The sequence below is a fragment of the Sprattus sprattus genome (genome assembly GCF_963457725.1).
Source record: "Sprattus sprattus genome assembly, chromosome: 3".
Lineage (NCBI taxonomy): Eukaryota > Metazoa > Chordata > Actinopteri > Clupeiformes > Clupeidae > Sprattus > Sprattus sprattus.
The window spans coordinates 15,828,905-15,900,182 of record NC_137922.1 but is presented as its reverse complement, the minus strand read 5'-3'; the positions used below and the strand labels follow the sequence as shown (position 1 = coordinate 15,900,182).

At 43.0% G+C, this 71,278-nt stretch overlaps 5 protein-coding genes across 7 annotated transcripts; 2 read left to right on the top strand and 3 right to left on the bottom strand.

Annotated features, from left to right (window-relative positions):
- Positions 1-10,089: 10,089 nt before the first annotated feature.
- On the bottom strand, positions 10,090-27,795 carry ndfip2 (Nedd4 family interacting protein 2). Of its 2 annotated transcripts, none has more exons than XM_080835241.1 (8): positions 27,547-27,795; positions 19,473-19,647; positions 18,133-18,263; positions 16,785-16,875; positions 14,648-14,772; positions 14,427-14,493; positions 13,541-13,648; positions 10,090-11,362 (listed from the first exon to the last, which is right to left on the bottom strand). In XM_080835241.1, exons 1-7 carry the CDS (start codon positions 27,574-27,576, stop codon positions 13,545-13,547), a joined length of 723 nt encoding a protein of 240 aa, XP_080691367.1. In that variant the 5' UTR covers positions 27,577-27,795; the 3' UTR covers positions 10,090-11,362; positions 13,541-13,544. The 2 variants fall into 2 exon arrangements, with proteins under 2 accessions (XP_080691367.1, XP_080691368.1); XM_080835242.1 differs by lacking the exon at positions 27,547-27,795 and adding an exon at positions 21,447-21,588.
- A 3,929-nt stretch (positions 27,796-31,724) lies between these two features.
- Positions 31,725-33,666, bottom strand: LOC308362647 (hatching enzyme 1.2-like; the record flags this gene model as incomplete). The annotated part of the gene is made up of 8 exons (XM_080835376.1): positions 31,725-31,869; positions 31,995-32,076; positions 32,192-32,370; positions 32,759-32,863; positions 32,954-33,107; positions 33,213-33,294; positions 33,391-33,498; positions 33,595-33,666. 8 exons carry the CDS (start codon positions 33,664-33,666, stop codon positions 31,725-31,727), a joined length of 927 nt encoding a protein of 308 aa, XP_080691502.1.
- Positions 33,667-36,309: 2,643 nt separating this feature from the next.
- On the bottom strand, positions 36,310-38,400 carry LOC308362646 (hatching enzyme 1.2-like; the record flags this gene model as incomplete). Its single annotated transcript, XM_080835375.1, has 9 exons — positions 36,310-36,355; positions 36,448-36,591; positions 36,718-36,799; positions 36,924-37,102; positions 37,491-37,595; positions 37,686-37,839; positions 37,947-38,028; positions 38,125-38,232; positions 38,329-38,400. 9 exons carry the CDS (start codon positions 38,398-38,400, stop codon positions 36,310-36,312), a joined length of 972 nt encoding a protein of 323 aa, XP_080691501.1.
- Positions 38,401-49,387: 10,987 nt separating this feature from the next.
- tuba8l2 (tubulin, alpha 8 like 2) lies at positions 49,388-56,245 on the top strand. Its single transcript, XM_080833945.1, has 4 exons — positions 49,388-49,492; positions 53,714-53,936; positions 54,237-54,385; positions 54,706-56,245. Exons 1-4 carry the CDS (start codon positions 49,490-49,492, stop codon positions 55,678-55,680), a joined length of 1,350 nt encoding a protein of 449 aa, XP_080690071.1. The 5' UTR covers positions 49,388-49,489; the 3' UTR covers positions 55,681-56,245.
- Positions 56,246-56,709: 464 nt separating this feature from the next.
- On the top strand, positions 56,710-65,354 carry stk16 (serine/threonine kinase 16). Of its 2 annotated transcripts, XM_080835281.1 has the most exons (8): positions 56,710-56,766; positions 57,514-57,648; positions 57,977-58,196; positions 59,451-59,584; positions 62,919-63,039; positions 63,220-63,315; positions 64,207-64,328; positions 65,185-65,354. In XM_080835281.1, exons 2-8 carry the CDS (start codon positions 57,563-57,565, stop codon positions 65,324-65,326), a joined length of 921 nt encoding a protein of 306 aa, XP_080691407.1. In that variant the 5' UTR covers positions 56,710-56,766; positions 57,514-57,562; the 3' UTR covers positions 65,327-65,354. The 2 variants fall into 2 exon arrangements, with proteins under 2 accessions (XP_080691407.1, XP_080691406.1); XM_080835280.1 differs by lacking the exon at positions 56,710-56,766 and having other exon boundaries at positions 57,498-57,648.
- Positions 65,355-71,278: the final 5,924 nt, after the last annotated feature.

The following is a 71,278-nucleotide window of genomic DNA, read 5'->3' as shown; positions in this document are numbered from 1 at the left end:
AAACACACAGCCATACAGTATACCTAACATTTCACATGCATATGTTGTTACATTCATCCTACAGCAACCCCCAGTCCTAATGCAATGCCAATGGCTGCAGTCATTCATTTCTTTCAGCGGTCAATATAAAGAATATTTAGATCTCCTAACATTGGGGTGGCCCATACAAATCAATGGAACTTTTGGCAACATTCTGAGGAGTGGTATAGTAAGCATACCACAATGTCTACCACTGCTGTGTCTACTGTTATAACTGCAACACATACACAGAGGGAGAAAGTGACAGAGAAATACAGACACGGAGAAAAATGCATTCGGTGTCTCACTTGCTTTCGAGTTTGTTTGTTTTACAACAAAACACTCTCCCAAGCCTGCCAAACCGTCTGCTCACTGGACTTGAGATTTGCAGCTCAGCAGTGGGTTGTTGCAAGTGCAAATGAGGGAACAGACCAGGGGGGCTTGTGTGAGTGTGTGTGTGTGTGTGTGTTCTTTGGCTCCGGCTTCCTTGCGACCATTACCCAGGGAGATTTCCTGCCCAGGTGTCTGCTGGGAATGCCAGACCTCCGGCTGGGCCCTGATAGTGTCATCTGTGTGCCGACATCCGCCACAGAGTCTGGGCTGGGATGGCCTCCTGGTGAGAAGTAACCATCAGGGATGATGAGTGTGTGTGTGTGTGTGTGTGTGTGTGTGTGTGTGTGTGTGTGTGTGTGTAATGGAACGGCAGATCTCCTGTCCAGGAAACCAAGAGTTTTGATTTGTTCCCTTCTGGCCTTTTATATCGCAGATGATGCAATTCAATTTGAAGAGACCATGAAAGAGAGAGAGGCAGGCTACTGGGGGGGGGGGGGGGGGGGGGGGACTGCGGTGACTATCAGTGCTTTTGAGCGTGGGTTATTTCTGGTGTTCATAAGCCCAGCACGGCATCAACAGTCTTTGTCGTTCCAGAGCCTGACTTTATTCTCTCGCTCTCTCTCTTTTCTTACACATTATTGTATTAAACACGGTGAAATCAAATCTTTGGGTTGAAACGCAGAGCCTCTGCTTACTTTGTCAGCAATCATTTGTATTCATAGGAATGGCGCATATCAGTCAATCAGGGGGGAAACAAACACAAAGCTGGCTTTCTCACCCCTTGAAGCCTCCAGCCTCCCGCAGTGCATCTGACGGAGCCTCTCTAGGCTCCTGGGTCCTGAAGTGTGTGTGTGTGTGTGTGTGTGTGCCTGTGTGTGTGTGCCTGTGTGTGTGTGAGAGAGAGATATCTAGTGCAGGAGACCCGCCACGCAACAAGGCTGCACTCTATCTCACCCCCACCGGCAGACACATAAGTCTACAGGCATCCAGAGTGGCGCTGAGCCTGGGGAGAACAAGTCGGCAGCGACGTTTCTCCTGTGGATAATGCACTCGCACACACACACAAACACACAGACAATCTCTCTTTCACACACACACACACACAAATGAACATAGTCACATATGCATGTACACACACACAGACACACACACATTTCAGAATACACACATGCATGCACAGTTGCACACATACAATCTCTCTATCACACACGTGCAAATGCACATAGTCACATATGCATGTACACACACACACAGACACACATTTAAGAATACAAACACAAACACACAATGATCTCTCTCTTTCATTCACACACAAACACAAACACAAACTGAGAGACACCCTGTGAGCTCTGGCAGTCTCCAGAGCAGGTGGCTCTTATCACAGTCACCTCCAGGACACCATGCATTACTCGCGGCTGAGTTATTAGCCAGGGCTGTGGGGTTCCTGCTAGGTCCTGAAGGCATGCAAACAGGCACTGGAAGAGGAGCCAGAGCCTGAGACGGCACCAAATGACTTTAATGAGGGAAAGTGAGCACTTCCTAACCTGCATGAGTGAACAGTTTACAAACGCTCAACAGTTTAAGTACGCCACGGTATGAAATCTGGAACACAACATCGACGTCTGAGAAACAGAATGTATGGTGGGTTGCACGTCCTTTGTCAGGTAAGTGCCAAGGCATTAGTGAGGATGCTTTTCCAACGGACCTTGGGGTCCTCAAAGCTAAGCTTACAGAAGTCCTTCCAATCTTATTTGCACAGTGTTCATTGTCCTCCTGCTGTTTGCCTAAGGAAGAGAGAGATAACCTGCCTTACATGCATCTGGAAAATCAACTGGGATTCATGTGTGTGCAGAATAGTGTGAGATATGAGAATCAAACTAGATCACTCCAGACACGTGTAGAGTAATGCTTCTCAAATATTCACAATTGCCTACTCCCATAACTTGCTGTACATATCAACCCACAGACTTCCTACCTCGCAGCTTCTAAGGTGGCCCAGAGGGCAATAAGAAAAGGTTGCCTGTCTGTCCCGTTCCACTAGCCTTGGGCTTCCTCTGGCCCCCGGTGATAAGTGGTAAATGACGGGGGGGTAATGAAGCTCAAGTAGGTTTATGGAGTCTGCTTGGGCCCATTTAGAGTCAGGGGTTTTGTTCATTACCATAATTAACGTCGGGAGAAGTTTAAGAGAAAAAAAAAACTTATTATGGGCTCTTAAAGTGAGGCCTGTGAGAGGTGGGTAGTGTTCGGACAGGTTCAAGCTGTTTACTCTGAAAATAAATGCGTGCGTGCAGGGGAAGGGAAGGTCGCTGACGAGCTCGTTGGAGAGAGTCACTCATGGCATGAAAGGGTTAAAAAAAAAAGAAAGAAAAAAAATGAGTGGCTGCCGAACCTCCACCTCATGGCCAGCAATGAAAGGGTGCAATTGAAATCCAGACTGCTCCTCTGTGGACACTGCCAACCCCTGTGTGTCCAGGACAGGGCGTGCAGTGGCTGCCTTGTGTTCGAAGCACTGGCCCACCTGGGTCACTGATACGTGGGGAATGTGTTGCAAAGTTGGTTACGCACTAATGTGGGACTGGAATGATGCATCCCACATTAGAGTCTCACATCAAGTGCATACTTGCATACTTTCTTGTCCCAGGGGAACAAGAGTTGCACTGCCTCCTTATTCAGGTAACATGGTGGGTTAACACTGCAAGTATCCATTTCAATGTTGATGATATGTTCTGTCTGTTATGTATGCTCTATCATGACTGCCCGCTAGTTTACTGCTTCTTGGAAGTCACTTGTCCCATGTGCCTTGTTTTGCCCCTAAACCACACTCGTCTAGGCCTGTGCAGCGCCAAACAAGACCTGGGACTGTAATCAATTGAGCAACAAAGAACAAATCATAAAAAGATTCTGGACACATTCGCTATCCATTCAGGTACTTCTTCACAGAGACATGCGGAGTAGAGAATGCGGCTACCTGATTGTGTGTGTTAGTGTGCGTGCGTGCGTGTGATGGTTTGTAGTCTCTCTCCATCGGTCTTTCTTCCACTCGTTTGCACCAGGCTGGTACTCAGGTGTGAGTCAACATAGCACTGAAGTTTTTCTTTTCAAATGTGCCTGTGAAATATGGCAGTCTATAAAAAGAGAATTCTTCCACTGTCTGAAAAAGTGCACGTCCCGTGCTTCCCATATGAACTTTGGCCGTAAGTCAAATAATTTCACCCAGGGACAGAAGTTACTGTGGATAACACATTACAGGGCGAATATATTACAAACGTACAGTAAATGTCTTCATAGCCTCATCTGTCTACATATATGGATAAGATATACATACCAACGTTCTGCTTCAGACTTTTGCCATAACGACAAAAATGACAAGGAAAATGCTTATGTTTATTGCCTGATGCATTTTACTATATGCTATATACTGCCTTATTCTTATCCTCCTCTCATAAACAACTATGTGCCGGCCCTAATGCTAAATGTCCATTTGATACCAAATTCAACAATTCCCACCAAGTATGAATTTGAATCTGAGAGAAGTAGAAAAGCCATGTCCTTCAAACTTCCAAGTCCAATCAGACATACAGAAGGTGGGCTTTAGCCAGGTGTTTCCATCTATAAAATGATGTAAATATTTACAGACGTTGGTGCGGATATCTCACCACCTCCCCCACCACAACACACATTTTCACTGATGACCTGACTGACGGTTGACTGAAGGTAAACTGAAGGTAAACATCATAGGATGAAGCCGACTGGGGTGCTGGTTCAGTTTGGACGTTAGCAAAATGAACAAAACTCCCGCGGTCCAGGTGGGAAGCTTGTCCTCATGGTGACCCAGTTCGGCTGAGGGCCAGCCCATGTGCCGTTCGACTGAGGGCCAGCCCATGTGCCGTTCGACTGAGGGCCAGCCCATGTGCCGTTCAACTGGGGGCCAGCCCATGTGCCGTTCCGGATGTGTACTTGCTCGCACAAATAAGCACACAAACTACGCACAAAAAGAAATGGGGGCAGTGTTTTTTCTTCTTCTTTGTTTTAATTCTTTTTTCCTGGAGAGCAGCTGTGCTTAAGCAAGTATGTGTGTGTGTATGTGTGTGTGTGTGTGAGTGCGGGAGGCCCGCGATCGAGCGAGAGGGAGCATGCGAGAACTGTCTGTATCAGATGTCTCACCCACACATCCTAATACAAATATTGTGAGGTGGTTGCCGTGGCAACGGCCCTGGCAACAGCTGGCCTGATTCACTTCACCTAGAACCTGTTCCTGATGGCATGGAGCCAACACGCTAGTGCTAAACTAAAACCCCCAACCACCCCACGAACCCCACCGCCGCCGCCGCCACCCCCCACTCAGAGGTGCCGACTGCATCTTCTTCTTCTTTGTTCAGTTCCTTAGTCATCTCCTTCCCATCGGGCATTAATTCAGTGCGCATTCACTTTCCATTGGTGCCAGGCATTGAATAACCGACGCAGCCACCAGCACGAATTAAAAAAAGTACATTTACATTTACATTTGGGAGTCTTTTTAAAAGGACCAACTGGATTTCTTGAAAATAAAGAAGAGAAAAACAGCGCATCTAAATGACAACAGAAAGCGTAACCTTTAATGCTCCTGTTTGGAGAAAAAAAGAATGCAGAAGTCTTGTGTCTTTAAGTGCAGTTACTACAGATTTTGTTAGGATTCTACTTTACCACACACAGACAAATTCCTCAAAACTTGAGAGCAAAGTGTGCACGTAGTTACGGACGTCAAACAGGAGTCTTTCCTACAGGACTGCCTGAGAGTGCTTGTGGCCTGTGTGTGTGTGTGTGTGTGCGTGCGTGCGTGCGTGCGTGCTATGGGGGCACTCCTAACGTAAAACAGTAGGCTCCATCCCCCCACCCCACACCCTCCACCCAACTTCCAAACCCCTCAACTCCTATCGCACATGTGGGGTTCATGTTACGGTTATCGGAAGGAATCTATGGAGGAAAAAAAAAAAGTGGAGCCAAGCACAACTGCTCATCATCAGGACAGATTAACCTTGTCAAGCAAGGGCACTCCAGGAAGAGAGTGAGAGTGGGAGAGATTTAGGGTGAGTGAGCGAGGGAGGTTCTCTGAGTGACTTTGAGTGCGACCAAAGCAAAAGACACAAAAGCAGAGGCAGAGCAATGAGAGCAAAATGGAGAGAACCAGAGAAGGAGAGAGAGAGCGCAAAATAGGAAGCATATGAAAGTATGCCAGTGAGAGAGATCCTGAGAGACAGAGAGAAAAAGAGAGAGAGACAGAGAAGAGCAATTTAAAAAAAAAAAAGAATGATAGGGTGAGAGAACAAGAAGAGAAGAAGAAAAAGAGAGAGAGCAAACCAAGCCGACACAGGCGAGAGCTTTCTCGAGTCCTCGGGGACAGAAAGCACTCACCTCCTTTTACACTCAGGTCTGCCGAGTGCGTCTCCTCCAAAGACACGGCGTCTAGACACCCTTCTCCAACGCCTTGCCTTTCTCTACTAACAATCCGGTTTTGGCGCGACATGTTTTTTCCCCCCTCGCGTACGCCGGAGTGACATTCACCAGCACAGTGAGAGAAAACACACACCCGTGTTAAACAGTAGCTTCCGGGAACAGAGAAAAAAAGAAAAACCCAAAGTACATCTGTGAGGCCTAAGGATGACACTGGCGTGGCCTTTTTTGCACACCAATATGTAGGTCAGCGAGGTCACACCTTTAAAAGCCTGTGTAATATGTGAAGATGACCCCGAGTGCTCCATGGGGAAGGCAACCTGGAGTCTTCAAAGGCAGCGTTGGGCCTCTGATGGACGTGCAAAAACATTCTTTTGTGCAGCTGTGAATTGTGTAGAGGATCTGAGAAACCTTTCAACTCTGGTAACCATGGAAGTGGCACTCTACGTGGCACAGCCCTAAGAATGGTTTGTGAGTGGTTGCCACGAGATACATGGGAGGCAGGGGACAGGTATTACATGCTGCTGTTACATGGAGTTATTCAAGGTGGTTTCAGATCCAATGGTCAAAGAGATGCACTGTTTTGTTGCAGCTTTTTGTTGCTTTTTTTAGAAATATGCTAAAAACACACACTCCCTCAGTGATATGTATAACCATGTCTAGATAGTTGTTAGACTTATGTAAGTATTACTCTACTATAATCTCCAATGGTGGATAAGGACATGACATGTACTGTGTAGGAGGGCCTTAACGGATCCCTGATACAGTATGTGGCGCTTGTTGCAGCTGTCGCCAAACAGTTGTGCACTGTTGTGTATCCTGCAATCCTTGTATAACTCAAATTCTCATGCACCGAGTCCACCAATCATAACTAAAACATAACTCAACAAAATGAAACACAAACTAAATTCCCATACAGCCTCTTGGTCTCCCTCTCCTTCTATTTTTATATGCTAAGGCATTAAGACTGATGAAGTGGCCGTATTACCCTCTGTTAATTGCCTTATAGTGTGACCTTTGCCAGCAAATGCCAATGGCTGTGAAAACATTGTTCCTCATCTCCATAATCAGTAAGTACATATACGCATACTAGGCAACTGAACTCTGCCCACTCACTGCCTGTTAGGCTTTAATTCTTCCCCGCTCATGATACATCTACATACTCTGTGCTGGCCTATTTACCCGTAATGTAAATAATAATCACCACCATTGACATAGCTTTTTGTTTCATTGCTCTATTCAACCTTGAAATAGTCACCTTACGAGCACACTGCTTACCCATTAAGCTGTTCTACTATACTTGACTGTTCTCTCCCCATTTAATCCACTATTCATTATGTATGTATCATGTATATATCATCTTTATGTTTGCTTGTGTGGTGTACATTTGCCACATGTATGCTAGCATGCTAATCCTGATTCATGTGCCATGTTCCATGTTTCTGATTCTCACTCCTCCCTTCCCTTCTGCCACTTCTGCTCAAGATCTCTCCCTGTTAACAGGTTGTTTCTCCTTGCCACCTTTGTGCTTGCTCAAGGGGGTGGCGGGGGGTGGTCTGGGGGTTCAGGCCCTGGGCTCTGTAAAGCGCCTTGAGACAATTATCGCTATATGAATCCAATTGAATTGAGTGACATCTTCTATCCACTGTCCCTTTTATAAGGTGACATTTCAGCTGATTTGTATTCAACTTTCCAATGAGGCAAAGTCAATAAGCAAATGCAGCCTTACACCTACTAATAAATCCACACTTCTTTTCTTTAGCCAAGTCATGTGGCGTGAAGTCTAGCTGTTTAACCAGGCCTATGTGGCACAGCCATGCAGATGATGAAACTGCCGGGGCTTGGAGTGCTTCACTCTGACCCTCACTGCAGGTGTGTTCTGTTGGGACTGTCTGTCATAAATCCATAAAGCTTGGGCCACAACAAACAACACCAGAGCTAAGGGGGTCAGCATACGGCCGGCGTGCGCTGCATGCCCTGTGACATCTGTCAAACGGAGCGCACTGTAAACATCAGGGCACATGGTCCCAACTGGCACAAAGGTCATGGCACACACATCACGCTCACACACCCACAGTGCGTTTGTGCGAGCTTGCAGTGAATGATGAATGGTCTCTATTGCAACACTATGATGTCCCAACTCTGTGCAAATCCGATGATTTGAGAGAAACAGTTGCAGGTGCTTACAGGTGTGCTTTGCTCAGGCTAAACACTATCTTTACCAGTGTCTCTCTCTCTCTCTGTGAGGGAAGGACATGGCAGCGGACTTCGCTACCATTCCTCTCCAGCACTAGAGGAAGAAGGGGGGGGGGGGGTGAAAAAAAAAGAAAACTCTCTCTCTCTTTGGCCTTCCAACTCTGGTGTTTGTGGTTTCATTTCAACAGCGCTTAAAAAAGGCCCCAGTCTCCCCCTGCCAAACAAACAAGAGGACGCCAAGCCTCCATGGCACACAACCCCCATCCTCCTCCCGACCACTTAAAGGCCAACAGACACAGTCCTGCGTCCGGGGTCACAGAGGCCCTTTCATGGGCCGGGAGGGCACCAAGGTGTCAGTGTGTTTCTGAACACCAAACTCGTCACGGCTGCCACCGCCAACAATTTCCTGTGTTTTCGGATATTCGTTTTCACTTCCGTGTACACAGTTTTGTGTCGAGGTTGCAGGCGGGTAGCCTTGTAGGTTTTTCTCTGCGTTAACATGTTTCTGAGAGTGTTTTAATATCAGGCCACTGGCTGCGTGTGACGAATCATTTCAACATGTTTCAAATGAACACTTCCCCTGCATGCCCTAGTTTAACTCAGCAAAAAAATTGTAAGAGTAACGTTGGGGAAATCACTTTGAAACCAGGCCCTGAACACACGCCTCAGTTGATGAAGGGAAGAGCCTTAAAGCCTAGGACAGGGCTGACAGCCGGAGGTCTCCTTCCTCATGGTGTGTGTATATGCGCACATGTACGTGTGCGTGTACTTTTGTGTTTGGAAGCGGGGGGTTAGTTTCCACTGTCAGTTATGCTAAGTGCATAGCATGCTGCCATTCCAACTTCTCAGGCACCAACCCCCCCCCTCCTGCCACCACCTCTGCCCAATTACCCCATGAGGGGTAAAAACTTCTGGTATCATCACCAAGCCCTAGAGGGTGAAAAGGGAGATACGCAAAGACAAAGAGAGAGAGAGAGAGAGAGAGAGAGACAGACAGACAGACAGAGAGAAGGGAGAAAAAAAGAAAAAAAAGTCAAGAGCACTGCCGGTGAGAGCAGGTTGGAACTCAGCCCCCCTGCATTCCTGGCGCTACCTGCGGCACCTCCAGCTCGAGCTGACGGACTGAGTGACGAGCCACCTGTCAAGAGCACTGGAGCCCAGAGGAGAGGAGGGGAGGAGAGCTGTATTTACCCAACTGGCCGGAAAGCCTCGAAGCACGAGAGGAGGAGAAGAGAGAAGAGGCGAGGAGAGGAGGCCTGCTTGGTTGCAGTCACACACAGGGCCACAAAAAAAAACGCTGCCGACAGCGATTGTCAGCACCCCTCCCTCCCACTCTCTCGCTCACTGGGTGCGTGTCACAGAGTTTGCTTTGTGTCATTCCAGCTAGGGCTAGTTTAGGGCGGGGGGTGGGAGACAGAGAAAGAGAGGGAGAGAGGGAGAAAAAAGAAAGAAAGATTGAGGTTGTGAAACACGAGCTGTCCATCTAGACAGAAAGAGAGGGAGGGAAGGAGAGACAGAGTGCGAGAGAGAGAGAGAAGGAGAAAGAGAGGGAAGGACAGAAAAGAGAGAGTGCGAGAGAGCATGTGCCAACCGGAAGAGTGTTATGTAAATGGGTCACTCATTAAAAGTTGATGAAGTGGAGGGGGTGTGGGGGATTGAGGACAGAGGGGGAATGAAGACAGGCAGCTCTCAGCAGTGCAAACTCTTCAGGAAGGAGAGGAGTTTCACACATTCTCGGCTTTAAACAGAACTGGGTCAAAAACCATGATAAAACACACACACACACACACACACACACACACACAGCTAGCCAACAAAAATGATCTCAAGTGTACTACAAGAGAAAATGTACTTTTCTTCTCTCAAATGAAACTGACAAATGAGGCAAACGCAGAAAGCTGCCCTGGCAAAGCCCTGTTAACAATGTCACAGTCATGGAGTTCAATTTCTAGGGAACACTATTATTGATGAGCATGTACGAGCGCATGACGTATCTAACATAAACAGGAGTGGAGATGCATGTATATACGTGTAACCTCTTTTGTCAGCCTGCATGGCTTAGCTATACTGTATGTATGCTTAAGGAGTAGACCACAGAAATCGACACAGCAGGGGATCACAAGGTTCCAGTGGAACTTTAATAGCAATTTTGCAAGACAAGAGAAATAACACACAGCACACAGCCAACTCTCTGACTCCAGATGCTCCAGATTTTTCATTTCCAACAGAAAAAAAAAAAAAAAAAAGAGTTTGGTTTAACAAATGTATATCAAATTACTGTGTTGCACTGTTTTTAAGACTGTCATTTTTTTCATTTTTCCAACCAGTGCAAACAAGTTAACCATGCACTTAAATGTTTCATTAAAGATCTGATATTGCTGAAGAGGCTGTTTCAAATGGATGAAATGTATAGCATTTCAAGCACTAACAAAATCTAGCCAAGACAGGGGGAAAAGTATCACAGTTTTAGCAGATTGCAATAATATATATACTGTATGTAGCTACAATGACAATATCCAAAATAGCAAATTAAATTATAATGGTGCAAAAATGGCAAAATCTCTTTATTCGGTTAAGATAAATACAAATTCCAGAATTCCAAACCTGATTGACAAAGCGATCTATTGATGCACTACTAAGAGTATAAGGAAGGAAAGGGAAAAGTCCTCATGTAGTGCAAACATATCTTTAGTTGGCATTAGCCTCAATGATCAAACCATGAGGGGAAGAGAGAGCTCTTATTAAAGAGGTTACTTCAATACTGCAATGCAACAAAGCTTACAGAGTTCTAAATGGAACAAGCAGGAGTGGTGTTGGGGCTGGGGTTTGGGAGGGAGCACTAACGTTCTACATTTGTCTGGTTCTTCATAATTAAAAAGGCAGGAACCGTTTGCATAGCACACATCCTGGGTGCATACTCTTAATGTGTACCTGGTTCTCTACAGTTGACATTAGATTTCTACTATAAAAGTATTACTCCACATTGTAAAGTGTTGCACTGTGTGTGTGTGTGTGTGTGTGTGTGTATTTAAGTCTGTTTGTGTGTGTGTGTGAGTATCACTCCATTTTGTATAGCAAGTAATTAAATAAGAGCATACAAAGGCAAGGAAGGATATTACACAAGCCTAATATTAACTTGGTTAATCTGTAGTCATTTGGGGAAGGAGTGCATCAGTTCTTTGACTTTTAATGAGGGGAGCCTGGGCTTTTTTGGCAGCACTAATGCACTCCTTTTTTTCCTTTTCCTTTCTCTTTTTCTTCTTCCCCTCCTCCTCCTCCTCCTCCTCTTCTTCTTTCCCCCCCTTCGGGCTCCAGTCCAGTTCATTTGACGGGTTGCAAAGCATCACAGAATTTCACATTAGGGAGGAATGTTTGGTGTGGCAACCTTGAGAGAGAGAAAGAGAGCGAGAGAAAGAGGGAAAGATAGAGAGAGGGGAGGGGGGGGGGGGTTAGAGAGTGATTGATAAACAAAACGACTGAATGGGTGAAAGGGAGAACGTTAAAGAGAGAAACGGGGAATGGATAAATAGAGAGAGAGAGGGAGGGCGAGAGAGGTGGAGGGAGGGAGGACAGGAAGAGAAAGTGTGAATGCGGAGAGAGAGAGAGAGAGAGAGAGGTGCTCTGAAGTGAGAGGGATCGTTGCTGGCACACAAACACACTGGTGCATTAGTGGCAGCTGTCATTGGCCGCGCTGGCCATTAATGCAGGGGCCCATGGGACCCCGGGGCCACGATCGATACGCCAATGTGACAGCCCAGTCAAAAAGTGTCACTGACCGCCAACACAAAGAACGTGCCGCACACACACCGGACCGTTTGAGAAAGTGTGGCCCGCACTGAAAGCCGATGACAGCGGGAGGCGTGTGTGTTGAATTACAAGACAAGAGTTTAATTCCACGTTGGCTCTAAAGTGGTCGAAAAAGTTTAGTTTCTAAATTGTGAAACTATTAAACATTGAAATGAGGTGGGGGAGGGGGGGGGGGGTCTGTGCAAGACAACCAGTAGAGGGAGCTGTCAGTGTCAATCTCTTTTTTTTTTGTTAAAAGGGGGCATGTTTCAGGTCACAGAAGCATGCGCCAAATCCGGATGTCCGGACTTCCGCAGGCTTGCAGACTCGCAGACTACATGGGCGCGTCCTTGTGAAGTCTGGAAGGGCTCAGGGCTGTCCGAGTCTACAAATAATCAAGTTCCTAATCCCAACCTGCAGTGCACACTCACAGTCCCGGCATGGGGCTCAGACTCCACCTGACTTTGTCCTTGTGATTATCCACAATTCACAGCAGCAGGGACACAATGCAACATAAATGTGATGTTATTTACATAAATGTTGTATTAATTTATGTTTTTTTTTTTTTTAAAACATCCTTGACTGGTGCTGCTCTTGAGGCCAATTTGTTTTTGCTCAATTCTGTGTTTTCCATTTCATTTAATTATTATCATTTTCATTATTTTTCGGTATTATTATTTTATCAATAACATTAACATCAAATCATCTTGGGTCGGCAGTGGTTCAGGAAGTAGAAGTGTCGTTCTAGTTTGATCCTGACTCCTCCTCACCAAGTGTCTAAGTGTCCTTAAGCAAGGCACTGAACACCCACCTGCATAGTAGCTGTCTGAGGCATTAAAGTAACACTGCAACAATTTTATACTTTTTGAGGTATGGTTTGGTAGGCAGATAGTTTTGGTACCATCCTCAAATTCATTTTGATAATATATGGTCATGTTAAGAACCGATAAAACACCCGTGTCTTTCCCACTAGCCATCTAGGATATGCCCTTTGTAGTTCTGTATATCGGGCTGGAATACCCTGCAAAAAGCTTTCACAGCATAACATTGCCAGCTATACTGCCAAAAGACACCAGTTAGTGTGTTGGCAAGCTTCTATCATTGTCAAATGGGCTGTTGGTGGTATTTGCAAAGTTTTGGCATACCTTTTCGGTAATTAGCTTACTAGTTTTGGAACAGAACACCTTATTGCTGCTTAAATATGTACAGTGCTTTGAGTGTCATATGTTGCAATAGGGTAGGGAGTGTAGAGTACAAATGCTAGTAGAACCCCAAAGACTACCAATGCAGTTTCATTTACTTTTATTTTCAATAACATTTTATAAAATGGAAAAAAATCAGTTCACCAGTTTACGCAAACTCTGTATCCATTTTAAAAACCACCGAATGCCCTCCTGCCGTCAGTGTTAGTGTTAATTGATCATTGCCGTGATGCACAAAAGCCAAAATGAGCTCCAGTAATGAAGTGGTGCATGGAGCTCCTTTGCATTTGAGAGCAGCAGGGCCCTGACTGCGGAAGAGTCCGGAGGCTAGATATCTAGAGTCAGCAATACAGACGGAGACCACTGCACTGGCAGAGGATGGCTGGGGTGGGATAAGTGGGATTCCTGATGGGTTTAACCCTGGACGTGAAACAGAGACGCTGACATGCATGTTTGTCTCTGGGTGAGAGAATGTGTTTGTTTGTGCACGGACATGTGTGTGTGTGTGTGTGTGTGCCAGAGTATGTAAATACAGAGTGGGGCAGGGAGGAAGGGAGAGACAGACAGACTGGTACCTCTTTAATAGAGGAAGAAGAAGCGCATTCTGTGTGAGGCGGCCATGTTCTCTGACATGTTGCGAACTTTCAGGTAATTCACGAACCCCCGGAAGAACAGCAGCATACCTGAGAGAGATAGAGAGAGAGAGAATCAGCACAACACATGCTAGATTTAAAGAAGACTTTCCCAATACAACTGCATTTAACCAATTAATAATCTAGTGGATAGTATTTTCTTTAGTCATTCTTTATGTCCCCTCCTGGTGTGTGTGTGTGTGTGTGTGTGTGTGTGTGTGTGTGTGTGTGTCCCAAGGACACTCCATTTCAAGTCTGTTCATCCAGATTGCATATAATTTAAATAACGTGCCTCTTTCATTTGCATCGCCCTGCTTCTCTTTGCATGCCATTTGCATTTAACCACCACTAGCACTTCTGCTGTAACGCAAAACCAAAACAAACTTTTCCAAAATGGCAGCAGTGTCTTTTAAAGCGATTTACTGCTACTGTCGTCTGACTACATGCTGACCAGCACTCTGAGGAACACTCCTGAGAACATGTCTCCTTAACTCGTCACCTCGTACTGTGGGAAAACAATTGACCCTGTTCTGGCCAATGAGACACAGAATACTAAATGGAGTTTTAAACAGTAAAAAAATAAATAAGAAGAGTACAAAGCTTGTGTGGCATTATCTGTCCCTGTAATAAAATACACCGCCACCAGCAAACGATAGATCAGCTAAATGTTCATTTAATTTCAGTTGACCTCTTAAAGGCCACTGGAAATGGAGGAAAAAAAATGTAGCCTGTGTTTAAAGAACTACCAACACTAGGTGGCAGCATTTCAGTGCGTGTTACCAAGTCAGACCCAGGCCCAGACAGAAACAGGCAGACAGGAGGCACCTACCCAGAACTAAGAAGATCCACCAGAGCCAGTATTGCCCATTGAAGTATCCAGTAAAATAGTCAGAGAACTGTAAACATAAGAAAACGTTTAGAGTCAGAGTATGCAAGTGTGATCTTTATTGAGATCCATTCATCAAGAGTTGTACTTCATAACAGAAATGATACACTGATAAACCAGATGGCTATTTTGTTATTGTTCGATGTAATAATGTATCAGCTTACCCTGACTATGAGAATCCATTTGATGAGAGAGAGGCCAAACCCACAGATGGCGCCGTAGCGACCCGCAATGGTGTTGGTCAAGCAAAAGGATAGGCAGAATCCGATCCAATTAAAGAGGAAGGCCACTGTTAACAAGAGACACATGCACAGTCAGTGAAGGGAAACAACATGTAAAAGACACACACACACACAACCACAGACACACACAGACACACACAAACACATATTGGAATCCCTGGGGTTATCTGGTTTGCACTATATGTACATTGTTGCTGATCAGCGTTCTCATGCCTAAAGTGGAAGAATGATGCCATCTGGTGGTGAGTGAGTGATACTCCTCTAATGATGCACAGCACTATGTGAACATTTTCTTAATGGAAGAGGAATGTTTTAAATGTTATGAGTTAAACTGCCGGTCAAAATATCCTCTATATTAGGGTCCAGTAAAATATCGTCTTTTCTTCCAATTTAAATTCTGTACATCAGTACAAATATCGATACACTTGAGTATCGCAATATGATGTCTTGTGATACTAAATCGATTCTCAAAAACCCTGCCTCAATTTATAATTTATAGTTTATGACCTGGAACATGCAGACAGCACGCAGCCGGCATAGTGAAATCTTTTCAGCAAAAGAGGTTTGAACAGCTCAAACCGAAATACTCAATCCAAATACTTTGTCTTGTTATGTTTTGGCCCCTCTCCTGAAGTGACAATACAGAGGATATCAAAATTAAGGTGGACAGACAACGTCAAATATGTTCATTTTATCTTCACAAAGCGGTCCGGGTGAAAGACAAGTTATATATGTTTGTTTGTTTTGTAGAGTCTGTGTTACCCAGTGGGTAGGCTTACAGCTAATATATTTCCTATGGCCTCAGTACTGGGGTGATGGCACTGTTAACTTTTGAACATAGTCTAGCAACTTATGCAACTTTTGTGGTTTGTAAGTTTTTTCTTTTGCTTATTTTTGAAGAGTCTCCATTCTGCACATTAAATATTGGTCTTTTTTTTGAGAAAAAAACACTTCTCCTTATAAAATATCAGGCTTCAGGTTAAACCGGCCGCTATCCTGTCACAGTATACATGCAAAGATTTGTGGCACACAGTGGTTCGTTTTGTGTTGTGTTTAAACCCCAAACTACTGCTAGACTGCAGTGTTGTAATCTACCTTCAGCCATTTGACTCTTCCACTCCACCATTATGCATTGCGTTGTGTATTCTTTATACTATGACAGTTTTTTTTTTTAAATTAGATTTAAAAATCGCAATATATTGCCTTCATGACAGTATGGTAGTATATCACTATATATTTTATCATAACCCCTGTATCATGATGTGTATCTTGTCGCCAGATTCTTGCCAGTATCATAGCCCTACTAAAAGGCTCTGCTCAGATTCCTATGAAGACCAGCAGGTGGCATCCAAACAGCACCATGACAGTTTCACACCATTCAAGAGGACACAGGCAAACCCTCACAGCACACTAACCAGTTAAACACTTTATCATGAACACATTCATTACTGTTTTTTTCTGCTTTTTCGTCTTCTTGAGATAATTATTATAACTTATGCACAGGTCCTCCACTGACCTCCGTGAATGATATTCCTGTTAGTGTTACTGTTCATTTGGTTTTACACACTGCCCAGGTGCTGCTGTAGTCAAGGTTTTTTTGGAATATATAGACTTTTGTCTCAGTTATGTGTAACTTAATATGTAACATTGTATGGCTGCATGAACAAATCCAGGGACCACAGAAGAGAGCACTACTGCCTGATCATTTTGACTACTAGCATGGAACCTAAATCTAACTAAAGTTAGCAAAGAAGGTGATCATCTTTAAGGTGCATTTATGCATATCTGAGGAAACCTTGTGACTTACCTAGCTCTCTCCACAACCATTACTCCCTTGACTTTTCTCTATATTTATATACATTTAAAGATGTGCACGTGTGTGTGAGTATGTGTGTGAGCGTGAGTGTGAGTGAGTGTGCATGTGCGTGTGCGTGTGCGTGTGCGTGTGAGTGTGCGTGTAAGAGTGTGTGTGTGTGTGTGTGCGTGTGAGTGGTGTTTGAGCTACATGGTTCTGCTCGTTACTGGGACTCGTTACTGTGGAGCTTGGGCAGACACTCACTGAAGAAGGCCAGCATGAAGATGCCATCGTTTCCCACCCTGAGCTGGTCAGCATCGCTGAAGTCGTCCCGCGGGGGAAAGTCCATTTCGTCCTGGGCCAGGAGACACAAAGACAAACAGAACGTCAAAGATCACATCTGTAAGGACCACAGCTGTCTGAAGCAAGATAAGCTTTATAAGCAAGATAAGAGGGAATGCAGAGAATTCTAGGTCAACCCATCTCACAAAAGCATTGACAGATAGATAGATGTATGAATGGATGGACAGATTGTTGGTATGTTTATATCGCTGTCAAAGAGCAGGTTTTTTTGTGCTTGGTAACAGCAACCCCCCTTTTTAACTGAAAACTCCAGCTATAAAAATGCCAACTTCAAACAAGACACTTAAAGCATGTACTGAAAAACACAGGCTTTGAATCAGATCTTTAGAGCTACAATTGATGATTTATTATTTTTAACAACTAAAACAGGAAATGACAAAGCTAAAGAGGGACAGCCCAAAATGTGCAGTCACACAGTGACTAGCATTACTTCAGACTTCTTTTAACTGACAAAGAATATCTTTCCATTTCCATTCAACCTAATACTCTTGAACGATCATCTAGGTGACGAGGGGGAACAGCGGAAGTGAAAGTTTGTTTCTAGGTTCGTGGTGTGAAGCTGTAGCTGTGACATGTCTGAGGTACTTTCTAAACCAACGTGTTAGACGCTTTCATGAGAACGTAGTGCACCATGCTGACCCTTCTGGTGAGAGACTAATATGTGTTTCAAGGGAAAGCGAAAGGTAGAGAGAGAGAGAAAGAGATAGAGATAGAGATAGAGAGAGAGCAAGTAGGGAGGGGGATCAACAAAGGAAGAGAAAAGAGGTACAACAAAAGTGGGGGGGAGGGGGACGTCACAAAAAGGATGCAGGCTTTTGTGATGCGCTGGTGATTCCACCGAGAGAGGGGATGAGAAACAGGAAGTTCAGAGGTGACTGATCTCTCTGAGACCCTGAGAAATAAAGGGCACACACAACCATGATTGTTCTTTAGAACTCCACTGTCGGGTGATAAGAGTGTGTGTGTGCGCGCATTCGTGCGTGTGGCAATGTTATGCGTGCGAAAGGGACTACAGAAAAAGAGGAGAAAGGAGAGATAGAACAGAAGTCATGAAAGCACATCATGTAAAGTGCCTAATTCATATTCCTGTCACTGCCTTTAGCCCAAAGCCCTTGCAGGTTGGACCATAGATGGTGAACAAGGACATCAGCAACATCTGAATACCAGTGAATGAGTGAGTGACTTACAAGTGTATGAGTGTGTGTGTGCGTGTGCGTGTGTGTGTCTCGGGGACGGGACGGGCGCATACCCGCGGCACCACCTCAACAGCAGAGACTGCCATGGATGCAGCTTTGGCCTTCTCTGCTTCATCGTAGGTCGGCAGAGATGTGGCAACACTGTATGGCGGAGGCACCGGAAAGTCCCCGTGATAACTGCCTTCTGTAAAGAGAGAAAGAGAGAGACAGAGAGACATACCATTCAGAGAGGGAGTGATGGCACAAATCATTCTGAATTGCAACAATGCATCTAGACAGCCAAGCTTATAAAGCAATCTGGAATAAAAAGAGAGAGAGAAAGAGAGAGATTTGAAATGAGAATCACAGACAGTCATTTTGTATTTTATTTCCATTTGAGGCTATCATCTCACTCATCACATGCAGGGAAAAAATATGTTATATAACAATGTGGAAAACTATGACAAGCTCAGAGTCAGAGAGATAAGGAGTAAGCAAAGTGGGAGTGAGACAGAGACAGAGACAGAGAGGGGAGGAAGGGAGGGATGGAAGAACTAACTGATTCTATTTCTCTACTGCATTTAGTCATCAACATACAGTGACTATTTTTAGCTGCCTTTTTTTTAACAGGAACCGGAAACAAAACAAGCATCTCACTTATTAGTTCTCAGTAAAACCCAGACAATCTTTACTGGTAAACACTACTTTCTATATAATCTGTTCTCAGGCATCAGAATACAGCACCTTTCACACCACATGCAAGAGCACGATGACATGGAGCAAGCCTCATTTCCTCCCACTCCACAGAAAGAACCTTTAGCTGTAAAGGCCGTAACCATGCCAACGACCACAGCAGTTACCATGGTAATGCTCGAAAAGTGTATTCTGTTCTAGATTCAGTAATAATGTAATGTTCAAATTTGGGAAGATGAATGCTTGAACATTAAATCTAATGAAGAATCTAAAAAAAGAAAGAAGGGAACAATTTGACCTGCCACCATCACCGCTAAAACTGCCACCAGGTTGGCTGCAGCACTTGTGGGCGTTGAAACCGAAAGGCCGCAGAAAATGGAATTAAAATGCATTAATTGTATACTCAAATGTATTCTTGTATACTGTCATACCTAATCAAAAGTTAAATGAAAACCAAACTTTTACTGGTGCGGCAGTTAACATTTCTGTGACTTCCAATTTCCATCACATCTCTGGCTCTGCTGAAACAAGGCTGCTTGCACCACAGAGGCAGTAGGGCTCACCTCTACCTCCAATAGTTCCAATAGTTCCAAAAGTTCTAAAAGTTCCAACTAAAGAGAGGAGCTTCATCTAAATGTCTGAGTACTTCTTACTTCTGTCCCTTCCTGTCTATTCTTCCCCGACCTAGAGTGGAATGTTCCGGACTGTTCCCTTTGTGTACCTGGTGCAGCGGTGGCCCCCAGGGCAACACTGTCGTAGGGGGGCGGCGGCAACTCAGGATCTACTGCCGCACAGGCAGCACCTGCCAGCTCGGGCGTGATGGCACAGGCGCCCTGGGCCGAGGTGGATGGCACTGCGCTGGTGGAGGCCTCCGACAGGTCGTCCTCGTTGTGCAACTGAGGGTTGGTAGAAGGGGTATGATAGAATTAGATACAAATCACGTTGAATATCTCTGCATCACAAAAATAAATATTAAACTCTAAGAATCAAGTAGGGTCCTAGGAATACTAAGAAGGGCCCTATGAAATCTGTTTGATTTTTTTGGGGAACTTCCTTTTTTTTGCCAGATTCCGTGTCCTTCCGTGTCCCATTTTTTCTAGATTGAATTTGATCATCATCATCAACTAACATGTCCACTCAAAAAAAGCACCAAGGACATAAGCTAAAGTGCTTTTACATGTTTAAACTGTCTAGGTGCAATACATAGGGATGTGTCAATCTCTGTATTTATTTGAAAACCACCAAACACCTAGTGGTTGATATAATATGCCCTTACCGAGTTGTTGTTAACTTTGGCTAGCTGTCTCTGACAAGATCTTTGATGTGTTGGTGCCTACAATGCTATTAAATGTATTTCTCTCCCGTATTTTTATTCTGTGCAATTCCGCATTTAACTGTGCATTTTCCTAACTGAATTCAGTGACTCCATCCATGTTTTCCACATTGCGGAAATCACAGGGCCCTAACTAAGGTGGGTCAAACTCTTTATTTTGGTAAAAAAAAATACACCACATGTGAAATATGAGCTGCCAGCATCTGAGTGAATGCATCAAGAAATCAACAATACTAAAAAAGTCCATCCACTTCCATCACAATGTGGGAATGAGGGGCCTACACACACACACACACACACACACACACACACACACACACACACACACACACACACACACACACACACACACACACACACACACACACACACACACACAACACACACAAACACACACACAAAAGATGTGTTAGTCAGAGAGACAGCCACACAAAGACCCTTACAAGGCCATGGATCTCATTCTCAACAGGTTGTTTTGTTGCCATAGAGTAGAAAGAGAGTGCAGAGAAATGCATGATCTAAACTGTCCTGATTGTCAACACTCTTTCAGCATCTCCGCCTTACACAGCAGACCTGGTAAGGATCTCAGGGTTCATGTCTCAAGAGTATGGAAATGGCTTTACTCCGCGAGAGGGGCCAGACAGGCTGCTCAGTTCAGTTTCCATAAGCGTTAAGGTCTAGCGTTAGTGTAATGGGCAAACCTGCACAGGAAAATGTAGGCTATATTCTAAGCTTAACCTAGCCAAGGTGGACTATGTTCTGTTACCATTGTTGGCATAGGATGACAATAACAAAAGGAAGTTGCATTATTGCTCTCCCTCTCTCACACATATTACAATGCATTACTCAGATACGCACAAACACGCATGCACACATGCACACACATGCTATTTTGGAAGTAGTCTGCTCACATTGATACAGGCTACAGACATGGACATGAACACACACACAGACACACACACACACACACACACACACAGGCAGTCAGCAGGATGTCCACGTGCATTAGGCTTCTGCAGTCTTGAGAGAAAGCCCAAGCTTTACGCTCCCTCAGCAGAACAGACGACAGAGAGAGAGAGAGAGAGAGAGAGAGAGAGAGAGAGAGAGAGAAGGAAGAGGCAGAGAGGGGAGAAAGAAAGAGAGAGGAGGCGGAGAGAGGCAGAGATAGAAGCAAGAAGCAAGAGGCAGACAGAGAGAAAGGGAAGAAAGAAAGAGAGACAGAGAGGGGCAGAGAGGAAAAGAGAAATAAGCAAGAGGTAGACAGAGCGAAAGAGATGGAGGGAGAGCACAGAGGAAAGAAGTGTGCACCAGGCCGCCTGAATCTCTCTGATGCTAATGTGCAAACAGGCCACAGGAGTCTACCTTTTCTCTCTTTTGCTCCATTTATCCCTCTCTCTCTTTCTCCTGTGATCTGTTCTTCTGACAGGCGCCCCAGATAAGAGCTCTCAGTGTGTGCTTGTTCTTCTCCTTTTCATTCTGCCCTCCGGTTCATCTGTCTTTTCATTTCCACGTCACTCCGACTCTAACGATTCCACCTTTCCCTGTCCCTTCAACTCTCTCTCTCATTCATCCCCCTCCTGACATCTCTCCTTCTCTTCCTCCCTCTCTTTCTCACATGATCCAAATATATCCTTAGGCTTGCTAACTACTGAAGACAACACAGAGACGACCCCTTGACTACTCACTGCCACGTCCTACATTGATCAGTGAACACAAGACATGGGCCAGCCTTTATTGTATTTCAATTTAGCTCAGTGCATAAGAATCCAATATAGTACAGGGACGCAATTTCAGACAAAGTGTTCAATTGATAAGACTATTGGCCTTGTAATGCAAAGACTATGGATTTCCTACCAAGTCATCAGAAAATACATTCATCACCCATTTACCACGCCTTACATGTGATGGATGGAGTAGACTGCTGTTGTTGCCATCGTGCAGTTTATATTCTCTGCAAACACACACAGCCATCTATCAGAGGCAGTAAATCAGTTACGCCATCAGTGGTTATCAGATCAACTCTGGGCCCATACACTTTGCAATCCGATGCCAGGCAGCAAGATAATTAGATAATGCCAAGCAAGACCCCTCCAAGTGAGTCCCTTGGATGTTTTTGGTGTGCTCTCCTAGGAGTATCCAGTGAATCCCAGTCCCTTAAGACCACTAGCGGTAGAGTATCTTTAGGACATATAACATTTACCCTAATCTTTTTCCCATGCATTCAGGACTTTGTTAAGCTGCCTTATAATGCAGGTATGTGTGCGTGTGTAAGTGTGAACGAGCAGGTGCGAGAGTGTACGAGTGAGTAAGAGTGTGTTGTGTGAGTATGAAGCAATCTGTGTGTGAGAGTGTATGTGTGTACGTGTGTGTGTGTGTACGTGTGTGTGTGTGTACGTGTGTGTGTGTGTGTGTGTGTGTGTACGTGTGTGTGTGTGTGTGTGTGTGTGTGTGTGTGTGTGTGTGTGTGTGTGTGTGTGTGTACGTGTGTGTGTGTGTGTGTGTGTGTGTGTGTGTACGTGTGTGTGTGTGTGTGTGTGTGTGCGTGTGTGTGTGTTATTGACTTCAATCCCATTCTGCGAAATGAAACTCTCACCACCTGATACCAGGGTGCGACGGGCTGCTTGGCCTTCACGCTGGGATAATACCGCGGAGGATCAGCGGGTGCCAATGAAGAAATCAGTTCCCCTAAGGCGCTTCACATGGGAAACATCAGAACACCCGTAACTCGAGCCGATGGATCACCCAGGAATGCTGCACCTGTCAGAGCTCACTCAGGCCCAGTCATAGACGTCCGGGCATCACCACACTTGCATCCATCCACTGATAACTACGTGCAAGCGACCCGGCATTGGTATTAGCCATTTAAAATGCATTCAAATCCAAATACTATGCAGATCAGGTTGGACGAGCACACAGGCTCTTTTTTAAGACACACCCCAAACCTGCACTGCAATCAGGAGCAGGCTGCAACAGGTCAATGTACTAGTGAGTATTCAGTTCCGCCATATGCAAAATGACAAAGTCCAGCATGAGGGACCGGTTGGCCAATGTCTGTGCTTATCGCCATGCAAAAGGAAGGCAAAGGAGGGGGGAACAAAGGGCGGGCGCCGGGCGGCACACTCTTATGTAATGTAGCAAATGGGAAGCCCGTATTTCAGAGGCGGACGTGCCTCCCACAGCCTCAGCCTCAGCCTCAGCCTCAGCCTCAGCCCCAACCTCCTGCCTCCGCTGGGATTAGGTTTAAAGAGGAACCTTTTAACTAAGCCAGTGGCAGCATAACAAAAATAACCACCAGGCATCTAACTAATACCCGCCAGCCAGGCCAACTATTTGTTTACTTTTGTATCCGTTGTGATCATCAACTACTCAACACCCAGCTATAAAGACAGTAAGGCATGTTCACCTCCTCAGAATATAGGAAAAGCCATAATCCACAACAGTTCCAGCAAAGTACTAACACCACCAAGGTCATGGGTCCAATACCCTTAGACCTCACATGCTCATACAATGTTTACCTGTTGTGTTTACCAATGTTTACAATGTTTACCTATTGTCTTGGAGTTTTTTTTATGTCATCTAACTTCTATCTTGTAGAAGACCAAAGTGCAGCATCAAAGGATTTATTGATATTTATTCTACTTGCAGGTAAGGTTTCAGCTCGTTTGGGAGAACCCAGCGCAGAGGACACAAACAGCTTTTATTCTATTCAGTGAGAACACATTTTTCAGCAGCAGATTGTCCGGTGACGCCTGCGTAGCAAGGTTGCTCATGACATACGACATTTATTAAAACCCAAAGAGAGTAAGTATTGACCCAGATAAGAGTAATTGGGAGTAAACGCACCTGGGAATCCTAAACATCTTATCTCTCATCTGCGGAATGTTTCAGTACAGAACAACACACTATCTAACTTCAACATGTATGCACACTGGGTTTTTGTGTGAACAACACAAAGCATTTAAACATGAATTGTCCATCACACCTGTACCACACTGCAAATCGCTTTAGAACGTGATCTGTCACATGGTGAGAATTGTGTGTGTTGCATAAATGCAAAAGGCATTCCTACTAGGAAGCTGTTTGGGCCACAGCATGCGCATCATGGAGGACTCATCACCTTATCCTCCACCATGGGAGAGTGGGTCTGCCTCCATTGAGGAGGGCATTAGAGTGGATCTGCTTTCAGTGAGGAGGGCATTAGAGTGGGTCTGCCTCCAGTGAGGAGGGCATTAGAGTGGATCTGCTTTCAGTGAGGAGGGCATTAGAGTGGGTCTGCCTCCAGTGAGGAGGGCATTAGAGTGGGTCTGCCTCCAGTGAGGAGGGCATTAGAGTGGATCTGCTTTCAGTGAGGAGGGCATTAGAGTAGGTCTGCCTCCAGTGAGGAGGGCATTAGAGTGGGTCTGCCTCCAGTGAGGAGGGCACTAATCACCTTCTCCTCCACCATGGGAGAGTGGGTCTGCCTCCAGTGAGGAGGGCATTAGAGTGGGTCTGCCTCCAGTGAGGAGGGCATTAGAGTGGGTCTGCCTCCAGTGAGGAGGGCACTAATCACCTTCTCCTCCACCATGGGAGAGTGGGTCTGCCTCCAGTGAGGAGGGCATTAGAGTGGGTCTGCCTCCAGTGAGGAGGGCATTAGAGTGGGTCTGCCTCCAGTGAGGAGGGCATTAGAGTGGGTCTGCCTCCAGTGAGGACGGCATTAGAGTGGGTCTGCCTCCAGTGAGGACGGCATTAGAGTGGGTCTGCCTCCAGTGAGGACGGCATTAGAGTGGGTCTGCCTCAAGTGAGGAGGACTCATCACCTTCTCCTCCACCATGGGAGAGTGGGTCTGCCTCCAGTGAGGAGGGCATTAGAGTGGGTCTGCCTCCAGTGAGGGCGGCATTAGAGTGGGTCTGCCTCCAGTGAGGAGGACTCATCACCTTCTCCTCCACCATGGGAGAGTGGGTCTGCCTCCAGTGAGGAGGGCACTCATCACCTTCTCCTCCACCATGGGAGAGTGGGTCTGCCTCCAGTGAGGAGGGCATTAGAGTGGGTCTGCCTCCAGTGCGGAGGACTCATCACCTTCTCCTCCACCATGGGAGAGTGGGTCTGCCTCCAGTGAGGAGGGCATTCCAGCCGACCACTGTGAGATTCCGGCACTTCTCTGCGGTCGACTGCAGCCTCTCTCAACTCTGTGCCACCAGGCTGGGAGAGAGGCAGGGGAGAAGAGGGGTGTGGGTTCAAAAGAAAATTGAGAGAAAGGGAAAGAGAAAAAGAGTGCAACAGAGGCAGAGAGGAAGGGATCAAAGGGGGAGATAAAAGAGAGGAAAAGAGACTGCTATATAGATAGCAATGGGGATAAGATAGAGCATAGATGAGAGCTTAAACCGAGGGGAGAAACAACAGAAGTGGAAGAGATGGAAAGGAGGGGGGAGGAAGTGGGGAGGGCTGGAGGGGGGGCGGGGGTGTGTGTGTGCCAAGAGAAACTAAGAATTCAGATTGGGTGTAGAAAGATGCTAAAAAGAGAAGCACGAGCCTCTGAGAAATGGTCAAGCTAGAGTGGATGAATTATTAAACAGAGTGGTCGAAGGAGGAGAGATGGATAGCACCAGAGTGCCCACCAGACTGCCTGCGGCAGGAGGATCCAGGCCAAACATTAGCCTACCCTTCAGACAGGAAGACCAGACATTGAGAGACCGGGTCGGTTGCATAGCAACTGTCAAGATTTTTTTTTTTAAAAGATACTTTACCACATTAGAACAGGTGTGGAAGACTGTTTTTTTGTTTGTTTGTTTGTTTGTTGTTGATTTTTTTATTAGTTATTCAGACAACTTTAATAGAATGCTGCCCGCACACTTTTCCCCTGGAGAGAAAATTAGGCTACTTTCAGCGTTCAACTAATGGGCAGTTCCACTCCCCAGAATGATGAAGAAATTGTGGCCAACTGACGCTGCTCTGAGGTGATCAAATAGAACAACAAGGCTATTATCAAAAGACCATGAATGTCAGTTTGTCCTCAAAGATGCTGGGTGCTAGAACAGCAGCAGGGTGACTCTCTGATGTGTGGCGCTCAGCATAAATCTGTCCTGAAGTTAAACAACATAGGCCTCAATGTTTGAAACACACTGTGTAAATGCTAAACTACCAAAACACTGAATCTGACCCTTGCACAGGCTGAGGCAATATTCACAGGCAGGATCTTTGGGTTGATTATTACCACCAGCACAGTAAAATCTGAAAACAAGTCTAAGCCTGAGAAGCTGTTCGAAGCTGTACAAAGAACTTCAATCTACTACACTAGCAAGTCATAAGCCTACAGTCTTGACCTTTCAAACATTCTCAATGGTCTCTTTAACATGCTGAAGATTCTACCTCAAGCATTTATCACACAAAGAATGTTATGACAAAAAAAACAGTAGTTAATCTCCCAAAGAACATTTTATCATATGTATCTGCATAGAATCGGTCAGGGTTCCTGTGTTGGCAAAGGAAAATAACCTTTTACGAGTAAAAGTATGCATTCTCTCCTTATGAAAGTACACATAACATACAAAGCCATGTGGGCTACGTATGCCCACTGCATTTGTCAAAGCATGGTACACTTCCCTTATTCATCTTAACCCAGATAGCAAAAGGATAGTGGACCACTGTCAGCCCACTAGGAGCAGAGCTGATGGGCCACCAGCCTTTTGCTCTTTGGTCCACTGGTAAGTTTCAGACAAGCGGCCCACCGTTTGGCAACTTTTTTCTTTTTTTTCTTTATACTTTTTCATATATGCTTTCTATCTGGGATCTTATTCAACCCATAATATCCAACAACACCACTATACATTACATTGTACAGACACACAATTAGGCTACAGCCTATTTCATGTCGTTGGGTTATACACATAAATTACCAATGTTAGCACTGATCATGGCAGTGGCCTCCTCCACATAAGAAGTTACCATTCAGACAACATACAATATTTCTAAAACTACAGACTAGAGTGATCCTGGAAACAGTACACGGTCAGAAGTCTAAATAGAAACACTCACTGGTACCTCGCGTGGCCACTGTACCACAGCTGGCTTATCGGGAGGTTAACGTGACTGGATTTGGGCTACACATAAGACAATGTATAGACTAGTTTCCACAGAATAAGAACGCTTGTCATGTCAAAGTAACAGATTCGAGGTTATGGGTAAGCGTCAGTGTTGACTTATGACGAATGAAATGTAAAAAAATATTATTGGAAAATATAATTCGACAGATGCGGAAGTAACATTTGATGGCCAGCTAGTTAGTTAGCTAGCCAGCGAGCTTTCATGTTAGCTTTATTTATGGCTTATCCAAGCTCGCAGGTTGTCAGTATTTAGTGTTCGCTAAGGTAGCAGTTGTTGTTTTTTTCCATTAGAAATACTGCTCACATGCGCCTATAGACGGAGCTGAAATGTTTCAGTGTGGTATCGTCAGATGACGATGTGGCTGTGATTCCTTCTAACTTACCACTTGGTATCGGCTCGCAGCTTGCTCCATTTTGCGTTCAAAACAGCTGGCAGACACGCCAGCCAGAAACCAACAAAAATATTGTTTACGTCCAATAAATCGTTACAGTCAAACTGAGATAGCACCCCAGGTAGTTGTCACTCCAAAACAGATTTCCTAGATGTTGACGTGTGTACGTGGGGTGTACAAGACTCCCCCATTTACGCGAATGCAAGTACAGACAAGAGATTTCATACTCAGCCAGGCCGTTGGTCGGGATGAAAAAAAGCAAAAAAAAATTGTGGGATTGTTCTGTTACGTCACAAAATACGTACAGCATCAAGCTCGCCTGCTGAAAATGGGGCGTCTACTTCCTTTTGCACGTTTCTAAACACATCCTTTTCTTTTCCATTTGGTCAATGAACTCCAATGATTAAAACTAGGCTAAAGTGCCTATGAGAGAATACACAAATGTGTTCGGTTTTTTTCCAATATGGAAAGCATTTACACAGTGCTTCATATAGGGTGATTTCTGTACTAAACTAACTATATAAACGTATATAGGACATTTGCAGTCTGTTTGTTTGAAATTGTAATAAGTCAGCCCAACCATAGACCAATTTGCAAGCAGAGTAAAGGTTTTGTGCTTGATCATTTAAGTGCTGTGCCTTGATGCGCTTATGGAAAACATATTCTGACTTTATATAGCAGGGAAGTTCTGCGGCATCTATAGTTTTAGTAGTAGGGGTTTTCGTATACTGTTACCATAAATTCTCCGCGTAAACTGCGCATTACACATGTACAGCCCAGTGGACGTATCTAGGGTGCCTCCTACTGTTGAACCATTCGAATTTTTTTTTGAAATTCCTATAAGTCTGGAAAACAGATTAATTTAGTTCAATTATGAACAGTGTAATGCAACTTGTCCTTCACAAATATCTCTCATGACATAATGTTCCTTGTTTGGATAAGGAAGTATCAATATGTGTTAAAAACGTGTCATAGTAACAACGACAAAAATGAAATGATTTGATGGTGAAACAATCACCAACAAACGTAGACATTGTAACTCTTCTGTTCAGGACAGAACTCTCTGCCAGAGTTTTCCCAGGAAAACAAGTTTCTTTTTCCTGATGTGATTAACTAATATCCACACCTAGAATCTTTGTTACTGTAGCCATACAAGAGCGGTATCAAATCTTTGTTTTATTCTGTGTTTGGGGCCTTCAGTCTCTGCTCCACCAGAGAGTGAATGTTGGTCCCACTCAACTTTCACTTGGGACACCACACCCAGGCCACCACACCTCAACAGCATCCAGATGGACAGAGACTGACCATTGGTGACCCATGGCCACAACAGAACCTGTCCTGCAGAGGACAAGGGGTGATCCAAGCACCACTTTGCAACTGTTGCAACAACAATGGGCATCGAGCCAAAAACTTCCCAGAACACCAGCCATAGCCTCCGACTGCATCAGCAGTTACTGCCTTTGCACAAGCCCAGGCCCAGGTCGTAAAAGGTCAGAAGCAACGGACACCCCTCCATCACCATCGACAACGACCCAGGTGCCAACCGGACCCAGAGGACATGTGATTTTCCTGTTGATAGTAGGACATTTTGCCAAAACATTCAGGAAGAAATCCACCTGCCCCAACTGTGCTTTTAAGGACAATGAAGACAAAGGCCCAATTTACACACGGTTTTTCCCGACACCGCCGACATCTGCGCGGATTTAAACAGGCCGCAGGAAGTTCCTCAGGACGCCCGTGAAAAAAATTAACTTTAAAACAACAACTTTAGATTACCAAGCGCTCGGCCTTGGTTCTTGTAAAGTGCCTGAAGGGCAAAGAGACTGTGAACCAGAACGGTGGGAGGTAACGCAGCAGCATATCAGTTCATAGGCCTACCCAGAATGACAATGCTTAAGCAATACTGCATGAGTGATATGTGTATGAATCAACATTAAAATGTATGAACTGAAACCATAAGTAGCAAACTAAATTGCTCATGTAGCACATAAATAATAGTGGTAATTAATAAATGACCTTAGTAATTAAAGGGAAATTAGTCTAAATTGCGCGCTAGAGACAATGAATGATTCTAAGTGCACCCCTAGTGGATACTGGACCGTCTTTGATCGTTAATTGTCCTAAGTAAAAGTTTGGATCTAAAAACAATATGGCCCAGCTTACTTTAATGAAACAATTAATCAGGTTAATTACTCCTTGACTCCTTAATTACTACTTGATTTAGCAGCTAGGCCTATATGTGTTCCTCTGCTGTTTGTCCCTTTTCTTCTCCTGTCCTCTCTATTGTCTGCCCAGGTGTGTGATATCTGATTGCTTAACCAGATGCAGAGCAATCTGGCTAGTGATGGCAAAGTAAAGCTTTACAAACCAGCAAAGCTTGCAATACAATTCTTTTGAAAAAAAGGTTAATTACTCGAAGCTTTTCAAATCAGAGCTCGATGGGGACCTCTGCTGGAGAATGTTAGGGAAAGCACTCTGTGGCAAACTGTTTCACAACAGAACCAACACATGAATCTCCCTGAAGCAAAATCGAATGAATGGATAAATGTTTGTTTTTCGTTTATCATCCTCATGCATATCGCTGTAGATTAGGCTAATTCATTGAAAATTGTAGACAGATTCTTTCCAAGCCATTTAGGCATAGCTAAGTAAATTGCTAAGTGAAATGTTTTAGCTTAGCTATAGAATCTTCCATTTTTCGCGTCAAGGTCAACTATAAGTGTAGAAGTAGAGCAGCAGCATATTTTCCAGTATTGTGAATATTTTAGACACGATGCCCACAAGACAAATAAATATAAATCACCATTTAGCAACTTGTCATGTGGTGGTACCATACAAGGACAGCATCAGTTTGGGGTTCTTCTTGACAGAGTCGATCTGTCCTATTGATTATAACACATTAATTAATGTAAAAATAAATAAAGTTTGCAACGAAATACAACTCATGAATACAGAAAGAAAATGAATGCATTAACACAGACACACACATGATTATAGTGAATCTGTACAGACCAACAATGCACTGTAGCCCAGACTGGAAAGGCTTATTGACGCTTCTAAGTGTTTGGTAGAATTACTGGTGCTTGGGGAGAGGGACTGGTGCTTAAAGAGTTACCAGTGCAGTGCTTAGAAACAGGAGGAGTATTTCTATCATTTATAGTGGCAAACGGTGAGTATATACTTAACAAATACAGAGACAGTGGGATGGGAATATTTTATAATGGACAATGGCAGTGCTTGTGGTTAGGGGGGGGAATTATTGTGGTAACTGAAGGTGTTTATGGAGACTTGAGTTGTTTGTTTTTTGTTTAAGAACAGGATTTTCTCCACAGCGCTGGGGCTGGGCACTTCACCAGCCCCAGAAGTTGACGTTTTTAATTGCAGCATGGTTTCTTTTTATATCACACATTTCAGCTGTAACACCCAGGGCCTGTTTCCAGAGGTCCTATGGTCCTTTCTTTTGTCTCCCCCTCCACCCCCTACATTGTTGAGAGGCCTACACATACTTTTCTTTACTGTTTTTCTTGAAATGTAATCAACTACAAACTAATTTATTCACTGTCATTGATTTAATATGACTTTAACTGAAAACATAATGTCATACAGCCAGGACAGCCTACAGAGTGGCAGCGCTTTGTGTTGCGTTGACTCGCGTCAAAGTCTGTCTGATCACAAAATTCATTGTTTACCCACCTCTAATTTTACCACTACAGCCCTGTTCAACATACACATGGCATATTTACATAGGTCTACTTTAGAATCATTTGACCTTGAAACCGTTGGATACACTGAATTGCATTGTATTTGCCTAAGGTTTGATGTATTTGAATAGATGCTCTATGGGGAACCCAGACTCTTATTTTGTAGAAATAAACAACAGCAAAAAGGGCTATTGAGTTCATCTCAGTCATTTATTTTCCAGTATTGTGAATATTTTAGACACGATGCTCACAAGACAAATAAATATAAATCACCATTTAGCAACTTGTAATGTGGTCGTACCATACAAGGACAGCATCAGTTTGGGGTTCTTCTTGACAGAGTCAATCTGTCCTATTGATGAGAAGAAAGACAAATCAGGGTATCAGATGGCATTCGTCAATCGTGATTCCTGTAATTTCACTGTCCCCAGACAAAATAATGCACTCTCTCCATGTAACTGATGGAGTTTAAACACCATACTCACAGCATCCATAGAGTTTGTTGATCCTTAGGATGTCAGTGCGAGACATTCCCCGTCTCTGTCCAATTTGCACATTTCGGTTTGGAATTGGAGTGATTGTCTCCCTTCCATTCTGAACTGTGAAAGCAGTTCTACAGAAGGACATTTTAACAGGGATTTGTAAAAGTTTTATAAAAACATATTTTTATTTAGTAATATGAAGAGAAAAAACAGCTCTTGATGATTAAGTTTTATTCAGTGGGTCCCATTTTCTTACCTCCCATAATGCATCACAGAAGTGTAGTCATATGGAGTGTTCTGGTTGTTGGTGCGTTGTTTCCGGAAGTTGGAAGCCATTCCTGCCAAAAGACAGACAAACAAGAACTTTAAAAACATGACTATCTCTCATGAAGAATTATTTTAGTTCATTTAAATTATTCTGAGAGAGAATTAAGCATAAGTAATATGGCTTACGTGGGTTGATGAAATTCCAGTTGATTCTCACATACTGGTCTCTGTCACTCCTGGTTTGTTCATGGTAGAAGCCCAGAGCATGTAGGAGTTCATGCTGGATGATGCCGTGGTAAACACAACCACGCCTGTTCAGGGAGACCACCTGTCTGCCTCCTGTCCTCCCAAGGCTGGAAAAGCACCTGAGAAAGATGGGCGGAACAATGACAGCAACAGTTACAGCAGGGTTTCATGAACTTAAATGAGTGTATGTACTAATTCCTCAGGTTTGCTTTTATTTGTTCACAGAATTATGCTTAACAACCAGGATGTGTTTAATGACATTATGTTACTAATTACCAGTCAGTCACACTAATCAGCATTAATGAATATTGAGTAGTAATTCTGCAGGTAATGCCAAACTGGTATTCATTGAGTAGTGGTCTTCACTGGTGTCATTACATTGGATCTTTACATAAGGTGTTATCAGCAGGATAATGAGTGTGGGATTTACATTTTAGAGAGAAAAGCGTTGTTCCAGGAAGCAGGTGTATGTTGACATTTTCAACACTTTACAGTCAACAAACTCACCCAGCTCTGTTCTCAATGCTGATGAAGTCCCTCTGATTTGATCGAGCAACAAACTGAACACAGGATCTTCTGTTGAAGGTTGCCATGGCATTTTGAATTTTCCTCCTATCATTGGATGCTGAAAAGCACAAAAAACATTAAGCACCAATGCTCAATGGGGCTGCTTTAAAATATATATTGCATATTAAAATATACAACAAATACTTACAAAACTGAGAGTTGACTGTGTAGGGGACCTGAACTTTCCCATTAGAAGACTTCCTCCATAAGCATTGGTTGTTCCAACAAGCCAGAGCATTTCTGGTTCTTGGTACAACAATATCTCCTTCCATTAGAAACTCACTGGAAGCTGAAAGATGAAATATCATTTTTAAAGTTATTCTAGTGACACTAAGTTTATGCCAATGATCATTTAAACGAAGCAGTTAAATAGTTTAATTAATGAGAAGCGGACCATTATTGGTTGCCAGAATCTGTGTAGTTATGTCCACACTGTCAGACTCCTCTATGAGAATCTCATCTTCATCACCGTCCTCCTGAGAACAAATAAAAACCAAAATGTTCAAATAAAAGGGTCCATACCCACAAATAGTATTTGAAGATAGCATTCTGAATGTAGCAGATATTCTCACCATGACAGGCAGAGGCTTGGACAGGCCATTGTTGGTTGCCAGAATCTGTGTAGGTATGTCAACATTGTCAGACTCCTCTATGAAAATCACATTTTCATCACCGTCCTCCTAGAGACAGATGAAATCCAAAAAGTGAAGATGCGGCGGTACAAATAAACAATTAGTATTTAAAGATAGAGTTATGAATATCTCAGGCATTCTTACCATGACAGGCAGAGCCTTGGACAGGCCAAGCAGCAGCAGCACAAAAAGGGAGATGGAGGCTCTGAGGTCCATGTTGCTTTAGTGTGTGGAGATGCTGTGGACGGCTCCTTCACTGGGGCTCGGTGTGTGAGACCCATCTCACCTGAGCTTTTATACAGCCCTCCGCAGGTGTGTCTGCAGGGGGATTTAGGCCGGCTGTCAGGGTCAGGTGTCTAATGGAAGCTCTTATGGGAGGACACCACCACCTCTCCCAGAAATTCAACAACTGAACAAAGACAATATGGTGAGTTTATTTGTTTTGATCACCTTCTAAGATGGCGTAAGCCTCTGATAGAAGTGACATTTGGAAATATGGCCTTAACTGAGAGGTGTTGTTTGAAGACCTGCAAGGGCAGCTTATAATTAGATATAGAATAATTAGATATTATTACCAGAACATATAAGCACGGCACTAAGGCAAAATATTCTGTTTATTTGTCTTCATCATCTCTTAAAATCTCTACATTTTGAGAGAAGTGTCAAAGTAGGGTGTGCCTTGGTAGTCAAAGACACACAAAGCCATGCTGCATTAGAATATTGAACCGTACCAATCAAGAAGATTAGACTTAACCATCTCTTCTGTTGAAATTATTTCAGACCCTTAAATGAGTGCAATGTCTTATATAAATAAGATGTATTATGCAGACTAAGATAAGCCAACATGGCATGAGACAGAATTTAATTATGCTCCCAATAAGGGTTTTTTCAAACGATTTCTGAGAATTGTAGAATTTGTTCCAAGGTTCTGGAAAAGTGGGAAATCAAATCTTCAATGTAACTTTCTTTCAACTATCAGTCATGCCCTGGCATTTGGAATAAACTTGTTCATGTAAGATTGCTTACAACTAGAGTTCAGTATCTGTAGGTGTTCTAACCTATTCAGTGGCATTGTTGACTACATTTATATCACACAAATGTGTTACAGTATGTGAAAAAGTATTTCAAAAATATTTGATTTCATATATTATTTTCATATTTGTATATTATCTTTTATGTATGATGCATTTTAATTACCAATGAGAATAGGTAATGATACATATTATTATTTTGAAAGTGGGAGACATGATGAATTATTTGTCCTATGTGAGCTAGATAGTGAATATTGTGTACTCTGATTTTTGGAATTCTGATGAAAGCCTGTGTTTTGTGGAGCACTACTGTGTTTTAGCCCACTGCACCACCATGGAACGATACTTCCTCTCCATATAGACCACATGAAGGAAGAGTTTTTAATTTTTTATATATATTCATATTAGAAAAATAAACAGAAACACTATCATGATGTTGTCTTCAGACAAACATTTGTACGGTATTTCATATTGTCAGCTTAATGCCAGTTTATAGTGATAGTGGAGGGTTTTTACAGTTTTTTACGTATTGTGGTATCACAAGAGGCTTGACCACTGTGCGGGGTGTAGGGCAGTGCGTAATGGCTTGGACAGAGCAGGCAAAAATGCTGTAAAACGAGGAATCCGGTTTATTTAACCAACAAAAAAGTCCTTCGGGAAGAAAACATAAAAATCTTCAAAAGTCAAACATAGGTTTCTTAAAGTTCCCAAACTTAAATTCTACCAACTGTAGTTTCAGATTAAAGTCTCTCAGCCAGCGAACTGAGCTTTTGCCACGCACGGTTTTCCTCGTTTCGTGTGTGTCTCCACTCCTTTGGTTCTCTCCCTCCCCCACACCTGAGCTCCAGCTTCAATTAGAGGGCTGAGGCATTTGCACCTGTCTGTGCAGTGCATCCTGGGAGATGGAGTTTTCCCAGCAGCCATCTTGTGGTGTGATAGCCATTCCGGGAGAGGAACATAACGCCCCTCTACCACACGTCCTCTCGTGATGCCACAGTATATATAAATATATTGCCAAATGCATTAGTCCAAGAAGTTAGATAACTTTGATCAGTTTCAGCACTCCTGATTGTGTTTGCAGGGCAAGTCTGTTGGCTGTAAGTCAGTTAGCATGCTAGTTTTAGAAGAAGAAAACTGCCCTGTCTCGTAAGGGCATAGTCTACTGGAGGCTTCCCATATTGTGCCCACACTCAACGCCAATTCCTGTTCCCATGTTAAAGATGCTACGGAGAGCCCATCATGGGCAAAACCCAACTGAACCCATATGGAAGCTCCGTAAGTGAGCTCTAATGAGGGTCCCATGTCCTATAGTCGACCCACAGAAGCGAACATGGGCAAACCCACAGCACAGACATGCTCATTGTCGACCTATACTGGGCCACATTGACTAATGATCGTGAGGGCCCATCATGGCCCATCCCACAATGGACCTGTGTGGGATTTCCATGGATCCACCCTTGTGGACGATTCTACAGAGACCCCACTGGGGCTCTGTTTAGAATTTTTATGACTCTGCCCACCGAAAATCTGAACTGGGCCCACATACACACACTTGCTCTCATAATTCCATAACTTATAACAAATTTTGGCTTATATGTGTTAATGTGAACTGTTGTGCGGCGGTTCTTTTAAAGACGGATACTGAGACGATATGTTTCTGATTCTGGAAATAGATTCTATTGCCACATTGCATGAAAATAGTGGAGCAACAACAAGACATTGAGTTATTTCCAGGCATTTTATTTTCCAGTAATATCAATATGACAGTAGTGATGCTCACAAAACATCTACATATTCATATGTCACATTGTGTTCTGTGATCAAGACGTCATGTGGTGGTTCCAGACTGGGACAGCATCAGTTTGGGTTTGGTTCTGTTTGGAAGAGGAAAGGATTGTCAGAATTGGATTGCAGTACTCATTATTTCAGCAATCTCAAAGATATACGATGTTTCACCATATCATACAGGAGGTCATACTCACAGCATCGGTAGAGTTTGTTGATCCTCAGGATGTCAGTGCGAGACATTCCCCGTCTCTGTCCAATTTGCACATTTCGGTTTGGAATTGGAGTGATTGTCTCCCTTCCATTCTGAACTGTGAAAGCAGTTCTACAGAAGGACATTTTAACAGGGATTTGTAAAAGTTTTATAAAAACATATTTTTATTTAGTAATATGAAGAGAAAAAAACAGCTCTTGATGATTAAGTTTTATTCAGTGGGTCCCATTTTCTTACCTCCCATAATGCATCACAGAAGTGTAGTCATAAGGAGTGTTCTGGTTGTTGGTGCGTTGTTTCCGGAAGTTGGAAGCCATTCCTGCCAAAAGACAGACAAACAAGAGCTTTAAAAACATGACTATCTCTCATGAAGAATTATTTTAATATAGTCTGTGTTCATTTAAATTATTCTGAGAGAATTAAGCATAAGTAATGTAGCTTACGTGGGTTGATGAAATTCCAGTTGATTCTCACATACTGGTCTCTGTCACTCCTGGTTTGTTCATGGTAGAAGCCCAGAGCATGGAGGAGTTCATGCTGGATGATGCCGTGGTAAACACAACCACGCCTGTTCAGGGAGACCACCTGTCTGCCTCCTGTTTTCCCAAGGCTGGAAAAGCACCTGAGAAAGATGGGCGGAACAATGACAGCAACAGTTACAGCAGGGTTTCATGAACTTAAATGAGTGTATGTACTAATTCCACAGGTTTGCTTTTATTTGTTCACAGAATTATGCTTAACAACCAGGATGTGTTTAATGACATTATGTTACTAATTACCAGTCAGTCACACTAATCAGCATTAATGAATATTGAGTAGTAATTCTGCAGGTAATGCCAAACTGGTATTCATTGAGTAGTGGTCTTCACTGGTGTCATTACATTGGATCTTTACATAAGGTGTTATCAGCAGGATAATTAGTGTGGGATTTACATTTCAGAGAGAAAAGCGTTGTTCCAGGAAGCTGGTGTATGTTGACATTTTCAACACTCTACAGTCAACAAACTCACCCAGCTCTGTTCTCAATGCTGATGAAGTCCCTCTGATTTGAGCGAGCAACAAACTGAACACAGGTTCTTCTGTTGAAGGTTGCCATGGCATTTTGAATTTTCCTCCTATCATTGGATGCTGAAAAGCACAAAAAACATTAAGCACCAATGCTCAATGGGGCTGCTTTAAAATATATATTGCATATTAAAATATACAACAAATACTTACAAAACTGAGAGTTGACTGTGTAGGGGACCTGAACTTTCCCATTAGAAGACTTCCTCCATAAGCATTGGTTGTTCCAACAAGCCAGAGCATTTCTGGTTCTTGGTACAACAATATCTCCTTCCATTAGAAACTCACTGGAAGCTGAAAGATGAAATATCATTTTTAAAGTTATTCTAGTGACACTGTAAGTTTATGCCAATGATCATTTAAACGAAGCAGTTAAATAGTTTAATTAATGAGAAGCGGACCATTATTGGTTGCCAGAATCTGTGTAGTTATGTCCACACTGTCAGACTCCTCTATGAGAATCTCATCTTCATCACCGTCCTCCTGAGAACAAATAAAAACCAAAATGTTCAAATAAAAGGGTCCATACCCACAAATAGTATTTGAAGATAGTATTCTGAATGTAGCAGATATTCTCACCATGACAGGCAGAGGCTTGGACAGGCCATTGTTGGTTGCCAGAATCTGTGTAGGTATGTCGACATTGTCAGGCTCCTCTATGAAAATCACATTTTCATCACCGTCCTCCTAGAGACAGATGAAATCCAAAAAGTGAAGATGAGGCGGTACAAATAAACAATTAGTATTTAAAGATAGAGTTATGAATATCTCAGGCATTCTTACCATGACAGGCAGAGCCTTGGACAGGCCAAGCAGCAGCAGCACAAAAAGGGAGATGGAGGCTCTGAGGTCCATGTTGCTTTAGTGTGTGGAGATGCTGTGGACGGCTCCTTCACTGGGGCTCGGTGTGTGAGACCCATCTCACCTGAGCTTTTATACAGCCCTCCGCAGGTGTGTCTGCAGGGGGATTTAGGCCGGCTGTCAGGGTCAGGTGTCTAATGGAAGCTCTTATGGGAGGACACCACCACCTCTCCCAGAAATTCAACAACTGAACAAAGACAATATGGTGAGTTTATTTGTTTTGATCACCTTCTAAGATGGCGTAAGCCTCTGATAGTAGTGACATTTTGAAATATGGCCTTAACTGAGAGGTGTTGTTTGAAGACCTGCAAGGGCAGCTTATAAAGAATAATTAGATATTATTACCAGAATATGTAAGCACGGCACTAAGGCATTATATTCTGTTTATTTGTCTTCATCATCTCTTAAAATCTCCAAATTTTGAGATAAGTGTCAAAGTAGGGTGTGCCTTGATAGTCAAAGACACACAAAGCCATGCTGTATTAGTTCAAGAGATTATTATTGCAGACTTACTACTCAGGAAATTGAACCGCTCCAATAAACAAGATTAGACTTAACCATCTCTTCTGTTGAAATTATTTCAGACCCTTAAATGAGTGCAATGTCTTATATAAATAAGATGTATTATGCAGACTAAGATAAGCCAACATGGCATGAGACAGAATTTAATTATGCTCCCAATAAGGGTTTTTTCAAACGATTTCTGAGAATTGTGGAATTTGTTCCAAGGTTCTGGAAAAGTGGGAAATCAAATCTTCAATGTAACTTTCTTTCAACTATCAGTCATGCCCTGGCATTTGGAATAAACTTGTTCATGTAAGATTGCTTACAACTAGAGTTCAGTATCTGTAGGTGTTCTAACCTATTCAGTGGCATTGTTGACTACATTTATATCACACAAATGTGTTACAGTATGTGAAAAAGTATTTAAAAAATATTTGATTTCATATATTATTTTCATATTTGTATATTATCTTTTATGTATGATGCATTTTAATTACCAATGAGAATAGGTAATGATACATATTATTATTTTGAAAGTGGGAGACATGATGCATTCTTTGTCCTATGTGAGCTAGATAGTGAATATTGTTTACTCTGATTTTTTGAAATTCTGATGAAATCCTGTGTTTTGTGGAGCACTACTGTGTTTTAGCCCACTGCACCACCATATATGGAGGATAGATGGCTAGAATGGCAGGAAGTATGATTATGTCAAACACATGTCATAGTAACCATGACAAAAATTGATGTGATTTGCTAGTCAGAGAATTACCTGATTTTGCTGGTGAAACAACCACCCAAAAACTTAGACATTAGAACTATTCTGTGAGGACAGAAGTCTCTGCCTGAGTGTTTTCCCCTGATCCCTTGTCCTTTTGTGACATTTCACGCATCTACGTCTAATGTCCAATCCAAGTAATTTGTTGTTATGTCCTCTCCAGAATCTACGTACGTAACTGTAGCAAGACAAGAGTGTGATACAATCTTTTTATTTGTTTTTCTGTGTTCAGGTTCAGGTTCAGTCTCTGCTCCACCAGAGAGTGGATAACGATCTTCATTGAAAGCCCATTGCGTCTGTGTCTTTGAACTCTTTTTATAAAGATGACTTTGGAAGATAAATCCTCTTTTCCATAATAATGCCCATACTAGTGACATTAGGATAACAATTAACGTTGTCCTATTTTGAAGTCCATTTGCCTCAGAGTGTGCAAAATACACAGATTTTACCTGAAAAACAAACCTAAAATATAATAGGCCTAACAAATAGACCCTCAAATATGTTGTCCGATTTTGAAAACAGTTTTATCAAGTGCGGTCCTACTTTCACCAACGTTTCGCTGATTTATCCCCACAACGTCTCCAGTAGGCTCAGCAGTGCATTCTGGCGTCCCAGAAGCACCCACCTCTGCATCTGCCCAGCCTACCTATTTCGGAGACCAGCTAGGGTCTTTCCTTTTCAGCCAAAGCCACTGGCTACTCCGCTCTATCACCCTGGACAGCTCCTTGATGGCCTGGTGTAAGACGTGTCCACTGATGCCCAGGTCCGCATCTGGGTTGGCTGAGTTGGTTACTCTGGGCGGCAAGGCATTTATGGTGGTTCTCCTGCTTTCCAGAGTTGCTGCCAGGCCCTTGAGTACCTGGTTGTGCCTATGGGTGTATTGTCCTTGGGAGAGGCTCACTTTACACCCAACAAGGATGTGTCTGAGTGTAGCTGGTGATGAACACAGGGGGCATGATGGATCTTCACCCAGCCATTGGTTGAGATTTGTAGGGGTAGGGAGGACGTCGTAGGTGGATTGAATAGGAAAAATAATAAAATAGTATAGGCCTAACAAATAGACCCTCAAATACGTTGTTCAAATAGAGCCTAAACAATGTTTTATTTAAATAGTAAAATAATGGTAATCAGTTATTTTTTTAGTTATGTCATGGTAGTTGAAATTGTGAGTTTGAAATATTTTCCACAGAAAAAATGTAAATGTGTACACCAGATGTCAGTATTTCTTTTCGAGCTGTGTCTCGTTTCCCAAACAATATGTTTAAAAATGGTTTCAATGCTAATGCAGTGTGTTTGTTAAAATATTTTGGATAACTGCATAATTGCCTTTATTTGATAGCGAATGGTGATAGTATTTATTTTCAGTTGGACGAATTAAAGAAGTTGTTGGAACTGTCTTTGTGGTTACACACAGCTGATGTAGTATTTGTGTTTAAAAAAAAGTAAAACTGAAACCTGACACAGCAGCGACTAATGAGGCCCATAGCACTATGAAAACATATCATTCCCACTGCATTAAGAATGTGCTTTCAGAGTGCATGCAACGTGTCTTCCTCTGACCGAAACAAAATTATATGGTAATGTTTAAATGCAGCACTGTGTAGCCTAGGCTATGGACTAAATATAGAAAGGCGGTGAATGAATGATTACATCTCTTGCTGCAGTAATACGAATAGCCTGACATTTACCAGTCCCTTACTTAGAACTTTATTCACTGTCATTTGTTTCTGTAGGAGAATAATCATCAGAAAGAAATCGAAGTGATTTTAAACTTTTTGTGAATTCACATATTTGAACTTGCTCGTAGTTGCCTACCTGTAGGCCAACTACAGTTATCTCGCTCTGTTGTGATGTGAGCAAGTCTGCATGTGCAAGCATGTTGCTCACATGCAGAATTTCCAATAAAGCAAAATAATTCAGTTTGCTATGGTATTCATTGTGTATCAAACCAAACAACATAGCACACAGCTTAACATAAGATTAAAATGTTGCTCATGTCATTCCCACAATCAGATTGCTCGATTAAGCTGTCACAGCCCACAGTTGCCTAAAGGGCTGATTTAGGGTCGTTTTAGACGCAGAGCCGTAAGCACATCATTTACACAAGGGACTTGTTTTAGACAAGTTTTGATTTACAGTTCCTTAAGGTTCCCTAAGGATTGTGCGTGTTGCAAAGCAAATCGACGCGTGAACTGTAGGATTTATTTTGAGTGAAGTAAGCGTATTTATTGCAGCAGGACAAAGGAAAAAACGTACTGAAGCATGAAAGTGTAGTGGGCGAAAGGCTTGATGATATGAATACATGTGTTACACAAAATACAAAGGTTGGCAATCCAGTACCAGTGGCGAAAAAGACAGATCACATGATGCAGAAATTTGTTTATTGACACATCTTTCAATGACGGCGACAGCGCTTTAAAATGATGTGTTTATGAGCTACATTATTCAAAGATGTTGTCAGTGCTTGTAAATACAATGGTGTTGGCCACAAGTTAACGCCACGTTAATGTTATAGCTTTTGTATATGAGCAGACTGGGCTCATTCTATCAAACTGGCTGGTGCAATTGATTGATTCACGTCAATATGAACTCAATGAATGATATCACCATGACTCACAAGTGGTGGAAAATGAATATGAAAGTATTTGTTCCGTGAATTAGCACATTCTCTCCAAACAATCGTGGGTGAGAATGGGATATTCTCTCCATAAATTTGCGGTCATTTGAGCCTCCTTATAAGTGTTTAAAGAGGGTTTGTAAAGGAGTTCATGTCTTCGGACCTCTTCTGTTATGTTTGTTCATAATCCACAAGAAAAGGCTTGTGAGACGGTCTGCAGGGTATTCATGATTAAAAAAAATTCTGGGTCTAAAAAACACTGTAGTACGCTATGAAACCAGAAACGTGAGACTCTGTGAAAGGCTGTGGTTAGCCAGCCAATCACCGTCTTTGCGAGCTGCGTGAGGCCGGAGTGTCTTTGTCGGATAGTCAAACATTTTGGGCGACGCACTTAAGCACGTAAGGGGGGGTATTTTACTGCGCGAGGGGCTCTTGTGTATCTTACGTGCTTACACGTTGCGTCTAAAACGGAGCATATATCACCCTTTAGTGACTAAGGCTTAGTCAATGGCATTTTCTGGATTTGCCTCAGAGCCAGCCCTCAGTGCCATCACGTGCCGTGGCCCCTCTTTGCCTATATGGCCCTTCCCCCGCCTCCCCCGCCAGCAAAAAGAAGGTACCAATCGGCACTAATTTGGTGGCTGCGGACTGGTTTTATATAATTCTTCACAATCTAACACAAACCAGAAAAAAAATAAACAATAGGCTTTGTCTGTTAATGGGAGATGTATTTAGAATGTATTGGGGTTTATTTGGAGTATTTCATACTGTGATTGATTTTACTTGATTTTGCATTAGAAGGCTTTTGTTTATTAAAAGTGCGCTGTTTGATAGATCACCCGCTTCCCCTCCCTCGGGCTTCCAGTGGGGAGACCTGAGGTCAGCCTAGCCACCCCCTCCCCATCTCGTACTTCTAAGATGGGGGACCTTCCCAGGTAGTTGCCTGCTTAGCTCAAATTCTAGAATCACTCAGTACGTTTACATAATGGCATAAACGGGGGCTAACTGCTTTATCTCACGGTACATGGCAGTGACAAATCCAGATCTCGGCCGCGTCAGTTCAAATCAAATGTGGAATGTTTACAAGCGCATCTGCTAACGTTTATTATACAGTAAATAAGTTGCGAAATGAAACAAAAACACATCACAGTTAAAGTTGTATTAGTATTGATTGATTCACATCGATATGAATGGATGAGATGACTAACAAGTGGTGGAAAAGTAATATGAAAACATTTGTTCAGTGAATTAGCGCGTTCTGTCCAAAAACAGTCGCAGTCAATGTTTTTCTAATGTCAACACATTGGTATAGGTTACCACATAACTATCATCTGAAATATCCTATGTCCCAACAAACCTTTGATATAAACAGAATATTCAGTATGGAATGGGAATAGAGCAGTATCTTTTATAACGTTTTATTGCAAAGAAAATGGTGCATGGTCTTGATCATTTACATTTCGTTTCAGTATTTCAAAGTGAATGAGATGTGGGAGCACAAGAACAGTGAGCGTCTAGCAGCGATTATCATATCATAGACATACTGTATATGCCGCATGTATATAAGTTTTGGACGGGATCTCAAACATGCGAAAAGACGTCATCTCCAGTTGTTATTTAGTTTCGAAAGTTACATGCGCGCGTTGTCCACTATACAACCAAATCCGATCACTTATCTGGGGGTGTAAATCTGATTTCAGTCGGACACAGCAAATCTAGATTTGGGGAGATACATGAATTGGATCTTCGATTGAAACCCGACAATGCCCGAAAACTGGACACATGTAACCGCACTGACTGCGACAAGTTTAATTGACCCACACTGTGACATGATTTCACATGTCCCATGGCGTACAAATTGGAAGAATTAATTCCAAAACACTGTTCATGACTTAAGGAGGTATTAATCAAGTGCCTTGTATTTATAATTGCCTTGTATGAATCATGTGCTCATGTAAGCAGTGTTAGAAAAAAGGACGTTTCTTTGTGTTTGTTGCAGTCTTTATTACAGTAGTGCAGGAACGAAGCATGTGGCACATACTCCAGATTCAGCGGTGTAGATCTGAACTCCTAGGCTTCTAATGTAAATCAGCTAGGCATCAAATGCAAATAGGTCTGGCAACCTTTATCTGTCCTGTATGATAATGAGGTTTCCCTGACTGATGGTTCAGATGGTTCTCAATGGCCTCCCACATTCCCATACTATGATTAATTGCAGTCACTCACACCTCAGCTTGCTTCCTGACCCCAGGTGTCTGTGCAAATCCAGTGTGATGACCTTTCCTTTGTTAGCATGATAAGATTACCATTTTGGATATTCTGCTGGCCAACATTTGGTGGTCACAGCAGCTGCTTGATCATGAATCTTACAGCAGGGACATTGCTTTTCTGTGTTTCTCTGTCTGTGTGTAACTTAGATTATTAGGTGCTGACACCACTAAGTCTTTGGGTGAGCTCAGAGGTGATAAGAAGGGTCGAACTATGCATTTTCACCTAACAACTCCAATATTTTGTGCTAGTGAAGTGCAGAAAACACTCAACAATTAATGTATCTGCGATGCTGACCTGTAGAATGTATCTCAACAATGATTTATTAATTGAACACTACAATTTCTAGTCATCATGTAGGCTACATTTTAATGAAAAGTAATGGGGAATTTGAACTGTATCCACTAAAAACAACAATAAGGAACACAATTCTGTGAGATCTCCTGTTCCGGAGATGATATCGTATGGAAATGATGTAGTGGGCAAATCACGGCCAAGGACTATCCGTCGCCATGAACGGACCGACAGAGATTTTTGCGGGGACATGGAGAGCTGTCCGAGGGCTCTGGAGAGCCCGGAGAGGGCGTTTCAGCTACCTGAGAAGGCGTTTAATTTACCTGAAGGGGTTCCTATGTGCCCAAAAACGTGTTGCACGGAGAAGTCTAAAAACACCAGTCACATCAGTCGCACACTACAACAGGAAGGAGAAACCGGTGTTGTACCCGATTCAGCACCCCCGTCAGAATATGCACCCCCTTGACGCACCACTCGCTTGCCTAAACAAACGCAGGGGAAAATACTATACTACGATTTCATTATTTGTGAAAGAGATCGAAGAGAAGAACACAAGTGATTACAGTCTTTAGAACTGTTCTAAAGAGTACAAACAACCGATGTTTTTCTATGCAACCCTTGACGCACCACTCGCTTGATCGGAAAGGAAAGCAGTTCGCCTAAATAAACGCATGGAAAAATACTATACTACGATTTCATTATTTGTGAAAGAGATGGAAGAGAAGAACACAAGTGATTACAGTCTTTAGAACTGTTCTAAGAGTACAAACAACCGATGTTTTTCTTTCAAAAACCTCGGATAATAGCGAACGCAAAAGAACACCTTTTTGTTCTGTGGAAATATATAGCCTACCCAAGCCATGACTACAAAATGAATTAATGTAATTTTGAATTAGCAAGTTGAATGTATTTGACACGGTGTTTCACAAGACTAAATAACGAAATGCAGTTTAGGATCTAACAGGAAGTGCAAATAAGCAGAAAGTGCAGAATATGTGCATATGAATGGCAGTGGTATATACTGGGATAGTATAAGATACAGTATGATACTGTACTCTGCTTACTCATACTAGTCCCATGTCTGTACTCTGAAAAGCATTTGATGATCGGATCAACAGAATTATTTTAAAGGGGGGGGGGGGGGGGGGGGGGGGGTGCATATCACGACAGGCCAATTTCATACCATGCAGAATAAGCACCCCCTGTTCAATTCTGCTAGGAAGGTGGCACATGCATGAAACTCACTCTGCCTACTCATACTAGTCCCATGTCTGTACTCTGAAAAGCATTTGATGTTGGGGTCAACAGAATTCTTTTAAAGGGGGGGGGGGGGGGGGTGCATATCACGACAGGCCTATTTTCACACCGGTCAGAATAAGCACCCCCCTTAAAATAATTCTGTTGACTCCAACATCAAATGCTTTTCAGAGTACAGCCAAGGGACTAGTATGAGTAAGCAGAGTGAGTTTCATGCATGTGACACCTTCCTAGTAGAATTGAACAGGGGGTGCTTATTCTGACTGGTGTGAAAATAGGCCTGTCGTGATATGCACCCCCTCCTTTAAAATAATTCTGTTGATCCGATCATCAAATGCTTTTCAGAGTACATACATGGGACTAGTATGAGTAAGCACAGTGAGTTTCATGCATGTGACACCTTCCTAGTAGAATTGAACAGGGGGTGCTTATTCTGACTGGTGTGAAAATAGGCCTGTCGTGATATGCACCCCCTCCTTTAAAATAATTCTGTTGATCCGATCATCAAATGCTTTTCAGAGTACATACATGGGACTAGTATGAGTAAGCACAGTGAGTTTCATGCATGTGACACCTTCCTAGTAGAATTGAACAGGGGGTGCTTATTCTGACTGGTGTGAAAATAGGCCTGTCGTGATATGCACCCCCTCCTTTAAAATAATTCTGTTGATCCGATCATCAAATGCTTTTCAGAGTACATACATGGGACTAGTATGAGTAAGCACAGTGAGTTTCATGCATGTGACACCTTCCTAGTAGAATTGAACAGGGGGGTGCTTATTCTGACTGGTGTGAAAATAGGCCTGTCGTGATATGCACCCCCCCTTTAAAAGAATTCTGTTGATCCAATCATCAAATGCTTTTCAGAGTACAGACATGGGACTAGTATGAGTAAGCACAGTGAGTTTCATGCATGTGACACCTTCCTAGTAGAATTGAAGAGGGGGGTGCTTATTCTGACTGGTGTGAAAATAGGCCTGTCGTGATATGCACCCCCCCCTTTAAAAGGATTCTGTTGATCCAATCATCAAATGCTTTTCAGAGTACAGACATAGGACTAGTATGAGTAAGCACAGTGAGTTTCATGCATGTGACACCTTCCTGGTAGAATTGAAGAGGGGGGTGCTTATTCTGACTGGTGTGAAAATAGGCCTGTCGTGATATGCACCCCCCCCCTTTAAAAGAATTCTGTTGATCCAATCATCAAATGCTTTTCAGAGTACAGACATAGGACTAGTATGAGTAAGCACAGTGAGTTTCATGCATGTGACACCTTCCTAGTAGAATTGAACAGGGGGGTGCTTATTCTGACTGGTGTGAAAATAGGCCTGTCGTGATATGCACCCCCCCCCTTTAAAAGAATTCTGTTGATCCGATCATCAAATGCTTTTCAGAGTACAGACATGGGACTAGTATGAGTAAACAGAGTACTGTATCATACTGTATCTTATACTATCTCATTATGTATATACCACTGCCATTCATATGCACATATTCTGCACTTTCTGCTTATTTGCACTTCCTGTTAGATACTAAACTGCATTTCGTTATTTAGTCTTGTGAAACACCGTGTCAAATTCATTCAACTTGCTCATTCAAAATTACATTAATTCATTTTGTAGTCATGGCTGGGGTAGGCTATATATTTCCACAGAACAAAAAGGTGTTCTTTTGCGTTCGCTATTATCCGAGGCTTTTGGAAGAAAAACATCGGTTGTTTGTACTCTTTAGAACAGTTCTAAAGACTGTAATCACTTGTGTTCTTCTCTTCCATCTCTTTCACAAATAATGAAATCGTAGTAGGCTATAGTATTTTTCCATGCGTTTATTTAGGCGAACTGCTTTCCTTTCCGATCAAGCGAGTGGTGCGTCAAGGGGGTGCATAGAAAAACATCGGTTGTTTGTACTCTTTAGAACAGTTCTAAAGACTGTAATCACTTGTGTTCTTCTCTTCCATCTCTTTCACAAATAATGAAATCGTAGTATAGTATTTTTCCCTGCGTTTGTTTAGGCGAACTGCGAGTGGTGCGTCAAGGGGGTGCATATTCTGACGGGGGTGCTGAATCGGGTACAACACCGGGCTTGACTGCTATCTTTCACAACTCCTCCCCAACTGAAACCAGCAATTCTGATTGAGCATCAAGTCAAGGAAGGAGAAACCGGGCTTGACTGCTATCTTTCACAACTCCTCCCCAACTGAAACCAGCAATTCTGATTGAGCATCAAGTCAGCCGATCACACAGAGATTCGCATCGCTAGCAAAACAATAGTTTTCTTATGGTACGGCGCGCCGCTCTTCGCATAAAAGTCACGCACGAAAGGTGCGCCGTACCATAAGAAAACTATTGTTTTGCAATATTCTCAACGCGAAGTCGCACAGCTCATGAATGTCACACTCGGCACAGGCAGCCAATCAGATCAAGCAAGAGGCGGGCTTTATTACTTTACCACGTTCTTCCTGTTTAGATGCCGGTAGATGTGGTTGACAGGAGGAACCATAGACATATATACATGTTTATGTGACTATGGGAATGGTGGGACAATGGCAAATGCAGACAAAAGGTTGATATTAGCGGTATTTAATTACGATTAACTATATTATTCAAGGTCACCCCAATATTCAAACACTAATCGGCTAACGCATGGTTGCGCACGCAGCCCCACTCCACAGGCGCACCAAGCTGTTTTGCCCGGCGCGCTTTGCCAAGGTGTTTTTGAAGCGGCTGCGCCTGTAGCGATGCGTCTGTGTGTGATCGCGTCCTAGTCAAACTTCAACCAATGTTTTGGCATAGAGCGGATTATATCCTCTCCCAGTAACTGAATTTAATTCCAAAGTAACCATTGCCAATTTCGCATACTTAAAACAAACTTAATTTCCTGAAATAATTAAATTGTATAGTGGACTTTGTAGAGAAGTCTGCATTCAACAATACAGATTGAATTTGTTTACTAGCGGAACTTGACCGCTCCAATATGGCGACCACGTAGACGCCCGTTAAAGCGCAAACGCGGATCTGTATCCATAGACATGTCTATATGTCATATATGTCTATGTCCATAACCCTAACCTTATATATATATATATATGTCTATGTGTCCTCTAACCAGCATGCATTGTGTTAAATCCGGCATGCTTTACGTCAACTGCGTAGCCCGGATTAAGTCGTACGCAGCCAGTGAGTTGTTTTGGGCGCTGAGAAGGAGTGGCCTGCGCCTCCCCCGCTTTTTGGGAGGTATATAACTGATCTCATGTCGAATCAGAGCAAGACTGTCTCACGCAGACCACATTGTAGGCGCGCAGTGAGAAGTAATATCGACTAAATAAGGCACTTCCCCCTCTCATCCCTCGAAGAAATCAAGCAAACATGGTAAGAAATTCGTTTTCAATGTCATATGTTCGTTTATAATTATATTTATATTTTGTTTCTACAGAAAAAAAAAAAATCAGTCGTCAATAGTCTACTATAACCTGGGTTCGCAAGTGGATAACTCCCTTATTCGTACATCGATTATTAATAAATTAATTCTAGTTAAATCTCCTTTACAAATGTTCTTTTCCCAAAGAATCTTGTTCGATAGAAGCGAGTGGGCCTGCTCATTGTGATTTCTGTATTGTTAAGTTGTTCATGACATTTTCTGTGAGCTTACAAATTCTAAAGCCATTTCAGTGTTCCGAGGAAAAGAAAAATCTCCTTGTCTTCTACATTGATGTAGCCAGTGCGTAAGAGGTTTTGAATAAAATTCCTATAGTTTGGCCTAGTAACTTGGTGTAATGCAGTAGCTTGTACTACGCAGATTCGCCCTTTTCGCGCCAATGACGCATCGGTTTAGATTGAGTATCCATTTTCCTTTTCAGGGTTGTGCGTCACAGGATTAAGCCAGACCAAGGGTGGCGCTGTTTTTCCTCAGTCGACGGCCAGCATTAAAAAGATTTACTTATTAAATTATTTATTGAGTATCAGAAAAAAACACTGATTAGTTAGTCTTTTCCGTTTCAGTTAACCTGGGAGACCCTTTTGAAAGAACGATTACACTACTTTTTCAACTGCAGCCGTGGTGTCGTTATGGGTGTGTTTATTTGCTCCCCTGGCACAGAAATTTGAAATGCTGATGTGGCCCAATGATTGTGTGTGTGTGGGGGGTAGGGTGGTCCACTTTTTGGAGACTGCAGTTGTTTATTTTCTGGTACACCTAAAATGCATATGAACACAAGGATCCAGTTAAACTGGTTAAACACTAGTTGTGTTTCAGTAATAGCTTGATAGATATTGTTTTAAGAACTGTTTTGGTTTTAAGCAACTGGTGTGCTTCTGGAGAACAGCCAATCCCTGAGCGATAAGCAAGATTCGCCAGCAGTCTGAAAACCTGGGTTTTTGCTGCTTAGGGCACTTTGTGCTTAACTGCTCGGTTAAATAGTTCTCCCAATAATCCATAGGCCCTGTACTAACATGTTGATCTGTACAACATGTGGGTTCTTAAGTCCTTCCTTGTGGTGTCCCGGACGCACCCCCCACCCTACCCCCCCCACTCCTCAGCCCTCACCCCCAATACTCTCCTCAACCCCCACCACCCTTCCTTTGAACACATGATTGGAGATTACAGCTGGTGGAAAGTTCTTAACTCTTTCAGCTTCCAGGAGGGGGGGTTGCATTTTGTTTGTGTGAAATTGCAGAGACCCATTTTTCACACTTTATGGGTCCGAGTTTGCACTTTGGAGCCCTTTTTTACACCCTCTGAGGAGTGGGGAGGAAGAAGGAGGCAGTCAAGATGGTTGAATAAAAAGGGTTGGTTCTTACTACCAGTAGGCTCTGGGCCACAATGTTGTGGTATCACCTCCATGGGTGGTGTGACTATTCACAGCCAAGTGACAATGTTTTAAGCAGTTTTTTAGCACGTAATGTCTCCTCTGAAACCAAGGCCCACAGTGTACGTGCAAACCTCCTACGAGTACAGCATGTAGGTTAGTGAGGTGGCTGTGAGTGCAATGGGTTATCCATTAACCATGACAATCTGTGGTTGGCACGCAGCATTTACTGCATTGCACCTTTTTTCAGTCATATAATCAATTTCAAATGTATTTACAATAGGGTTTGTACACACTTTGTCGATCTTGGATGAAGATTGTTTAGCTTCTAATGAATATTCATGATATAATTGCAACCTCCACACACATATATAACAGATTACTTTTTGCTCCACACATGCCTTACAACTCTCTCAGTGCTGCCTTTTTCCTTTAGTGGAATGACCATGACTTTTAAGGCTGTGCCTAGTCACATCTGTAAGTGAGGTGTGGTAGGTGAACAGACAGTCCACTCTGCCTGAGGATGATGTGGTTTCTGCAGCTGCACTGGATGTGGAGATTCTGTGAGGGTCCTAAATGTTCTAAGGTTGTATGGTCATTAGCTTATAGACCTAAGGTTGCTAGGTCAGTAGGCTAGGAAGGAAGGGTAGGTGGGTTTTGTGAAGAAGTTAGGAAGGGGCCAGGACTACAACCATAAATAGCTGCTTGCTGACCTGGCAGTCATGCCCATACAAAGCAGTCCCGTGTCCGTATGCAATACTCCAACCCCCCCACCCCAGCCCCAACCCCTCTGCCACCCCCAACCCCTCTGTGCCCTGTCAGACTTACAGTGGGGCTAGAATAGCTCTGTATAAATAGTAAGGAGGGGAATTCAGGAGAGCAGTGCACCCGACGCAAGGGCTTTAGTGTGGGCTTGCGTGAGGGCGGAGGAGGTGCCCTTCCTGGGATAAAGTAGGGCAAATCCCGGAGGTGTAGGCACAGATTCCAGCACCAACGACTGCATACACTGCAGCAGTGTTCACAGCACTTTGTATTACTGTGTGGTGTTTATCTGGGGACTAATACTGTGGTTTCTTAATAAAATACCACTGAGGTTCCAGATGTGAACTTGGACCTGAATCGCAGAATCATGTTGTATTGTTAATTCACAGATTCATATGTTAGGTTCTCCATATTAGTATTTCACATCGGATTGAAAGTTGACTTAAGTGCAGAATTAAAAAGAATACATTTTTTTTGTTAACTTTTCCTTTATACTCTAAATCCCTCCATCTGTCACCACAAACCAGTTTCAAAACAGGACCGACAGGCACCGGCTCTGCTAGATTCGCGCCTTTTCAGATAGCAGTTTAAACAGGAAGTGTTGATCCTTCTCGTCGTGGGTGCATCTTGCCTTGCGTTTCCTTTTTTTTGGGCGAGATGCCTGAAATACCACTGCAGGGTGTGGTCTCCGTTCAACTTCGATACGAACATGTCAGGATGACTGTCAACACACCAATTAGCCTGCGGTGTGTGAGGCTATACCTGATGATTCCATATTATCAAGAGTCAAAATATGTTTGTAAAGGTGCAAGTGTAGGCATGAATAGCAAAACCATGATGATCTATAATGGGTACCAACTCTGATACCACACTCCAGATTTCTTTATTCAGGAAGTGCATATGGTGTCCTCCAAAAAAAGAAAAAGGTCTGTTGCCAAAACAAGGGTGTGACGATCCTACCTATCTTTACATAGGCGGCGTGCCAGGCATAGAACATTTGTGAGCTTAGTCACAATGTAGCCGTGCTGAACCTCATGACTCAATAGGTAGCCTGAAGCTTACCCAAAACTCACCTATCAGCTGTAGCTGTCACTCAACTGGAAGGACAGCATGGTATCACTTAATCTCACTGCCACCTGTTGGTAATAAGAGGGCACTACACAATACAAGGTCGCTCCGAAAAGGCCTTGTGACCAGAACACCAGCCAAGTTGCCATAGCGATTGCATAACTGACATTGCAGTCTGATGAGTTATTCTTCTGCATGATTTGCTACCAATGCAGTCAGCATCCGGAGGTCTATCAAATGAGACTATGAACCTTGTCTATGTAAACGTTACGCAAGACAGTTCATTGAACTGCACTGAACTGCACTGAACTGAACTGAACTAAACTGACATTTTACAAGACAAAGCTCCAATATATTGGAAAATGTGGAGATATCTGGATTCTAACACATGCATATCTAATATAAATCTGGTGGAATCAATCATCTAAATGCACTTGCAAAGTCAGGTTATCTGACAAAGACATGTTTTCATCGAATCATTCATAAAATTTGCAAGGTCAGGGTTTGTCTAGGTTGCAGATTTAATTAAGGTTACATAATGTTCTACGGCCTACATTAGGGTAACTAGGCCAACCAGATCTTTAGAAATCCTGCTAATATATTCATATATGCATGTCTCCCTTTCACTAGTGCAAAGTAAAGGATCTCTGTAATAGTGCCACTGCTTCCAGTGTAGTGAATTAATTGTCCCAATGAATTTAGAATACACATCTAAGATAGCATGTATGTGAATAAAAGCTTAATTGAGGTCAATGCTAAATACTGCAGAGTTCAAATGTAATCGGTATTAACAACCTCACAGTATGGCTTTTAGGCTTACATTATTGTGAGGTAAGACTTCACTGTGGTAAGCTATTTCCCTGTGGTCAATGCCAATGCTAAGCTTATAGTAATACTTAATGAAATGAAGGTACTGGTGTTCTCATGCTTCTGTGTCTGTGCCCTGTCTCCACAGCGCGAGTGTATCTCCGTTCACGTGGGCCAGGCTGGCGTCCAGATGGGCAACACCTGCTGGGAGCTCTACTGTCTTGAGCATGGCATCCAGCCGGACGGGCACATGCCCAACCTCAAGGCTGTGGGCGGCCACGACGACTCCTTCACCACCTTCTTCAGTGACACTGGCGCCGGGAAGTATGTGCCACGTGCCATCTTTGTCGACCTGGAACCAACAGTGATTGGTAAGATTGTAGTTTATAAATTCAAACAATTAAATTGATTTCAATTAAATGAACAGGAGAATTAAGAGCAGACTACTTGGGCAAAGTACGTAGACTGTGTAGCCTGAAGTATGTTTCTGCTGCTTCGCCAGTTGAACAAGATGCAGATATAACACAGGTCATGTGTTTGATTTTGTAAAGCAGAAATAGAGACGCACTCACTATCTTTTCAGTACACCACTCCTGTTCTGTAAGTTGCTTTGGCCAAAGGAGCCCGCTAAATGAATACATTTTAAATGTAATGAGGACATTTTCTTTCAGACGAAGTTCGCACAGGCACCTACCGGCAGTTGTTCCACCCGGAACAGCTCATCTCAGGGAAAGAGGATGCTGCCAATAACTATGCCCGTGGACACTACACCATCGGCAAGGAGATCATCGATTCAGTACTAGACCGCATCCGCAAACTGGTAAACTTTTGAATTCTGTCATAACAGAAATGAGATGTACATGGTTTATATTTTATTTGAGATGTTAAGCATTTAGCAAGTAGGTTAAACAGTAGGTTAAACATTTTGGTTTGGAGATAATGTTAGTGTTAAGCACTCTTCTGCAGTTTAGCCGACACTGTTATTTTGACAACATTATTTCCTTCACTATGGAAAATCCTAGAGGAAACGGTTGATAATTATCAGACAAACGCTTTATGTTGGTCTCGTAAAACCTAATAAAACGGAACACTGCTGCTGGGTCCAACATATGGAAAAACATTGTTCTCCTCTTTTTGCAGGCAGATCAGTGCACTGGGCTTCAAGGTTTTTTGGTGTTCCACAGTTTTGGTGGAGGCACGGGCTCCGGCTTCACTTCCCTGCTTATGGAGCGTCTCTCTGTTGACTTTGGGAAGAAGTCCAAGCTGGAGTTTGCCATTTACCCAGCTCCTCAGGTGTCTACTGCTGTGGTGGAGCCTTACAACTCCATCCTGACCACCCACACCACCCTAGAGCACTCCGACTGTGCTTTCATGGTCGATAACGAGGCCATCTACGACATCTGCCGCCGCAACCTGGACATTGAGCGTCCTTCTTACACCAACCTCAATAGGTTGATCAGCCAGATAGTCTCTTCTATCACTGCCTCTCTGCGTTTCGACGGCGCCCTGAATGTTGACCTGACTGAGTTCCAGACCAACCTGGTGCCCTACCCCCGCATCCATTTCCCCCTCGCTACCTACGCACCCGTCATCTCGGCCGAGAAGGCCTACCACGAGCAGCTGTCTGTGGCCGAGATCACCAACTCCTGCTTTGAGCCCGCAAACCAGATGGTGAAGTGTGACCCACGCCATGGCAAGTACATGGCCTGCTGCCTGCTCTACCGTGGAGACGTGGTGCCCAAGGACGTCAATGTGGCCATCGCTGCAATCAAGACCAAAAGAAGCATCCAGTTTGTGGACTGGTGCCCCACTGGCTTCAAGGTGGGTATCAACTACCAGCCCCCAACCGTGGTGCCCGGTGGTGACCTGGCCAAAGTCCAGAGGGCCGTGTGCATGCTCAGCAACACCACTGCGATAGCTGAAGCTTGGGCCCGCCTGGACCACAAGTTCGACCTAATGTACGCCAAGAGGGCCTTCGTCCACTGGTACGTGGGTGAGGGTATGGAGGAGGGGGAGTTCTCTGAGGCTAGAGAAGACATGGCCGCCCTGGAGAAGGATTATGAAGAGGTGGGCATTGATTCCTTTGAGGAGGATGAGGAGGGAGAAGAATATTAAGAGTCTGATATTCAAGCGGGCATCCAATCACAGGAATGGATCAGTTCCATCTCTGTATTCATAACACTGGGAGATATTACTGCACAGTAGTAGCCATTTTGGAAATAGATGGTATCCCCTCTCTGAAACCCATGTCATCTTCACATCATTACCAAAGAAAGCAAGTTCTACTGTCTTTCCATCACTCATTCACACAATATGAAAGGTCATGCCCTATTTCCATGTCTGTTTTTTTTTTTTGGGACCTTTAATAAAAGGTCTTTCCTATTCGATATCTAAACTTGAATAATAAGTCTATGTGGTGTTGCTTTCTGAGGATCAAATCACATGTGTCCTGCAATGAAAGTAAAATGCCTTTTGACCAATATTCGGGGCCTTTGAGGTTGCAAACTTTGCAAGAAATAAGATGTCCGTTCAAACTGCAGTCACTGTTGTGTACAATTTCTGTTTGTCTTCTCAGTGATGCCCATTTTTTTTTTATTATTATTAAAAAATCAAGTTGTTGCAGAACCAACTCGCTGTTATGAGATGTCTTGGCTTTGTAAATAAAGTGGTTTAAAACTAATTTTGTTGTGTCACTGCTTCATTTTGAACTTCATCACACCAGTTTTCATTTTGACTTTGGAAACAAATACACAAACTGAAAAGGAGTAAAATAAGTAAGTAAAGAAGACTTAATTTATATGGCACATTTCAAGAGTTGCAGTTCGAAGAGCTTTACATACAATTAATAACATGGATATTTTGCTTGGTGAATTACTTTTTTATAATCCTTCATAGCCTACATAAAGCCTAGGTTGGTATATTTAGTGTCACTGCCACAAATGTAGGGCAACATCAGTTTTCATCATTTTATTTAAGTGCATGATTACATAACATGTGGGCCTGACGTGACGTGGTGGGGATATATTCGATACTGGGCAAGTAACAGATTTTAAATCGCACGTCACATGTTCAGGGTAAATGAAGGGGTTAACTCTGGCAGCACGTTAGGCTGCGTCACATTTACGTCGGGTGTACACGGAAGTAGTTTGAAGTGTGGGGGAAAAGCGCTGGGAGGACCGAGAGAAAGCTTTGTCTCTAAAGGTAAACAATTTATGTAGGGTGAATATTGTCGCTGAACACTGCTTTTACAAAGACGTCCGAATGTATTACAGCTTTATGAAAGGAAAGCTTGTTTATCAACCTCATTTTTAAACACTTTGCCGCCTCTGAATGTCACCTCATATTACGCTTGCTTGTGGTGTTTTCACGGGGCTTGTTTGTACCATTAGGTGCCACGTAGCGATTTGGTCACATTTCTCATTTATATTCGCCAGCCTGTATGACTTTTATCTTTAGAAATAGAAATAGACAAACTATTGTTGATAGCTGATCAATTACCAGACCGCAGCTCATACGTTGCGCCAGAATACCACTATCGATGGATTAATACACTTGTCGAAGTTCCATTGCACCAACGTACGTCACTGGGTCTAAACCAATGAGGGACAAGTCCGGTTTAGTTGCGATGAGCAATCGCTCCGCATCGTTTTTTCACCGGTTGGGGTAAACCCTCGCAGTCTGACGTTGGTTCATTCCTTGAATAATTAAAGCAGCCCTGAAACACGACCCAGTTGTCCCAGAGTGCGTAGTGTCTTTTTTCCACTGATAGAATGAACCGAATGAAGATCTTAGACGCATATAGCCAAAAAGTAATGACAGCTCCTGTGCTGTTTAGTGGTAGATTGTATCCGTCCAGTGTTTTTAATGCTTGCAATTCTCAGTGAGTGGTTGAAGGATGCTCCAGAGACGTTTTAGCAATAGCAGTGCCTGTTCTGTCTTCTGGCCCAGTGCTGGTCCTCTCCCCCTGGTCAGCTCGTCACGAAATGCCCCTGAGACGATGGGACAGGCTCTGTGTTTCTGCTCTCGAGGGACCTTCACCATTGACAACAAGAAATACTACTTCATCCAGAAACTAGATGAGGGGTGAGTTGTTTGGCAATTCCTTTCTCAGCCAAATTGTGTTCCTGTTGTTCCATCATTCTCAGCCTGGCTGTCACTCCTCTTGTTGCGCTTAGTGTGCCTCTGTATGTGTTCGTGTGTGTGTTTGTTTCCGTTGTCGTCTTTTCTCTGTCTTCTACTCTTCACCCCTCTTCTTTAGCCCAACTGGTAAGCTCAAGGGACTTCGGACAAGTGTTTTTCCCTATACCGATGTGGTCTCTCTCTGTCTCCCCCGGGTCTCGCTCCTCTCCTCTCCTGTTCTTCTGTATGCCATGTCTGAGTCGTCTCTGCCTCTCTGTGTCCGCCCCTTCAGTGGCTTCAGCTATGTGGACCTGGTGGAGGGGGCTCACGACGGGCGCTTCTACGCGCTAAAGCGGATCCTGTGCCACGACCGCGAGGGGCGCCAGGAGGCGCAGACGGAGGTCGAGATGCACCGCCTCTTCGACCACCCAAACATCCTGCGCCTCACCGGCCACGCCTTCATGGAGCGCAGCGGCAAGAGTGAGGCCTGGCTGCTGCTGCCCTACGTCAGCGTGAGTCTGTGTGTGTGTATGTTTGTGTGCGTGTGTGTATGTGTGTGTGTGTGTGTCACTATTGGTGTGTGTGTGTGTGTGTGTGTGTTTGTGTGTGTTTGGCACTATTGGTGTGTGTGTGTGTTTGTGTGTGTGTCAGTGTGAGTGTGTGTGTGTGTCAGTATTGGGGTGTGTGTGTGTGTGTGTGTGTGTGTGTGTGTGTGTGTGTGTCACTATTGGTGTGTGTGTGTGTCAGTATTGGGGTGCGTGTGTGACAGTATTTGTGTGTTTGTTTGGGTCACTGCGTGCACCTGTGTGTTTTGGTGGATGTATGCTTTCCTGTCTAAGTGCGTGGGTTTCTCACAGCACATCAAGTGTGTGTGTGTGTGTGTGTGTGTGATTTTGTATTACTTTGATTATAAATGCTGTTTGGAGTCTTCAAAATGAAATGACTGAAAGCTAGAGACTGTTGATTTATGTGTGTTTGAGCTGGAAAGTAGTGTGTAATGAAAAGTCTAATGTGTGTGTTTGTCTCACATCAAGTAGAGAGAGACTGCTCAGATTTAATAATAAGTGTGTATGTGTGTGTGGTTGTCTTTGCTAAATCTGTGTGAGTAGAGAGGCTGTGTGAAGTCGCAAATGAAGTGACTGAAACGTGTGAACGTGTGTGTGAGCAAAGTGGAATGTGATGTGTAGCTGAGAATCAGATTGTGTGTGGGTGTGTGCGTATATACTTACTAGCAGATCAAGTAAATGGGAGCAGCTAAGATGAAAGTGTGTATGTGTGTGTGTGACAGAGTGAGAGAAGGAGAGAGAGACAGGGAGAGAGACCATGCCTGTGAGTGTCTGTGTGTTCTGCATATCTAATATCTCTCATTTTAGATTCAAAGCTTGTTTCCCTCAGCTCCACTCTAGTGAGAGCCTGATTTGATGCTGAGCATCTAATGCATACTAAGCAGAAGGAAACACATATTTACCAAGCTAAAGGCTATGAGCATCAACTTCAGTGTAATATGACAAGCAAACATCAATGTAAAAATTCGTAGAAATACTTTTTTTTTTTATTTTCTTTGTGTCAAAATATCGCTTTTCCAAGTAACTTCACTAGTGTAAGTATATAATGTTGACTGATGTAGATGTAAGGCAGCCTTTATCAGAAGAGTAAAATTGTGTGGAAGAATGGCAGTATGGAGAGGATACTGATATTTGTTATATGTGTTTGTGTGTGTGTGTGTGTGTGTGTGTGTGTGTGTGTGTGTGTGTGTGTGTGTGTAGAAGGGAAGCCTGTGGTCATCCCTGGAGAAGCTGCGGGACAAGAGCAGCTCCATGCCTGAGAGTCGCATCATCCTCATCCTGAGGGGGATCTGTGAAGGCCTGAAGGTCGTCCACGAGCGAGGCTACGCACACAGGTACCACCCTCCTTTTTTTCTCTGACTGCTCCCGGCTACGCTTTTTACCACAGATTAAGAAGCTCCATTCAGTCATAGGGCTTTGGGGCCGTATTCACAAAGAATCTTAGGGCTAAAAGTAGCTCATAAGTGGCGAATTTAGGAGAAACTCCTAAAAATAATGGGCGTGTCAGTCTTAAATGTAGGACTCCTATTTTTTTTTACTAAGAGCAATTCACAAAATATTTTATCCCTAAAAGTAGCACCTAAGTCTAGGACAGCTTAAAACTCCTCATGAGGACTCCTAAGTCACTAAGACCTATTCACAAAAAGTCTTAAAATGGCTGAAGCCAGACGCAACGTATTGGAGACAATGAACGACTCTGAATTGTTGAGAAGATATCGCTTAAACCGTGAGGGAATCAACATTTTACTAGAATTAGTGCGGGATGCAATCACGTCTCCAACTAATCGAAACAACCCAATCAGTCCGGAAGTTAAATATTTGATAACATTAAGATTTTTGGCTACGGGGAAAATGCAACTTTGCAACGAAGACAACTACAGAATATCGCAATCATCAGTAAGCCGATTCATTCATCAAACAATCACCGCACTCTGTAGACCACACATAGTTCAACAGTTTATCCGGTTCCCTTTGGACAATCGCCTACTTCAAAGGATCAAGGTCAATTTCATGGCGATTGCAGGAATGCCCGGTGTCGTGGGTGCCATCGATGGAACACACATTCAAATAATTAGGACGTCTTTGTAATAATAAGGACGTCTTTGTAATCCGCAAAAAGGTACATTCAATTAATACACAGATAGTGTTTGATCCAAATTTCACAATCATAGATATTGTTGCGAAGTGGCCTGGATCTACTCTACGATTCGCGCATTTTAATGGACAGCGGTCTGCGCCAGCTTTTTGAGCGGCACCATGTACCTGCTGGATGCCACTTGTTGGGTGACAGTGGCCATCCATGCAAGACATGGCTTTTGACACCCTTCCTCAATCCACACCCGGGAGCACAGTTGAACTACAACATGCAAGTATACGCATGAGGCCTATTTTGGTGACACAATACCTGTAGCCGCGACGGCTCTTTTAAAGTCCACTCCGCAATCTCCATCCTACATTGTGACTGGAGCGCATACCACTGCTTCTCGCAGTCATCGACAGAGCGACACACGGCAGGGAATGAAGCATTTATGTTAACACATATGTCCTCCCATGCCTCACGCTTCTTTTTTGTGGTCACCCCACAGCCAAATTTAGCTTTTATAACTCCCTTCCTCTCCAGCACACACTGGGCCAACATGGACAGTTGGTCCTGGGACCAGTTCGACTTTCTCTTACGTCTCGCCCTCGTTTCGTCCATTATGACATGAGGACTTAAAGAGCCGTATGGACTGATATTTGAAGTGTTTAAGGGCTGGAAATATGCCGATTACCTAATAGTTTGCAGGGAGCTTTAATTATTACTTCCTTGATTTCATGCAATTTCCGTGTTTTTTTCGGCAATTTCTCTTTCTCTAACGTGCAAAGCGTCATTCTCGTTGGATGCACAAACTTGTCATCATGCGTGTGCATTCTGCTAAGTGCACTATCCATAACTATTTAATATGACTTCATTTGAAGCCTAGGTTATTCTCTTATTTTCTGTTGATTTAGTGGGATCGTTAGAGAGACGTCACGAATGAGTTTTTAATGAGAGAGCCTGTCAACAACCAATCACCGTCCTCACCCCTTCTAAACTCGTGCATGAGAAGCGACGTCATCCATAGTGACGTCTCTCTAACAATCCCACTATATCGACTGAAAATAAGAGAATAACCTAGGCTTCAAATTAAGTCATATTAAATAGTTATGGACAGTGCAGTTAGCAGAATGCACACGCATGATGACAAGTTTGTGCATCCAACGGGAATGACACTTTGCACGTTAAGAGAAATATAAAGCGATCAATATAAAATATGGCAATTGCATGTAATCAAGGCAGTAATAATTAAAGCACCCAGCAAACTGTAAGGCTATTATATTTCCAGCCCTTGACCACTTCAAATATCAGCACATGCGGCCCTTTAAGCCCTCCAATCTTAATTTATCAAAGCGAAACGAACGTGAAACGTATAGCCTCAGCGAAAGCCTACTGGTCCCAGGACCAATAGCCACTGTCACCCCAGCGGCATCCAGCTGGTAAGTTCTCAAAAACCTGCTGCAGACCGCTCTGCGTTGAAATGCACAAGTCATATACATCCAACTGTTGGATGATGTGGGGTCTACAGTGCGTTGATAGTTTGATGAATTAAACGGCTGAATGATGATCCCCAGTGTCGTCATTTGCGTTTTCCGCGAAGCCAAATAGCCTATCTTTATGTTTCCATACATTTCACTTCGGCTGCAGCCATCTTACGATTTTTTGTGAATAGGTCTTAGTGACTTAGGAGTCCTCATGAGGAGTTTTAAGCTGTCCTAGACTTAGGTGCTACTTTTAGGGATAAAATATTTTGTGAATTGCTCTTAGTAAAAAAAATTAGGAGTCCTACATTTAAGACTGACACGCCCATTATTTTTAGGAGTTTCTCCTAAATTCGCCACTTATGAGCTACTTTTAGCCCTAAGATTCTTTGTGAATACGGCCCCAGATCAATATCTCCTTCTCCTTCAGCCATTGTGGGTTGAAAATAAACTAAAATTTCCTTTTTCGCTAATTCACCACCACCATTCGCCAACTAACATGAGCACTTCCTGAGGCACTGCGTCAGTCTGCCGCACTTGTGCGTATCCAATCAAAGTACGTGTACGTATCACTTTCAACGTGATGCCTGCTAGCTTGCCCCAATGTCGCCAACTCGAATTCTGATTGGTTATCACAACTGTCTGTTTCAGTTCATTCAATTTAAATGATTTAAAAGTTCATTGACGTTGACTGATACACTGCCCTCTGGTGGACAAAACATATACAACTTAAGTTTTATACCATATAGGTCTTACTGAAGGCATTTAATGGTCAAACTATTATTAATAAATATTCGAATATATTCGAATATTAATATTAATAAACAAACGAACTTCGAATATGATTTTTAGGCAAAAGTCAAAGCCCTATTCAGTCAGCACAGGATGTGTGTGTTGGCCTTCAAGCAGTCCTGAACAGATGTTGTCCTCCACTCTTTAGTGCCGTTCTCCTTTCTTGCTATTGATGCTTCTTCCTCCTCTCGCTTTTACTTTCTCCACCCTTCTCTCCTCATCTATCCTCCTCAACCTTCTATGTGTTTTCTTCCCTCTTCTGTTCTTTCCTCTCTTTTCTTCTCGGTTCTCCATCCTTCCTCTTTCTCTCATCACCAGAGACCTGAAGCCCACTAATGTGCTGCTGGACGAGAATGACCGGCCGGTTCTAATGGACCTGGGTTCTATGAACAAGGCCCGCATTGAAGTGCGGGGCTCCAGAGAAGCTATGACCATTCAGGTGAGATTGCGCTGTGATTGGACCCTTAAAAGTGTCACAGTGGAGCATTTCAAATCGCTTTACGACAGTCCACATTGACATGTGTCTGTGGTCTCAAGTCATGGCACACATGAATATATCAGAGGGGTTAAAAACTGCAGTATCTTGAAAGTGGTCTTTCCCATTTCCCCCCCCCCCCAGGACTGGGCAGCTCAGCGATGCACTATTTCCTACAGGGCGCCTGAGTTGTTCAACGTGGAGAGCCAATGTATCATTGACGAGCGCACAGACATCTGGGTAAGTCACATTCCGCCTTCCCATCTTATCAGGCAGGCACAGGTGGGGAACGCAAGTCAGGTCTCCCATGTGGGTTATTTTTGGTCAGTTTTAGGGAATTAAGCACGGTTTGACATAGGCAAAGGCTTACAAATGTCGTAACTTTCCTTAACGGCTTTATTTCCCCACACAGATTACTTCAGTTCCCTGATTGCTATCTCTAGCTTTCATTTCCCTCCTTTTTCCTTTCTGTTGATTTATGACACGGGTTGTGTGTACAGCTGCATCAGTGTTTATAACACGGTCACAGCCAAAGCTAAACTACGCTCAGAATGGCTAGCATGTGTTTGTTAAAGGGGGACACTAAAAATGGATGTGTTCAGACAGTTCAGTCTTTGTTCTAAATCTATTCTCTGGATGGCAGTCATTATGAAATCAGTGAATGTTTGATATCATACGACATTGTGGTAACCCAATTGAACATAACTAAGAAATCATGAAGAGTTAGTTTTGGGTCAAAGACATGCATTAAGAAGTCCACATTGACCTTTGCTTACTGTCGTATATGTGGAATGATGCTCTATAATAATGTGAGACTGATGTTAATAATGGACTTGACTGGAAATGTCCTTTGCCTCTGCCTCTTGTTTTGTGTGTGTGTCTGCCTCTGTGTCTGTCTCTGTGTCTGTGTTTGCCTCTGTCTCTGTCTCTGTGTCTGTGTTTTTGGGATGCCTCATCAAAAGTGAGGACCGTGTGTGGTATCTGCACTAGATGAGTAATGCACAGTGCCAATGTGCTGCTCAGATTGTCAGTAGTGTGTTTGGGATGAGTAATGCACAATGTCAATGCGTTGTTCAGATTGTCAGTAGAAGGTCAACTTGTGTTTGTGTGTGTGTGTGTGTGCCACTGCAGTCCTTAGGCTGTGTGCTGTACAGCATGATGATGCTGGAGGGCCCTTACGACATGGTGTTCCAGAAGGGGGACAGTGTGGCTCTGGCAGTTCAGAACCTGATCACCATTCCACAGCCGTGCAGGTCAGTTCCCCTGAGGGCTCTGGGTAACCCTTCATAAATGGTTAGAGACACAGATAAATTAGTTCTGCTGTCAGAGACAAATTATATGCTAATGTAGGTCAAAGCTGGACTGAGTTATTTAAAATTTTGTATGGACTAGAGAAAATGTTGAATCAGTGTGTAGAATTACACAAAATTCTCGTTTTTCACCTCATTTGAGGTTTCGACTCATTTCCTGCCAGTCAACCGAAATTCCAAATCAAATTTAGTGTCACGTGTGTCTTGTATGTGGTGGGGATGGGTATGTGTAGGTCGAGGGTTTCTACAACTCAATCAGGTGGAGAGACTACAGCAGCATCCCACAGCAAAGATGGTCTAGACTAGGAGAGGAAGTGGGTTGAGTTTGGTTGCCAATATAGTAAATGTACTTGGTGGATAGAGTGATGAGGAACAATGTTTCCACATCCATCAGCATTTGCATGCAAAGGTCACGCTATAAGAGAAAAAAAACTTTTTTAGTAGACATCAATTTGATGAACAGATCTATTTAGCTAAGCAACTAACAGTAGGTAATATGGCCACTTTAGCAGTATTAGTATAAGCATAAGCAATAGAATATAGACAGAGAGGGAGAGAGAGTGGCTGCCTGGCCAGGCGTATGGAAATTGTATTTGTTTAGTTTTGATGAGTTATGTTTAGTTGTGTGTGTGTGTGTGTGTGTTTATGTTTATGTTTAGGTATGATGAGTGGTGTTTAATTGTGGTTTTGTAGCATGGTGCATGTGGATTTTAGTTTGGATAGCAAGCGCGGCAGGGTACACAGCAGCACATGAATACAGCACATAAATCCCACTTATGTTATCTCCTCCACTCCACAGCTATTCCCAGAGCCTTCAGGTCCTTCTGAGCTCTATGATGGTGCCCAATCCTCAGGAGAGGCCCGATGTCCACTGGGTCTTAGACCAGGTCCAGAACCTCCAGAACTCCACCCCAGCTCCAGCTGATGCCAACCGGGTATGATGACCCTGAAGAGGGAGTAAGCTTGGAGCGACGTTTGTTTTTTCTCTCCTTCTCTTTCGGTCTCTCTCTTCCTCTCTCTCTCTCTCTCTCTCTCTCTCTCTCTCTCTCTCTCTCTCTCTCTCTCTCTCTCTCTCTCTCTCTCTCTCTCTCTCTCTCTCTCTCTCTCTCTTTTTCTCTCTCTAGCTGACTCACTCGTTCTCTCTCACACTCTCTTTTCGTTTGGATTCTGGATTTCTCGGGAATATGCACTCTCCTTGGGACAAACACACTGTTCCATCCTCAACCAGGGAAGCCATCGCCTCCGGACACATTGCTTGTGGTTACCTCAAGCCGACCTGGAGTATGAACATGCCAGAAGACACATTACCACACACACACACACACACACTCTAGCAGTACTTGATGCTGTGGGTAGGGAACATGGATTTTAGTATGTGACTGAAGACAGAAATCAGAGGGATTAGTTAGTCATAGGATTTATTTAGCATGAGATTTGCAAAGGAACAAGTGGGCATGCCTGTAAGTCGCAACACACATCTGAGGATTTAATGATTGACCCTTTAATCCAACCTTAATTTGAATGGTTTCTTTCATGCATCTATATTCTGCACTAATCCAGCCAGGAACAGATAGCCTCACTAGCATGTTTTCGATGATCAGACAACAATACATATATCAAAGCTTTCATTTAAATCATCAACATGGCCATCACTGCCACTCACTGTTATTTTATAATAATGACTTTTATTGTAAGTAGACTGTCCTGAATTTGATGAGACGAGTGTGGCAGGCAGGAATAAAGACATGAAGAGAGATCGTGATCAGAGGAAGGTGTAGTGAGGAGAAGAGAGGATGACCCAGTGCAGCACGAGAGAAGAGATAAGATTTTCAAGGTTGAGTTGAGAGTTTTGTAAAAAGGACCTGAAGCAGTCAGCCTTACACTCCTGGGAGGGTAGCCTGTTTAAAGGAGTCTGTCACACTAAGGCTTTTCATTCCATTTCTTATCTTTCATATTTTAAGGTACTGATTTATATGCTGTATCCATGTATTTCACAATATTTGTGTATATCAGCGTGTGTGTGTGCGCACAAGCTCATATTTTCTTGTGTTTGAATGTGCAAAATCGAAATGTAAAATCTCAAATTTGTAAGGAACTACACATGAGCTTTGGAGGAGGCCCAAAGGTACACAGGTTCACTTAAAAGGTGTTACGTGTAGTGCAATGTCAAAATGGAGCCATTTGCGTTTTAGAGAAAAAACAACACTGCATTTGCAAATGCACTAGAGACTAGAGTGTTGGGATTATTCTAGAAATCAAAAGGTTTAAATATCAAGAGGTTTTAAGGTCTTTATTGCAACTGTAATTGCTTTTATGTGTTTGTGTTGGTTTTCTGATTTAAATAAGAATTCTGGGCATAATTAAGGCTGCTAATTCATCTTTTTATCCATGTTGTTATAGGGCATTATACATCTGTGGAAGGAGTCCATTTCAGACTCATCCTATGTAATAGTGAGCACAGGAAGTGTATGCACTGATGGTGACTTGTCTTTTAGAGGCTTGGCAAGGCCTGTGTTTCTAGTGCCCGTATGTTACATTATAAAAATTGTATAGTTATATTACATGATTGAGTTTTCTCTTAAGAGGTTAGGAATGAATGTGTGTGGAAAGAATTGAAGGTTAGCCCAGGCACAGGTAAGGAACATTGGCTGTGCCTTCATTTGCTGCGGTCATCTCTTTAATGTGTTGCAGTGTTGTATCTGTATCACAAGGGGGAGACACACCCCACAACTAAATCCTGTCGCTACTAGAATAAACAGAAGGAAACAGAATTAAAAGTCGAACCTTTATTAAAGTTCCTGTGTCTTATCTTGATGTGTGCATGCATATTACATAGTTCTACACTAACACCTAAATCATTTACATATTGCTTTTTAAAAGTATTCAGTGGCTGGAGTTGGTCCTTGAAAAGAGAGGACCTCTGTTGTGAAATACTGATCTAATCAATCTCTTCTAGAGACATAGCAATACACAGAATTAAAGGTGTTTTTGAAATAAGGCCTATATCTGAAGTGGAAAATAATTTTGATTTGCACTTAAATGTGCAGCATGCCATTGTTATGCACATATTAACAGTTATTATTTTAATACATTAATTAGCTGTCTCTTTAACATGCCATGTATTACTCTCTAATCTGAATGTATATTAACAACAGAGATTAAAGTTACTAGTTGCAGGAACAGCCTAGGTCCAAGATAACTACTCTGGACAGCTAAAATTGGATGATAAGTTCTGCAAAAGCTATTTACCAGAAGGTTCTAACATGCAATGGTTTGTCTATGTGGATAAACTGTAAAGCTGTAGACTATTCTAGATTAACTTATCTGTTAATTGAGTGCAGTGTATTATATATGGATTCATACATTTGTTTATACAGTTCAACAGCTTTCATATACTTGAACTGGGAAATTGACATTGTTGGCAGTGGTACCATGTCACACTCCAATCTCAAGAACAGGAAAATTGACATTATCTGAGAGGCCATATCGAATTTAACCAATGTTTCAATCGTGTAACTGGATGGGGGCGGGATTGTGCACGAACATCCTGTGTAAAGATGGAGTAAAATGAGCTGTTGATACAACGAAATCAGCCAAAGCTCTGCGCTGACTTCTAACCCGAGGAATGAAACAATTATCAGAAACTGTTTAGGTGCTTGAATTTACTGCTCACGCAGGTCACAGAGATCGCAGCGATGTTGTCCCCCACCACGTGTCCTAATCAATCTCCACGGTCAGCCCATCTCCACTTTCCAACCCAGACAGAATCACCACCATAAACCTGCCCATAACACACACACACACAGTTGTCCTGCACTTGTAGCCTACACATAACACTCAGGGGAAAAAATGACACTTTAATTAAAAACATACCCATATGCGCCGCTCATACATAGGCACACTCCAAATACCCCACTGGGATCGTATTCATTATACAGAAACGGTGTTTATGGTCTGCAAAGTGCAAGACCCCCCTATTGCACCCTCCGTTGCCCCGTTTGGTTAGGGACGTGTATTTCTCCTGCCTGAGCCACATGCTAAATGATGTCATGTTATTCCTCCACAAGGTCACGGCAACGCCGACTCCCGTTTAATCGGCAAATTTCCCCTCAACCAGGATTTACACCGTTCACCAAAGCTGCCAAAGCTTGTGTGTGCGTGTGTGTAGAGCGCCTGCCTGTCTCCGTGTTTAGTTTCTCCGTAAGGTAACAGCCTCCATGGCCTCATGGTAGGCCTTATCACACATGGTTTATGCCATTTGCCCCGTATTGATTTGGCGATGAATCAATTAGCGAATTATTTAATTAGCCTGGAATTATGGGTCAACCTTGAGTGGCTTTGATTCGTTGGTGTAAACACTCTCCCTTAAATCATACCTGCCTGCCCACCTCAGCAGAGCACAGGCATTTGTGCACGTCAAAGGGGACAGCGTCAGCAGATACCAGATCACAAATGTAATCGGCATAGAAGCTTGAATGACCCACGCCTGGCTTTCAAAGGGTCATCACAGAAGTTGAAATCATATGTTCAAAGGCATATAAAATAATATTTGTTTTCCCTGTACGATGAGCTTGTGAAACCAGTTGTGTTTTTTAACTCAGAATGCAAAAGGTAAAGATACAATGAAATATACTGCTGCTGACTTCATCTTTCTACTACCGCCGTCTCGTGTAGCCTATGTTGCGCTTACCAAAAAAAAATAAAAACCAACAATATTCAAACTAAGGTGATGACAATGAGTTGATACATATATATATATATAAATATATATATTAAACACTTCGAGTCATTGGAAATGTAATAGGCTAAAGCCTTCTTGAATGTCTTGATTATATTAATACACATTTCTGTCTAAGAGATTTTTAGAAACAATAACACAGTGAATTCATTAATTAAATTATACTATCATTTTCTTCAATCCAATTCCATTTTATTTCTATAGCGCTTCAACAAAGTGTTTGTCACAAAGACACTCTACAGTCATGCAAACTATTTAGAGAACAAGAACTTAAGGCATCATGAAGTTTGGGGGTATAATATCCGTGAAATGTACGATGGCTGATTGAGATCATGCTGTATCAACACATTAGCCCCAGTAAGGCCTATTTATATGACTTATGGAGGAGTTTATGTGTGCTATCCTACCATCTCCACGCGATACGTGATGCAAACGTGACAAGGTATACGGTTCGGATGTTTAATTCATAGGTAATCCCATTAGTTATGCCATTCGTCGTTAATCGTTTTTTTAAGAATAGGCTACATGACAGAAGGCAAAGGACATGCTATCACAGAGGCATGCCTATCAACAAGTAATGATGATGTTTCAACAAGAAAATAGGATGATTTAGAGATTTAATTTGGTGTGACTGCCAATTATGGACAACTCATCTCGTAATCATGCAGCCACAACACAAAATATACAACTTTTTTTTTCCTTCAGAGGGGTAGCTCATCCAAAGAAGGCAAACGAGCTATAACTTTAGCCTGGGCTTGCACACGTCCTTGCTTGACTGTATGCATAAATCATTCACCTCTTTAGATCAAATGCAATGATATGGGTATTTGGAGGACAAAGTATTCATACCTGGATTGACTCTGGATTGAAGACACTGTTCGAGCATCGGCGTCGGTACAACCCAAGGCAGCATCTTCTTTCTGTTCAGAAAAAGTGTGACCTGGACCAGCATCCAGAGATTGTACACTGTACAGTATGTTTTATGTATGTATCTATGGATGGATGTATTGATTGATTGATTGATTGAAGTCAAATTGTGTTTAATATGCATTACAATTTAGTAGAGCAACTGAAGGCTGTGTCAGTACAATATTTGAGACAGAGCATTGAACACATGTTGCTACCTTAAAGACTCCCAATGTTGACCTGACTCATGCCCTTTTTCTGTGTGTTACTGATGAAGACATACCATGGCAAATCCTACCTATTAATTATCCCACTGAAAACTAACCTGCAGATAGGACTGCTATATTGCTATATTTTGTGCAGAAAGACACAGACCTAGTTGCATGTGTGGTGTTGGAACTGACAAACAGTATCTCTTTCTGTGAACCTGGGGGTTTATCCAAGTAGGTGGTTTAGTGACAAGCCTGTGTAAAGTAACTCAAAAGAACCGGTTGACCTCCTAAGAGCCGTATGGCTTTGTCTTGCTGGGAGAATGAAACCATAGAACTCTTCTATTAGGAAGTTTACCACATGCTCTGAGGTGACTTACCCAGGTTTGTGAACCACGTACTTGGAATGCCCCCCTCATCTTTAATATCCATGGGCCTGTGCCAAAATAAGGGTATGACTACCGGTAAGTGTAACATTTTTATCCCTTGTTTGTTATGCATTAAAAGACCTACTCTCACTACTTTTCCAGAAGAGTGGCTCGAAATACATGATTTGTTTACTCTCTTTTTTTTTTTGCCTCTTCAAGTTTGTCCTGAATGTTTAGGATAAAATGCATAATGAGTTCATTAGAAAGCATTGCGGTGATCAAAAGAGGTTTCGCTTTAATTAATGGACGTGTGCCAAGCTAATACTCTCACGCCTTTGGAAACCAGCAGTGTTTCGTAATTAAATTAAAGTGTACAAATGCCACACGCAAAAGTGGCCCATGAGAGCAATTAGCAGGCGGAGGCAGATTGAACGATCCTATTGGGAGATTTGCACTGGCCGTGTCAGTTAAGTTGATTGCATCGATTCCATTGATTTGCAACAGCTTTTGAGGTAATTTCATCTCTGAAGGTGAGCTCTACCTCTGTGGCAACGCGTTGGTCCAAAGGCATTATTATTTATTTATCTACCTATATTTTCCCGAGTGATTAAATGGAAGTGTACCTCTGAAGATCAACAATAATAAGTCTTTTTTGGGGAGGTGAGATGGGAG

Bases quoted from the DNA above. Each gene is read 5' to 3' on its own strand.
- ndfip2 (XM_080835241.1), bottom strand. From the start codon at position 27,576: ATGGAGCAAGCTGCGAGCCGATACCAAGTG. The intron at 18,264-19,472 runs GTACACAAAGGG...CTCTCTTTACAG, and splicing joins GGGGGCCACCGCTGCACCAG to AAGGCAGTTATCACGGGGAC. The intron at 13,649-14,426 runs GTAGGTGCCTCC...TATCTCTCTCAG, and splicing joins GTGGATCTTCTTAGTTCTGG to GTATGCTGCTGTTCTTCCGG.
- tuba8l2 (XM_080833945.1), top strand. The intron at 53,937-54,236 runs GTAAGATTGTAG...ATTTTCTTTCAG, and splicing joins CCTGGAACCAACAGTGATTG to ACGAAGTTCGCACAGGCACC. The intron at 54,386-54,705 runs GTAAACTTTTGA...CTCTTTTTGCAG, and splicing joins TAGACCGCATCCGCAAACTG to GCAGATCAGTGCACTGGGCT.
- stk16 (XM_080835281.1), top strand. From the start codon at position 57,563: ATGGGACAGGCTCTGTGTTTCTGCTCTCGAGGGACCTTCACCATTGAC. The intron at 63,316-64,206 runs GTAAGTCACATT...GTGCCACTGCAG, and splicing joins ACGAGCGCACAGACATCTGG to TCCTTAGGCTGTGTGCTGTA. The intron at 64,329-65,184 runs GTCAGTTCCCCT...TCCACTCCACAG, and splicing joins ACCATTCCACAGCCGTGCAG to CTATTCCCAGAGCCTTCAGG.